This window comes from Lonchura striata, chromosome 3 (genome assembly GCF_050655825.1).
Source record: "Lonchura striata isolate lonStrDom1 chromosome 3, ASM5065582v1, whole genome shotgun sequence".
NCBI classification, from domain to species: Eukaryota; Metazoa; Chordata; class Aves; order Passeriformes; family Estrildidae; genus Lonchura; species Lonchura striata.
This window is the reverse complement of record NC_140705.1, coordinates 33,246,597-33,318,685: the sequence shown is the minus strand read 5'-3', so window position 1 is coordinate 33,318,685 and position 72,089 is coordinate 33,246,597. Positions and strand designations below refer to the sequence as shown.

Sequence of the window (72,089 nt, the reverse complement as noted above, 5' to 3'; positions counted from 1 at the left end):
CATGGCTGGAAGAAATATGTTGAGCTAATTTTGTTATACTTTTCCATGACTATAAGGAAATAGCAGTGTTTCAATAAGGAGACTATTTTCCATGCAGTACAAGCACGACCACAGGAGGAAGACTCACAGAACGGAACACAGGAGGAATTCCATTCCCGGCGGAATGATTCATCTCCTCCCCAGCATTTAGTCCTGCCCTACTCTGGGGCCCATCTCAGGCCTGTTTAAGGCATTGTGGCTGAGCAGCAAAGAGGATCAGAGCACTCAATGGGCTGGGCATCAACTGCCTTCTGCCTCCAGTATTACTTTTCAGCCACCTTGGTTGTTTAATGCTTTGCAGAATGAGCTGGGGAGGTGAAGACTGCTCCAGGCAGCACCCATGGCTCCACCTGCACTTGTAGCCATGGCCCAGGGCATCAAGCTGGCACGTCATCAGTGAAGGAAGAAACTCGGATTCTGCCAGTGACATTTCTGAATTTTCAGACAATGTAGCAGATTTTCTTCCGTAGTCCAGTCTGTCTTTACAGAACAGGATGTTTGGTCATAAAGGTACATAACTCCAAATTGTCACTGGTACAGGAAGAAAAGAAAATGTATGATCAGAGTTTTTCTTTCTGGAAAACTATAGAATTATAGAAAAACAAGAGGAAACATGAGAGTTTCCCATAAAATTAATTTTCATTACTTTCTACTGGCTTGGGTGGTCAGCACACATATGATGTCTTTGTATAGGCTTCAGCAGAGCAGAATGAGCCATAGGAGGCATCAAGCACCATGTGCTTGAACTGTCGTAACTTTAACAGTAATGTATTTTACCAGCACTTGGACAATGTGGGACAATTTCTACACATACTCCTACTACATAAAACAGGAACAAATGAAATAATGAATGAAAATTTTATAAGGTTGTTTCTTTGTTTTGTTTTGTATTTTTTTCCAGAAAGATTATGCCATACCTCAAATTCTGATCTGTACTCTGGTTTTTTTTCCAGCTGAGAGTGAGAAAACAAGATATTGATTCTGTGAAGATGTTTGGGTTGATTGCTCAGTCTTGCAGCAGGCTTTTTCCCAGGAGCTAAGAACCTTAATACTCTCTGAAAAGCATAAGGAGTTTTGGTGTAGGCTCCTTTTTACTTCTATATAAATAATTGTATAAAAAACCACCCCTAAGTTCAACCCGTCTTCTCTGTATGCTCCTTACCAAATTTTTGTGAATGGAAAGTTGTTCACTGAAAGAGACTGAAGTTTTTCCTAACCCTTTGGGCTGTAACCTATAGCAAATAAAGGGGAGATGGTAGTTTGCAAACATTTCTCTTGAAATAAAAATAAATAACTTGGACATTCCTCTATGAAGTTGCTATGTCATTGTTGGTTAGTCATATTTCTACAATAAATATCTTGAAAATTCTACAAATGCTTATTAGTGCAGTGAAAATATTATCAGTGAAAATATTCTCTGGGCTTCCATTTAACTTTGGCATATTATGTACAAAAGATCTATTCTCCTAATTTAAATAAATAAATAGCAGTTTGCTCTTTGCAAAACCATTCATTAAAATAAAATACGAATGTACTGGTGTTTACAGTTAGAAGATCTTTTGGTAAATTAGATGTTTGTCTAGTGCAGTTGGGAAGAAACCTTATATTTACTTTTTTATTTTTTAATATCCATATTTATTTAAAAGTCAGTCATACTGCTGTATCTTAATTCCTGAAATCAATAAGATTTTCATGTCATAAACATAATCAGAAGAATTAATCCATGTAAGACTTTGAATGACATAAGCATGTTAGAAAAAAGAATTGGTTTTAATAAGAAACCTGTTTATGAATTTTCTGAAATTGATTATTCATTCATCTAGAATTCAACAAAATACAGGGGTTTTTTTCTTACACTCAGTGGATAAATATTTTAAAACCTTTTTCTGCAGACACTAAGGTTTCTAGGCATATATACGATAACAAATAGAAAAGAAGTCATAACAGAAAAATAAAACTCTGATTGAGTTGGCATATGTATCTTTGTATTGAATTCTTCTTCCTCTTCTTCTTATACTCCTTCCTTTTTTATTTCCTATGTTAGTAAATCTGGATTCACAGACAATAAGAGCTTGTCCCATCCTCCAGTCATGATGTGGTGGCAGTGTTGTTATAAGTTCTATTTAAAGGTACATTATTTCCAGCCTTCTTACCATTAATCTGTGGTGCAACCTCTTTTCCACACATTAGCATCAATTAGAAAAAGTTTTCTTTATGGCCAGGCTCACAAAAAACATACAGTCTATTACTTATTTGACCATTCAAAGTGAATAAAATATCTTTTGCAGAGCTTTTAAGTCTTGTGGTAAAATACAGACCTCCCCATCTGCTTTCATGGCCATCTTCACCTTCTGTATCTAGAGGCTAGCCTCTGGCATGTGACTTGCTGCCCACTCTTTTGTGCCTTGTCTCTGGCTTAAAGAGCCTTCTTAGGCTGTGCATCCAGGACAAGAAGCAACTTTAATGTCATCAGTTGCAAGGTTGTTTTCCGACCGGTCACACATAAACTTCTAAGTGCCTACACCTCCCAAATACAGACTCTGCAGCCCTGTCACTAAAGCAATTACTAAGCCATGGGCTAAGTTCTCCCAGGAAAACAGGCTCGGCAGAAGCACAAGATCAGGCTTGGTACTGCCTCATGCTACCAGTTTCTGAGTTATTAATCCACCATCTCTCACGTAGGCATAGATTGTGTCCTTGGGCTTGCCACAGAGTGTGCAGCAGACTGTTGTAAGGGCAGTGATTACTGCAAACTACCTAATTCTCACAGCACATCCATTTTCATGAAAAATTAATAATTAAATTAAATTTATCTTCACAGCCACACAATGTTTATGTTGGGGTTGAATGTCATGGATGAGCAGGGCTGCATCACAGAAAATCCTGGTACCTGCCTCTCAGTGGAAATAATCCATGAGATCCCATATGCTGACAAGCTGCTGGAGAAAGGAGAGAAGCACTTACAATGACATGAGTAAGTGTGTTAAAGCCTTGTGCTGCCAGCAGTCGCTGTGTCTGGGCTCCCAAGTGAGCTCTCAAATATACACCTTGGCCATCTCCTAACTCCACACTGGCATGAGACTTGAGCACACACCAGCCCCAAGTGCCCTGGTTTCCTCAGGAATTAAAACCCTGCGACAAACAGGAGCCTTCACAAACACCCAGCTTGGCCTCAGTCTGGGCAATTGGAGACAACCTGCTCCTGCTGCCTGCTGCGATGCACAGCTGGAGATTAGTTTGGGTCTTTTTTTTTTTTTCCTTGAAAAGAAAGAGGTTGAGAAAAGCTCAATTCTCATCTGACACAAATCATGATGTCTTCACTGCGCCTGATGGGGCTTAACTGATTTAGTTTAACTAAGGATCTGGAATACTCTTTAGCTGCTGTATAAATAATCTGCAGGATTCCTGTATCAAGACAGATACTGCATTTCTGAATCTGGTGGCAATGTGCCACATAAACAAGAGGTACACCTTAACCACCAGACATAAAAAATCGTTGCATCAATGGTTATTGACACAGGCAATAAATTCCATGGCCTTTGACTGGGATTTCAAAACCAGTTTATTTTGCTGCCTTAATATTCCTTAATGGAATTGTAAATGACACAGAAATATAATTTTCTTTGAAAAGCAAATATTATTAGCTTTAAATTCAGGAATTTACATCCACAAAACATAATGGGGAAAATCACAAGGCGTATGATACTATTTCAGCAGCAAAATGTAACCCCACTATCCCTTCAGTTGTGTAATCTTCATGTGTCATCTGTATCAAGATGAGTTTAGTCCATTCCAATAGAACCCAAATTTTCATCTAGGAAAAATAATGGTGTTGGAGGTGGCATCTTTTGCTTCAGTTTAGGAGTCTCTAGAAAAGCTAAAAGAAATATTTAATGATTCTCCAGACATTATTTTTAAATAGTGTGTGCTACCATCTTAAGAGTACTACTGAATACCAATGACATTATCCGAAAAAAATTGCTCCCACTTCACTCTAACTGGTGGGTTAAAATTACATCAGTACTTTTCAAGTTGTTGCCATATGTTCATAACTGATTTTAGTAAAAATATTGAAAGATGGATTTTTTTTTTTTTGTCTACACGGTTGCATGAACTCTCATAGATGTGAAAATTTTAGCAGCTTTCAGAAATTAAGAAAATATTTTTACTTTTGTCTTTTTTTTTCACTCTGAACTACAGAACACTGAGGAGATTTTGTTAACCATTTCCTAATGGTTAAATTTTGAGTTCAGAACCCTTATCTTCCATGTTCATATAATGGTTCTTTTAAGCAATTCACTGTGTTCATATCACAATTTTAAATATGCCTGATTCTGCCCACTTTCTGCCTAAAATTCTGACCTAGTTTCATCTAAGAGAAAATATGATATTTCTAGTAAAAAGAGGAGAACTATAGCTAAAATTTAATAGCTAGAAAATAATGCAAAGAAGGAAGGCATACATTAGCTCTAATTATTGGAAGAATTAACTAAGTTTCTTTAATGTGAACTAATGGGGGAAAGATACTGCTACTCACTTTCAAAGAAATCAACACTGATTGCCAATTAAACAACAGTAAGCAATGAGTCCCTCTGATTTATGCATCCTTCAGCCCAGGCAAGAAAAATAATGTTAAGCAACTTACTTGTGTAGAATGGAGCAGGATGTGGACATTTGTCTTTGTATAATCACTCTGTTGAATTTGTAATGATCTGTGGAATGACAAAAGCTGTGGTGGTGCTCAAAAATGCTGTGTATAGACCCTGTTATGCAGTTTATACGAAGACCTGTGCATAGGGCAAGAGCAACAGCCTAAAACAGCAAAAGAAAAAGTGCAAAGAGACTGATCTGTTTATTTCTTGCATTTATTCTAATCTTCAGTCTGTCGTTCTAAAACTGCTGCAATTTTAGTTTAGATCATGTTTCAAAAATTCTGCTTGTTTTTTTGGTTTAGTTGTTTCTTCCACTACCTGGATGAAATTTGAACATAAAAGTTAAAATACCAAGAAAAAAACAGCTGTTTAAATTTCCCAGAATTTGATTTGCAAAGCTGCTGTTGTGAAAATACAATTTTTTTATTTTTTTTTTCCCACACAGTGCACTAATTGGGTGCCATTTCACCATGGCAATAGGACAGTGTTTCCTACTTTTGATCTAAGTCTCCCATATCTGTTTTAAAAATGATCATTTACATGATATTGGAAAAAAAAAGGCTGAGGAGGAAAGTAATGAAACCTCTGCACCTGATTTTCAATATGGTTAAGTTTTGCAGAAATGAACTGGAGGTGAGGTCTCAGCAGCCATATTCACAGTGAATGCAGGAGGGGAGCTGGTCCACTATGACTGAAATTTGCTTTTTGATACTTCTGATAATGGTAAAGAGCAGGGACAGGAATGGGGTGGGGGTTTCGGGCAACACTTGGTAGGAATAAAACATTCAGATGGAAACATCCCCAACGGAAATATTTGTGACTGGCAATAATCAGTGAGGAAAGTGATACCATTTTTTCAGTCTGCATAAATACACCTTTAGAGAATTTTACTTTTTCACATAGAGTTATGAACCCTTAAATCTCTTTCAGCTACACCAATAGAGAGCAGACTGTACTGATTGCTTATAAATCCATCCTTTTCCTGCCTTTCCTGCTTAGGTGAATCATGTTCGTTTGGTTCTTTCTTTTCTCAGTGAGTCAGTTATGTAACAATCAGTGATACACTTCTATAAAGAAGCTTATTCTCCGTGACTTGAATGTTCACAATGTGAATTTTCCAAGATCAGGTTATAAGGACAGCTCTATCTTTAATTCTCCTGATAATTTTGACCTCCCCCAGATTTTGTCTGTACTCTCCAGAGGAAAATAATTTTGTTCTGTATATCACCTGAATTTGCCCTGGATCCCAGATCTGGCTGGAGGAGAGGACCAGTTTTGAGACACAGTGATTGCCACACTTCCCAAGCCTCACATAAGTTCACCTGGGCAGCCCATTCTGGTGGGGTACAAAAATTTTCAGGTCTTTGAATCACAGGGTGAAGATATTGCAAAATGATATTTAAGAAATCCTGAGACAAAATATATTGTGAATAAACATTTGTTTTCTAGTTAATTAATAAATCCTTTCTCATTATAGCAGTTTGCCTAAGGACTAAAAAGTAGGGCAAAAGGAACAGCATACTGAAGAACTTGAAAGTGCAAACCAAATCTAGATATTATACCATTTTTATAATAGTAGTCAATAGTTGAACACAAGAATATCATGCTATTGCTCATATGCAGCACTTTCTGTAGTGTAAATGCTAGTTAGCATCTCAACTTTTTCACTAAAGGAAGAGGGATAATTGGTGCAAAAGAAAACACTCACAGTTAGCATGTTTAAATGCTCTGAAGGACATAAAGGACGTGGATCTGGAATATGCATATCAGACCTGTGATAGCTGCAGCTGATGTTGGAAGCACTGTCTGTTAGTTTTCTGCTTAGAAAAGAAGAATAGAAACTAATACGAGGACAAAGAGATGGTATTATAGATGAGCCAAATCACTAAATGAAAAGAAACTTCACAAAGTCAATGAAGCAAATGCAGTTTCCCAAGCAAGGGATTGTGAATGCTGCTGTAGCAGGAGCCTCCTTGCCTCCCCACTGAGGGGCCAAGTGGCAGCGCCTAAGAATTGGCCTGAGAGCCACTTGGTGAAGTGATAAATTGGCAACATTAATGAGAGCCAGCAGGGAGGAGAACCCATTTTACTCTGGCGCTCTTTCTCAAATGGTAAAGAAATGCAAGTGTTCTAAGCACCCCATGCAGCGCTGAATCAGAAGTTTCATAGAGCATTAAAACAACTGACTTCTTTGGTAGCAAAGCAGCACTCTCCATTTGAGCGGAAAGGTGGGAGGAGCAGCAGACAAGCTGTCCCCTCTGCCAAAGGAGGGGCTCTAATTTTTATGGGAGTGGAATTGAACATTAAGCAACTTTGAGACATCCAGCTTTGGATGCCATAAATATTGAAGTAAGTAACAGTGAGATGGAGACACATAATGCCTTGGGTCAGAAACTAGTGGAAACTTAAAGACTAGACGTAGCGTGGGCCAATGCTGAGCCTGAATAATACTTTATCTTAGGCCAAGTGAGGACACATTAAGATTGGTTCAGGAAGAAGATTTAAATGGAGCAAGGAGCAAAAGGACCTGAACAGTGGCACATTAATATTTTAATGTATGCACTCTAGAGTATCTACATAAGATTTGAGTTTGCTATTGGCCAGGCTTTTATAAGGCTATAAATTTCTTAATTGGCACTTTCATAAGTTTCATTTGCTCATAAAGGAGTGCATTTAGATCAGGACTTCCCAGTACCAATCACCTCCCTGTAGCCCCACAGCAGTGCTGGGGCAGTCTCTGAGTATGTCGGAGGCATATTTTAAAAGTATCCCCTGAGACAAGGATTTTCAGACAAAACAGCCCCTTCTCCCTCCTTTCCCCTGTGTCTTTGGAAAATGCATTAAAGCCCCTTGTCTTGAGATGTGCAGCTGTGTCTGCTGACTCCTGAAAGTGATTGAATGTGACTGGATTTTCTGAGCCCTATGGGGCTGCAAAGCACTAAGGGTAATTTGACTCTGTATATTCACATTGCTTATTGGAGACATATTCATGTCCAAGGGCTACAGTTCCCATCTGTCTCACAGCAGGAAACATCAGCACCCTTCTCAGTCATACCCAGAGCTGTTTTCTGTGTGGTAACAGTGATCTGACTTTGCTTCCAGGGCAGAGGGAGGCTCTGGGTGCAGCCAGAGTCAGCCCAGTACTTGAGGTCTCTTTTTGGCAGGAAAGGGTCATGCACCATGGCTTTCCCTGAGCTCAGCTTAGCCCTCTTCAGTCCCATAAATAAGCAGTGGTCAAGTGGTGAGTGTGGATCTGAATTCGCACTCTCACAGTACACACAGTCAGACAGCTGAACATCTGTGTCATGCTGGTGCTATATGGACCAGGGAAGAACTGAAATACTTTTGAAAAAAAACAAAAGACCTGAAGTTTTCCCTTCTTGTGGACTCTTTCAAGGGCTGGTGGAAGAAACACAGCTCAGCCTCCCATGTAATGCTGCAATGGATTTCTGGTGTTGCAGACAAGGAACCTCCCCAGCTCAGACCCCATTTTGCAGATCTCTTTCAATCATTGCTACCAGCTAAGCCTCCAATTGGCCCAAATTTTGCATTTCAATGGAAAAATCTCTATAAGTTAAGTTTTCTTTAAAAATGTATGTTTTAACACAACACATATGCTTTTAATTTTTATAAAAATGTATTGGCATATTTATTCTATTTTACTTGCTTTATGGCTCTTTTCAAGTCAAAGCTTTCATTTTCCAGAAGAAGGAAAGCTGCTCATATCATCATCTGCTTTATGCTAGAGCCGTTTACTTTTTTTTGAAATATCTTTTTTCGCCGACTCTTTGTGGGTGTGTGCAAATTTCATTTTCTAACTCAGTAGTCCTAATGTGCCCTCATCTTCCTGCTTTGACATTCAACTGCTCTGCTTCTCTGAGCTTTTTGCTGCTTCCATATTTATCACTTTTAAGTATACTGTCCTTCCTTTCCCTTTCCTTTGACTGTCTTTTCAGAGCAGTTGATTAACCCAGCTTTGATTGCTGGTATTTATGAATTGTTGTCTTCTGGAAGAAGGAAGAGAGAAATAAGATCAGACTTCTGAAATCCATGTGTTTTCCCCACGCACTCTGCTGATCTACCAAAACCTGCACTAATCCTCACAAAGGAGCTTGAGGCCAGAGACATCTGTAACTTTTGCCTCTATTCACAGCTTCCTCTAGACCATGCCCTGTATCTCACTTTTATCTACCTTTTGCTCTGGTATTGCCCTGTGCACCCTTTGGGATAGGAAGGGGATTGATACTGAAAAAGATGTACAGAAAACAAGGATTATAAATGAATGTAAGACAGTTCATCTCATTTTTTCAGACTCTGCCTGTACATGAAATTAATTGTACTACTGAGGGGAAATACAGGGATCGTGCATCACTCTAACAGCATTTTTTTTTTTTGCAAAACAAAAAGCAAAAGAAATATAAAGAAATGAGGACATTTCAGAGGGCACATTTACTTCAGTTTTTGAAGGCTATCTCATATGATAAGGTATGACATGACATTTTAAAGCTTTTGTTTGAGAAAATTCAGCACAGTTCTGCATGTATTTTTAGGCTGGTTACAATATGCACTTCTATGAAAGTCTGAATGTACATCTGTTAAAATCACTACATACGAAAATCTTGCTAAAAATTCAGCACCCTCACAAAAATACGATGGCTGGGAAGCAAGCCCAGGGAAATGATACAGAATTGTTCTTTTCAGTGATCTTGGCACAGGTCAGCTGGTCAAATAGTTTCCTGATTAAGATAAGCACATGAAGAGGCTTCCTACTTTTGCAGATATTTCATCTCTTTCAAGAGGGTTGCAAGACACTAGGGTTAAAATACTTTTGGATATTTTTACCTCAGTGTTTTTATTGTTCCTCATTGTCATAGGCACAAAGACAGAAAATCTCAACAATTGTATAAAGGTCACTGTGAACATAACTTTGCTGTCAACAGATAACCATTCTGACTTGAATAGGGAGAGAAAATAACCTTTAAAATTACACCTTGACACAATTAATCCATAAATGAATGAGATTATACTGTATTGAAATTCCTCCCTGGAAGTTTTCATAGTTCCTTCTAGCGAATGACCTTGCTTCTCCTGCAAAAATCAAGCAAGGCCAGTGCTTCAGTGGTAAATAGTCCTACCAAAATCAGCTGGGACAGCTCAGTGCAACCACACAGGGTATGTTAGCAAGCCTTATTAAAATTGAAGTCCATGGCATTTGTCACTTGTTCCACATGCCAGGGTGGTTAGAGACTTGTTACTGGAGTGTAATTCCAGACGTTAGCATATTCTGGCCTTGTTTTTAAAAACAGGAGATGACTCCATGAGGACAATGTCCAGGAGTTAAGATCTGATCAACAACCGAGGATTATTGAGATGTTGATGTCCTCTATATTACATGCTGAATCATGGAGCAGAGGCACCACACCAACAACAGCTACTGCATCCACAAGCTGTGACACACTACAAAACCCCAAAAACCAGCAGTCTGGGTCTTGCAGCTGCAAGGCTCAACCCTGAAACAGTACAGACCTTACACCTCTTGTCACTCACCCTGATAGCTCAGCACTGAGTGCCCTACTGAGGCTGTCTAGGTGGCTGCTCACCATGCCTGCACTGCCAGCACTGCTGAGGCAGGTATCACACTGGGACTGAGACACACAGAGAGCCTGGGACCACAGCTCTGGGGATGCAATATCAGAAAAGCCAGCAAATGTCTCAAACTGGCTGTCTCTACAGACCCATGGGCTTGAGCTGTGACTAAGAAACATTGAGGTGATAGAAAGCTCATTCTGTGCAGAAGTACCTTGGTTTTTATGCAGTTAAATAGCTGGGTCCAAGATAATATCTAATCCTGGTACTAAAGAATGAAAGCAGGCTCTGTAGCATAACAATGTGACCACTAAATTATAAAGCGCACAGTGGGAGAGGAACCACCTTATATACAAATCTAGGTGTCCATTGCTTTCCCCTGCAGGAAGAAGCTCATGTTTCCATGTTGCAAAAAAAGATCTTCAGTCACGGGAGCCGGGCTATAATAAACTGGTCTAGATAGAAATTACTGCCTCAGGCTACTTTTGAAAAGGAGCAGAAAAGAGCACAAAATCTGTCTGACCCTGTCAAGTGAGCAAAAGCAAGGGCATATTTCTGAGTGGCTGGCCCACCAGGCTCATATCAGAGTTGACCTACGTCCCTGCTGTCATGTCTGTATATAACAGACTATTGCTATGGTATGAGAATTGTGTCAGGCCAGCCTTGAGTGCAAGGGTTCAAGAACGCCCTGTCACTGCAGTTAGCTCTGTGACCCATGGTTTCTTGTGAGCTCATGAGGAACTGGCCAAAATGTTGTACCCACAAGACTCTTCAAAGCAGTGCTGGATGAAAAAGACAGTAGTCCTGTCTTCTATTCCTAATGCATGCAGCTGCATTTTCACAACTCTGAGGGAGATGTGTTGAAAGGGAATGAAGTGATTCTGCAGACCCATGATCTCAAAACACACCAAGTTTTGCCATATTTGTATAACACCTTATCCTTTCCAAGCCCCCTTGAGCAGCCTGATTTTGGCTGGGTAGTATGCAGAGGAATTAGGGGGCTTTTCCAGAGCTATTGATTTTTCTGTGCTGATGTATTGAGGTGTTTAGGCCCTGTGCTATCTGAATCCTGCCATTCAAAAAATGAATGAAATAAAGTCTGTTTAGAACTAATTAAAAATGCAGTACATTTAGAAATAAGCCAAATCTTAAAAATTAAAATTCTTGCATATTTAAAACTGATGCAGACTGTGATTTCTCATCTAGAAATGTCTGTTAGTAAAACCCTATTAATTTCCCACTCCCTATGAAGAGTTTAGCAAATTAGAACACTATCCTGTGGAGAGTTGTGTATTGATTTGCATCTTCCTCCTATTTTCCTCACCTATGCTATCTACCTTGCATCATTAAAAGCTCTGTCCCCTGAGCTCAGGAAATACAGGGGAGTTTCTAAAATGGGAGTATTCTAGATTCTGGGCTGGATTCAAGGAACAGAGACAGTCTTCACTTTATTGAACACTTTTTTCCAACAGTAGAAAAGCAAATCATGAATCATACAAATGCTGGCAAAAATAAATACACTTGATCCAATAATGATGAGCTCACTCCCTGCCATTCCGACATAGGATCTTTTCAGCAGCTGCCTTCCTGTGAGCCTGAATCTGGCCTTCTGCAGACATACAATGTGGCTTGTAAGGGACCATGAGCTCCTTGGTGGGAGGTGTTGTGCAGCCAGATGCTGATGGGGAACGCAGGGTCCCCTCAGCACCCTGGGAGGAGCTACTGTGCTGGGGCAGCTGGAGATGGGGGTATGGCATGGGATTCTGCCCCAGCCTTGTCAACAATCCCCCAAGACTGCACCTCCCAAACCCACCCAAATGGAATTGTGGGCGATGCTGCCCCAGTCCTGTATGAAAGGTAGTCCTGGGGATTTTATGGACACTCTGACACCATTTCACTTAGGAGCTCAATGCCTACTTCCAGCCAAAACTTGGAGCACGGATGACTTTTGCCAGACTTGAAGACTGGCAAAATCTTGATGTTCCTTGTAAGGAACGACACAATCATTTTATTTGTTATGTATGTTGTTTAGTAATGATATCTATTCAGATTTAAACTATATAAAGCCCTTAGTTGCCCTGTTGTGCAAGAGTGATTATTGTAAACCAGCAGCATTACAATAATCATTCAAAAGTCTGTCACAAACAAAAAGAAAACCCTTCCTAAGTCATTATTGTTCTAGGAATTAATATAATCTTATCCCCTTTTGGACTAACAAATTTCCTTATTAAATACTGTTAGTTTTAAACTGCAGATGAGGAATGTCAGAGTCTATATACCAAATGGGAATGACACATATACTGAGAGATGAACTAGAGAATAAAAAAATATGTTAGCTTTTATTTTCAAAGTAGTGGTTCCAATTTAATTCAAGTACTTCTTTACAAAAGAAAAAGAAGTTTAATGAAAAAAATACAGATAAAATATTTTATTTAACTGAAACATTTAATTTTGGCTCATATGGTGAATTAAGAGTCAATTTATCCAACTGTTCTGATGATGTTACTATTTTTTTAGGGTTCAAAAAATAATTGTTTGGGATATTTGAAACCTAAGGCTATTGATTCCCTGATTGCTAGAAATGTAAGCCAAATTATTCCATAAGGGTTGCATTAAATGCCTCAATTATTCAGATTTTCACTGTGACAAAATACATTATCCTCAGCTGACATATGGAAAAATGAAGACAGAAAGGTATTCTTAAGAGAGGTTTGCTCAGGACAAGAAAGTTAGTATTTCAGCACAGATCAGGAAACAGTGTAATTCCTGGCTTTGCTCTCATGGTTTTATTCTTCAAGACTATGACATATTTCACACTGTTATACTGTCCTCCTCTTGAGGCCAAAAAGAATGGATTAAATCAATAAGGTAGAGAGAAAACACAATACAGGTAGAATAATGTTTCATTAGTCTAGTCTGTGCAGGGAGAGGGGAGTAGATACATTGTCAGAGACCATGATCTCCGTGCATGAGAAAGCTGACAGCAAAATTCTGGGATATGTAAAGAACTTCTCTGCTAAAGGAAAAGGTTCCAAGTCACAAACATGACTTCAAGTAGAATAAGAAAAAGTTTCAGATTTTGGTTTTCTTTTAGTAACAAGTGCTGAAAGCAGGAACAAAATCTCTTAAAAGAGGGGAAATTGATTAACCTTACTACCGGCATGAAGCTTAAACTATCAAATAGAGACCAGACTAAGAGTCAGATGAACTTAGGAAATCACTAATGAGGCGGTATAATTCCATAAGTACTATTTCAATAAATATATTGGTTGAAATTTTCACTAAGGACCAGAGAGAAAAAAGGCAGCAGGCCTCAATTTTGATCTCACCAGATGAGTAACTGTGTGCTTTCTGAATACTAATAAAACACACATTGCAGTTAGTTTGATTTGCATACTTTATAAATTATGTTGGTCTTTAGCTTCTAGAAAAACCTACATGCAATATGTCTAATACATAAACTAGCATTAAAAATGCACACGGCTGAAATAAATTACATCAAAAAAGGAAGAATAGATTGACTGCTCTGTTTGGGTGAACAAAAGTTTATTCTTTTTCCAACAAATCAATATTTTAAAACCTATACAAGGTAATTTTTTTTCAACACAGTGTCTGTAAAGTGGTTGTTATGGTGAGTGTGTTGGTTGAAAGCCCAACTACTTTTTCTATTTGAAATTTTCTCAGTATGGGATCATTCTTTACAGATACCTCAAAGTGAGTAATTTTGTCTCAGTTGGCCACCTAGCTGCTTCCTGAAGCCAACACCAAGAAATAGTCACTGCTGCAGAACGGCTCATCCAAGTCAAAGAAATCTGTATCTGAACTGTAGGGGAGGAGATGCTCTCTGAAGTGTCCCTCCATCTTCATCATGTTAGGTAGAATTTGGAATTTCAGATTTTAAGTTTTGGATGTCAGGAAGTCTTCTCTTGAAGAATGAAGGCCTAATGTCAGGATTTGTATTTCCTTATATAATCTCCAGTTGAGGAAGTGAAATGTGAATTTGTGAGTAAAAGCTTTTATTTAGCTAAACTTTCCATCTCTCTTTGGGAGACCAAATTTGTCAATTTTCATTCCACAATTCAGTGTTGGGAAAAGTTTTAGGTTTAAAAAGCACAAAATTATGTATCAGATAACAAAATGGTCCCATCACAAAATCACAGAAATACAGAATAGGTCACGATGGAAGGGACCACAGTCACCTGTCTAAATTCCCTGCTCAAGCAGTGTCATCCTAGAGCACATTGCACCAAGGAATCCAAAGGCAAGTTAGTGGAAGTTACAATAAATCTCTGTCTTTATGTGATTCCCAAGGTAGCATTATTTTGATAATAGAGCTGGCCAAAATAGAATGAAAATATAAATTCACTACATATCTAGCCTAAATTTGCATATTAGCAATATTTGTCATAAGGTAATATGAGTAAGAACACATGTTTGCACTAATGAATTTTTGATCACTCTTTTAAAATATTACTATATTTTATCACTCGTCCCACTAAAGCCCAAATCTAATTTGTTCAGAAGTCCAGTGTATTTTTAAAAGTTGCCAGTATTTATATTGCAATATGGATGTATACTGCAATTTTATATTGCACTATTTTAAAAATTCCAAAGTACTCTATTTAGGAATAACTATGTTGCAAAAGTTTCAAAATGCTTAATAATTGTTTTTACACATAAAACAAAGGAAGAATAAGTCAAGCTGAATCCTTTTTCTGGCTGTGATAATATCTGTTGTTTTATCACTGTCTTTTATAATATTTTTACCTGACTTACAGATAGGAGATCCCTAATCACAGTCCAGTTCTCTTAATACATCTCTCCTCTATCAGGACAATTTCATTCCTAACAATCCATGTCTTTATAAAGCTAAAGGAATAAAAATATCTTAGTTAAAGTGTGTGCATGAAAAAGATGTTTTGCGCTTCCAAAATATACTGAATTGCACAACTGAGATCTTTTTTTCCCCTATTATTTCAGACTTGGCCTATAAAATGTTATTTATTGTAGAGGGAAAAAAGGTTATGTTAATAAGAGCTTTTCTAGTTGAAAAAATATTCTTTTGAAATTTCCTTGAAAAAAGTGTTGATTTTAAAACCAAGTTAAGACTAAAATGAAGTTAATATATGTTAAAAAGAAAAAAAAAAAACTGCCACCAGAGATCTTTTTATTAGGGTATGATCTTTTACTGAAGTTAAATAAACATAAATCTAATCTAATCTAATCCGTGTGTAAACCTAATCACAATCCCATTCTAGTTGTAGTAAAGTGGATGTGCTATTGCCTCCATTATCAACTGAAGGTCTTTACAGATATCTGAGCTCTTTGCAAAACTTACATATAGGATATTTAAATTATAAGTCCTTATTTCCTTGGACAGAGAAAGGGGTTGATAATAATAGGTTTTATAAAAGCAAGCAGGTACTTCTGTAGATGGTGTATAGATATCTAGTTATGGTGGATAAAGAGCATTCTAATGCTGTGCACCTACTTAATTTGAGCTACTCCTAATAGTAACAGGAATTATAAAGGAAGAGAAAGTCTTTAATTGAATTCCACTCATCCTTGCCTTTTATCACAGCTTTCCTAGGGATAGCCACAATGACAGCACACCTCTCACCTGGTGAAAATCACTGAAAATTATTGGTACTGCTCACATTTTATATAAAGGAGAGAGACATTTTCAGGATATTTTTTGGGCCACTGCCAAGGTGTTCTTAGGAACAAAAGTAGACTTTCTGTGACCTTAGTGATTTATTCAAGAGTTTTGCAAATGCAATGAATACCAGGGATGAAAAGACTGAAGTTCGTAGAACAATACAGTTCATGACATCTCCCATCAAGATGTTATGAAGATGGGAGGTAAAAGTGTCAAAAGTTGCAGAAGTTTCCAGGACAATCTCTGTCCTATTTAATAAGCTGTGAATGGGATAGGGTCACCTACAAAAGCAGCAGGAGCCTCACAATTGAATTGAATTTGTTGACAGTTTGTTAACTAGGTTGCTCAGATCCTGCATGGAAAACCAGCACTTGGCTTGTTCAGTACAGGCACAACAACTGAGTGGCTTGGCAAGGTCAGTCACGGTGTCTTCCCAAAGGAAGGGCTGTTTCCCAAGGTATTTTGGCTTTTTGCCCTTTCATTTACTTTCTGTGTGTAGAAATTTGAAATCTCATGACAGCAAGTTGTGTCAAATGTCCTGTGCTCCTATTCAGCTTGGATATTTGTAAAGGGAAGTAATTCATCTCACCTGGGCAACAGGTCAATTAGCAGCAACAACAGCTTCAGAAAAATCTGCATCCATATTTTGCTTCAAGTGCTCTAATTTAGACAGAAGAATAAAATTTTGTGTGACATGTTTAGACTGATGAAAAGAAAAAAAAACAATATATAACAAAGATGCTATTTAAATTCTAATTATTTTGTTTGACAAAGCAGATAATCATCAGGGTTTGGGGGAGTTCAGACCTGGAATGAAAAACCTGAGGTATTTTATAATGGTAAATAAGATGGAGAGGAACTCCAGTTTTTGCTACCCTGATTCTCTCTCTATGAAAACTCTCTCATAGTTCTCCCATGTTTTCTGCATGCCATGTGTTCTCTAACTCAGACAAAGTAGGAAAGGTCATAAATTTCCCAACCTTTTGTTTTCTCAACCATTTACCCAAAAGTGTCAGTTGTGGTGGCAGGTGCCTCCATGTGACAATGTGCTGGGACCTCTAAGCAGCTGCAAATTTCTATGATTTTGTGGCTTTCTAGTGTTTGGTTACACATGACCCAGAATATTTTAAGTGATTAACCTACAGAGAATTGGCACATATCTCTTGGACTATGGTGAACACATTTTCAGTCAAGGGAGAAATTGCAGTGTCCTCGCGTGCAGCCATCAGCATAGATAATCAGTGCTGTGACATCACCACTGAACACTGTGAAACAGGATTTGATAGCCAAAAGGAAGCGCCCTATTAGTACCTAAACTAACAGTTCTCAGCTTCCCATGATATTCTCATTATTGGAGCTCCACATTATCTGTTCATTTGGGAGTCAGAAGTGCAAATTTTCTTTTGCATTAATTGGCATCTAGTAACATAATAGTGCCTGAAGCAGCCTTTAGTCAAGCATAACTATACAGTCTCCTATTAGCAAGAATTTAATATTTGACAAACACATATGGATGTACTCTTGTACACAGGCACACATCATGCTTTGTGATTGGTTTTTTGTTTTGGTAAAGAGATAAAAAAAGTAGTAGGAATCCTAACTAGCTTTAAAAAATGCAACCCAACCAGATCAATAAAATGAGAAACAGAAAGGGAACAGCAAGGAAGAAATCTGGTTCAACAGTACAGTAAGAACAACTCTGCCACTGTACTCAACAAAAGCAATGGGCCCTGAATGTTTGTTTTTAAATGTATAATATTTAATGGATACACTTCGGATTTAAAACTGGCATTACACAAAATGGGGTTTGGTTGTAAAATAAATATAGGTATGAAGATGCAAAACAATTACAAGATTTAGCTTGGTAGATCATTGTCTGGGAGTATACTTTCTGTTCACATGTGAAGTCTTCCCTTGTCTCCTGGAACACAACCAGCCTCATCCCAAGCATCCCGACATCCCAAATCAGGGCCAACCATTTATCCTGCTTTTTCAAAATAAAGGAATTTAATAGTTTTAACAAGGACTGTTCTGTGCCTAAACCTGTTTGATTTACTAGTATAGCTATATATTTCTTTATATATGTATGCATTACCGTTTTCCATGTACAGGTGGGGCTTGGTGTAGGACCTGTACTTTAGTAAAGACTGATTTAGCTTTGTAGCAAATACAAGATCATAGTTGAACCGATGCTGAAGGGGTGATCTGAATATAGAAAGTCAATCTGTACTTTTCTTCTGACAGTTTAGAGACTCAGAGAAATTAATGTGTGAGTTTAGGGATGTCCAAGGTGGGTAATGCTGTAGGGAAAAAAAAAAATGTTGTTAGTCTTGCTTTATTTCACTCAGCACTCTGAAAGAAAAACACATCCCAGGGGACATCCAAAGAATTAATAGTGAGTTGCAGTCTAGTGATTATGGAAACCTTTCCTAATAATTTTTCATGCATCCCATAGAAATATTTCCTAGGAACTGAAAATAAAATTGTGGCATGTTTCCATTTTCTTCCACTAATTTTCAATCAATTTAAAATTTTTGGAGAAAGTGAATAATTTTTACCTAAATGGACCTTGTTTTTAACAAGGTTGCATATTACTGAACAGAAAAAGAACAGTGATTTTTTGTGTTAATGAAAGGTCATTTATGAGTCTGGGCAGCTTGGAGAGGCCACGGTCTTCATGACAAATAACATCCTTCTCAGGGCACTTCTCAAGTGTTAGTGAATTCAGAGCAATCAAAAGGACATCAGGACTTTATAAGACCCCCTCTCTTATTTTAGAAAAGCATCCATGTTGTGACACAGATCAGTTTTGCTGAGGAAAAAAATTGGTATTGAGTGTGTTTGATGTCCCTAATTTGGCTAATGCTGGATTTTTTTTCAGGATAATGTTTACTCAAATTATAATAACTTTCCAAACATCTTGCATCTGCTGCTAACTTCCTTTGAGGATCTTCTACTTCCCTCTGTTACAACAGTAATTGGGACCAAGTTGGCAGGAAGGAAATATACTCCCTGGTTCAGCTAAGACTATAATGTTTGTTTAAGTTAGTGATGCGTGAGTGGTTTGCTAAAGATTAATTTTAAAGGTCACTTCCTACTTGGAAAGGAGCCTATAATAAGCTTTTCTTCAAGTGAAGAGAGCTTTTACTTCAAAATTCCTATTCTGGGTGGTCTGCTTTATTCCCAGCTCCCACAGAAGTCAATGGGAAAGGGATGTTCCATTGTCACCTGGGGACACTTCTGGCTCTTTATGGAAACAAAGAGTGTATTTCAAGAAGAGAAGGTAGGTATGGAAATATTTTACAGTTTATACATATATGACAAGGGGCACCTTTACCAGTCTTGTTAGAACAAAAATAAAGAATCTAGATCCTTTAATTATGTACAGCCAGAAAGAATTAAATAAAGCTTTGAGAAAATGGCATTTTTCATAATTTAGGCGTACTAACATACTCAGATTTGCAAAAAAAAAAAAAAAAAAAAAAAAAAAATCTTCGCAAGGGTATCACCAGAAATTTTTTGAGTTAGTTTTTGTAAGAGTTGGAGCTGTTGAATGACATTTAATAATATATAAATTCTGAGATTCAGATCTACTCTTTAGAAAAGTGTTGATATAGTTAGGGCAGGTAGATCACAATGACCCTGAAACTGTTGCATCATATATCTGTAGCACAGAAAGGGAACACAAAACAACCAAACCTTTGATTTGGGGGCAAATAAAGGACATTCCAGCAGGTATTAAGCACATGACAACTGGGGAGGCATTTGTAGGAGGGAAAAAATTCCAAACAGAAAGCAATCTGTGGTCAAGATTTGACCATGTATCATCATAATATTTTCTACAACATTATAGGATTTAAAAGATCCAGCCTGCACACTGTATCCAAAATGCTGGATGTTGTGAGTACTTCCTTCTCTTCAATGGTAATTTCTATATTTCCCTTCCAATGAATTGGATAGTGTGTTGTTCTTTCACAGGTTTTGAGTAACTCTCCAAGCACTGTACAGGGAATTTTCACCCCTATTTTGGAACAGGTAGTTGCTAGTAATTAAATTACATTTTGCAGTTATGAACCTGAACATTTCAACAACTAAGCCCATTTCAGACCTGGCTCTGGTTAGGATTCAAATTATTTATCTGTTTCTCAAAAATATATCTTTGTTCTAATATTTTTTACTGTCTAAAAGGCTTGAATTTAACCTGACTTTTGAACTAAGGCATTTGTGCTTGCACAGCTCTGTACTTGTGATAGTACATAGTGACACAGTATGTAGTGACAAAGCTGTTGCAATAGAGAAGCCTTAAGTTTGCAACATATCCATTTACCAAAATCAGTGAGGGTTTGTGCTGTGGATTATGTCGTAAAAGTATTTATGTCTTCTATTGGCATGGGGTATCTTTTTCAAGGTCCCACATCTCTCCTTGACCAATGGAATTACAGACTTTGTATTCTCAATGGAAATTCACATACTTTTTGTCACAAGAATGTGACTGACAATTTTAATAGTTGTCATAGCACTATAAAAGAGAATGAAATACATATAAAATCTCTGTTCAAGTAATGTTGGTAATGTAAAATATATAATATATATTGCTAATAAAAATATATATTATGGTGCATAAATAAGTATATAGAGTGCTAAAAAAATATCAGCAGGATGTTTAATTAACCCCAAACTGATTGCTTTAAGAATAAGCAGGTTTATATGATGGAGATGCCAGAGCAATTCACTTGCAAAGATCCAATTAGATGAGTAGCACATACAAAGCATCCAGTGCTGTGGCAACCTCTAAGAATCTACTGTTTTGTTAAATGGCAGGAGTTTTATATAAAATTCTTCCATTTCCCATCATGAATTTGAATTCTGTCATGGAGGTATTTACCTAAGGGTGTATCTGAGACCCTGAAGGAGGTAACCTGCATAGCAAAATACAGTCATGAACAGAAGGGCTTCCTGAAAAAATAGGGAACTGCATCATAATCTTGCACCTGCACAGCACTTGGCACCAGCTCAAACCTCTGCATATGACAGTAATTCACTACTTCCTCTTGTCCTTCCTGCCCCAGAACCCTTAATCCTCATCATTCACAATCACCAGGCAGGAGATTATTCCTAGCCTACGCAGCAAAAAAAAAAAAAAACCAAAAAAAAACAACAACAACAAAAAAAAAACATAAATAAATCTCAGAAACAACTAAAGCTGACTGTGAAAGTAAGTGTCTAAGTCTTTTCACCATTTATTACAGAGGATTCTACATCAGTAGTTCACTGCATTTTGTAAACTGTTATTATTCCTCCCCTACAAATCTTGTACCTAAGAACCTCTCTTCCCCAGATAGATACAATGCATGCTCAAACATGAAAAGATACAATTATTAGCAAGGGAAATTTACTGTCTCTGACTTGAAACAGTTGAAAGTTATGGAAAAATATGGAAATCAAATGGTCTGTTAGCCAAGATTGTTGTTTCAGTATTTTAAAGTGTAATGCACAAAAATTATTTGAATAATGACTACATTTGAATATGGTATGTGTGCCATTATTCTCTCAGACTGTAAATTTAAAATTTGTCATGAAGAGATTTTTGTTAATTCATTCAGCAAATAGTATAAAGCAGTAAATTTAAGATTTTTTTTACACAAACATCCCATTCTGCAAGGAAAAACCACAACCACCTACTCTACTAGTTCAATCTACCTAATTTTTAAAATTCAATATAAGAGAGGTGAATGTTAACCCTGCCAAGGAAACATGATAGCAACATTCAAGGATCTGTCATTCACTGTCAACTAAATCTTCCCCATTAAATCCTAGATTTTCAGTCAGAGGAAATACTGCCATAATAAGCATTTGAAGCAGGAGAAAGACTATTTCACATCTTATTCTGACATGTCAAAATTTAAACAAGGGAAAAATATAATTAATTATAAAGAACCACCATTTTATAACATTGCATGTCTTCCTTGCTCTCTGACAGATTCCCTGTTGGAGGTATAGGCTTCTGTGACAAAAGCTCATTTGAATAATGAATGATGAGGTATCAATTCTTGTTGCAAACACTGGCTACTTTTCAGGGTAATAGTCTTTTATATCATGACATTCAAATGTATTTGTGCCTTTGCATAGAGGGCAAGTTCCAGAAAAGAGACAAAACTCTTCCACTTGCTGAAGTGGTCTGACAGGACCAAGAACATATTTGACAAAACCCTGAGCCAAAGACCCTGGCATGAGATAATTGTGCTAAACATTTTTGACTACTAGATTTTTTCAAAATTTTGAAGTAATTTATTTATTCTTTTTATCAACAATCCTCTGTCTGCAACCCCTTAGGCTGTCACTGTCAGGCAGCATAAATATCTGCCTATCGTGCTTTCAGCAGCATTGCCATGGTGCATCCGTGTAGGGATCCTCTGTTTTCATCTGATACGAGTCAGATGCCATTAGCTCAATGAGGAAGGATCTTGACAGCTTGCTGCTTCCTGCAGGGGCTTTGCACAGTGACAGGAGAACCCCACAGCCAGACTGTGCAGGGGAAAGCAGTGATGTTATTCATCTCATGCATTTGAAGGCATGAAAGGGATTGTCTTGGACTGCCCTTAAGATTACCTTACATTCCACCAGAATGTAAGGTATTGTGTCAATTTAATTTCCTTTTATGAATTTTGAAGGATTATATAAATCTGGTTTTCTGCATTCCATTTTTAATAAAAATAAGAAAAGGCTCTGGAGCTTGTGAAGATTATTAGCAGCATGAGGATAAAAAAAGAACTGACATTCCCTCAGCTCCACCACGGCCTAAGTGAGGAAAATTGTTAATATCAGAGTTCAAAATACAGAACATACAAGCTCTGCAGGGTCTGCTCAGCTGACAGCAAGAACAGCCTGAGCATGTTTGTAAGAGGGAGAGGCAGTCTGCCACGGGAGATTAGCTTGTCAGAAGTGAGCAGGCTACAGCCAAATTTCCCTTCTCCATGACCAGGAGGAAAGGAGCCAGGAGCAAGGGCAGCTGTGCCCACAGTCCTGCAGAGGTTGGTGTTCTGGGTCAGACTGCCCACAGCTACAGGACACTAGCTGCAGCAGGGCTGCCATAAATGGGGGATTGCAGCTTGCTACTCTGGCATGTCTGCCTGCTGAAAGTAATTTTTTTCAAAGACATGCTATAACCATCCATTGTTCAGTGTCTACTTGTCAGTATTATAGTCCCACTTCAGAAAAAAAAGATGGGATACATGCTGTACATATTTCAGTTCCACACCACATTTCTTCAACTCTTTAATCAAAGCCCTGTTACTGAAGACAGTGAATTCAACCATTTTTTGAACCGTTTCACTAAATTATGTTCTGCTCATTTTTCACTTTAGCAAAAGTTGAAATAGTTTTCATTTTGCATTTTTCCATTGCCATTGCAGAACACACATTCTGCCCCCAGAGATCCAGGACTTTAGTGACTTTTCTCTCCTATCTCACAAAACCTGACCTTACAGTAATGCTTCAAGGAGTGCTCCAGAGAGGCATCAAAACATGGGGGAGCTGGACTCTGAGCATTATGCACCCTATGGCCTCTTCCTAAAGCTAACATACAAAAAGTGCAGGGTTAACCATGGACATTTCTCAGTTTGGAAAAATAATATTTTTCCATTTGGAAAGTACATAGTGTTAGAAGCAATAAATGTGGAGTGGAAACAAATGTGGCCTCCACCTTGGGAATTTAAGCCAAGAGATCTAACCTGGAGCTGTATCTATGCAGTCACAGATTTTACAGCTAAAACCTGGAAGGGTTATCCAGCCCTATAGTTTTATTTTCATAGTACAGTAGCTACTGTGATTTATAAAATCATCTCATAAATCATAGATTTTATGATGATTCATAATCACTGGAAGTAGGATTAAAGTCTTCTTGATAAGTGAATTAATTCTGTAGGTTGTTAGGAATTGCTGGCATAAGCTGCTTGAATCTGTCCTGTGACAGAATTGGTATTTAAAAATCAATGTGTGCATGCAGAAAGAACATTCTCAAGTGATGTCATCATGATTATAATGGTGTCCCTGGCTACGTTAGAGTCAAGTGTGTGCTTCCATCATGAAGTGTGTTTTTCTTGTGTGTGCACTTTGCCACTCAAATGCACACTTGAGTGCTTCTAAACACTCCAGAGTGTTTCTAAGTAATAATAATGATAGAAAATAATATAATTTCTAAGCATTAGAATCAGAAAATTCATTAGGAATGAATTTTTTGGTCAAAATTTTGTCTGGTTCTGTACAGTCTATGCATAGAAGGTATAAAATCCAAAGTTTATTTTTCAAGATGCTTTTTCACTCTTGAATAGCTCAAAATGCATTCAATTTGAAATATTTATTAGTTTCACATGTACTAATCCATTAAATGTTTTTGAACCAAAACATAAACACAATGAAATAATTAGACTTCAATATGTGCTTTTCTCCCCTCCTCCCTTCCCCCCATTCTGTTGAAGCTCATAATCTGGACAAAAACTTATGGATAAATCTGGTCCATATTTTAGCATTATTGATACATTCTTGATGTTTGTGCATCCATACAGTGAGAACTTGTCCCCAGGGATATGTTTACACTGCAGCCAAATGTTTAAGCACAGAACTGATAGAGTTTAAGCACTTTGATCTGGGGAATAATCCTGTTCTGTTGTGTCATGTTAATTTTAAAAACATGTATGTAGAGATAGCTTTGTTATGGCCTATGAAAACCTCAGTGCAGCAGCCAGACATCCTGTTCCTCACACTTCCTATGGTGAATACAGACCAGATGAGTCTACAAATGTTGTACCAAACACTTGGATGGAAAAGACCATCTAATTCTGCTAACAAACACCTCAAGATACACGTTAAGGAATATTTTTATGCAGGGTATTACTCAGCTATTTCTGGATATGATTAAATTTTGCAATTAGGATGTGAGGCATGACTGATGAGTTGTATAAATTTGAGGGTATGGAGGAGTTCCTACTTAGCCATAAATATGTTTCTCCAAATATGCATTTATCTTTGGTAAGAGCAATTAAAATATTAAGGCATTATTTTTTTAATTATAATTTTAATATTGTACTTTTGAAGCTGTCTTTGGAAACTTGGGAAAAGTTCTATGAGCCAATGGTTTAAAATTATGGTACATACAGTTATATAGTAACTACAGTGCAGGGAAATTGTTATGAAAAATCTTCCTATACTGTTAGTACATATCTAAATATACTGAAAATGCCATCTTCTACTTCACAGAGGTTACAATTCATATGATGTCAACCTTACACTCTATTGTCATGTGTTCTGTCGGGTCAAGCATGCTCTCTTTCTGTATCTATAAATGGGTGTGGACAGTGGAAACAAAGGTTTTGTATAAATGTATACAGTCCTTTCAAGTAGTGGGTCAACTGAAAGATGTTGTCACCACTATCTTTACCCATTTTTATTTGATAGAACCAGGATTCCTTTCTAGGCTTGAAAAGGGTTATCAGACACCCTTTTATCTGAAGCAGTGATAACAGGGAGTTGCTTCAACTTCTGTGAACCTCCTCTAATCACACTAGATAAAGGCAATCACTCTGTTTAAGAGAGCTTTGCAAGTGACTGAGGTGGCTCACTGGGCATTTAGGGCTGACTGGTTTCCACTGACACAGGTAAATGTTGAATCCGTATAATGAAACCAGCACACAGATGAATTTAACACACTAACAACTTAATATTTCAGCACCCGTATTTTTAATTTCAACAAGTATTTATTTAACTTTTCCTGGTTGTTACTTGACAGTTGTAAGAGTTTTTAATGTCATCTGCTACTGCTTTTATTTCCATATGGATTTAAGAGATGGCAGTGAGAGAAAACAAGCCCTTCAGTCAAAATTTGAAATCTCAGATTCAGAAACTCCCCCTTAGAATTTCATGAGCATTCACATTACAGATTGTTTCACACTACAGGTGACGAAGAGCTGCTTGAATCAGGGAAAATCCTGGCACCACAAACCAGTTTGTAAGAGCAGAGTTTATTTTTTTTTCCAGACAATGTTATTTCCTAAACACATGGGAGCTCATATCCAAATAGCTGCCAAAGTCTGAGTATGATCCAAACTGAATTCTGCCTTTGGTGGATTTAAATGAAGATGTAGACATTGCAAATTTTACTCTTTCCTACAAATTTTACATATTCATTTAATATGTCTGCCTTGGAGAGAATATCTTTCTTCTGAAAATCAGGCCACTGATACTTGGCACACATGTGTGATAACCTGGGCCAAATAATACCATTACCTGTTATTATCTAATGCACTCAGTGAAGGAAATAAGCATCAGATTAGGAAAACTTAAGCTTTCTAATTCTTGCTATTTTTATAGTCATTTTTCTCATCCCATATCCTAGGCTAATATTGAGAACCAGCACGGCCAACATACAGCATATTCTCTGTGAGAATAAGCAACAATAATGGAACAGATGGATTTGTTTAGAAAACCTATCTGTGTCCTAAGAAATAAAATATAAATAAAACCTCCTAAAACAAGAGAAAGTTTAGGATGAGGAAGAAAGGGAAGGAGAAGGAAAGAGTATAAGTTTTTCTTGGCTGATGTGGTGATGTTGACACTTTTTTTCCCATAAAAAGTGCCTAGCTACTTCTCCATCCACTGTTCATTCAACCTGGCTCAGTATAATAGAGTGGCTTGTTAGAAATGCTAATGTACCTGCTTTTCCAAGGTAAACTGTGATAGAGGTGACTCTTTTCCCTCAACATCTTAATGTTAAGTCAAGAGTAAGGCATTATTCACAAGGAAATTCTTCCTGGTTGATAACTGAAAGGTGTTGTTCACTGATTGATCTTGCCTACTATTTGTCTTGGTTACACTGGACTGGGGGAAAGAAAGAATTCAGATCTAAGAAGCTTGTAAAGAGCACCAAGGTTGTGAAGTTAAAGAACACAAGAACACTGCAGAAATTTCTTTCTACATGAGGAAGTGTTATAGTATTTCAAAACATATTCTCATATTAAAACAACTTGCAACTCCAGAACACTTAATAATCTGGGTTTCTGTTATTTTATGTCTCAATGTGATTTTTTTTGTGTGTGTGCAACTTCCTTCATCTAAGAATGCATGATAATTGACATAAGCTAATAGGAAAGGAAAAATAAGTAAAAACAACTTTTAACTTCTGACACTCTTCCAGTTAGGGTTTTGCTAATTTATTTTCCAACATGCTGCACACAAATGAAGAAGCAAAGCTCTGCAGACAGTATCACCACCTGCAATTCAAGATAAAATCTACTAAATTTGGCTGTAAATGTGCTTTGTAAGACATCTGAGTTACACTGAGAATGACACTTCTCTGCCATGGAGCTAAGATTACAGCAACCATTCATGCAGAATGTAATTTTTTTTCTTCACAGTAGCCTCAGGAATACAGTATAAAAATCTGAATTCAAATACAGTCAGCGAAAGCATGGAAGAATATCTTGTGTCTATAACAGGAAAAAAATTTGATAACCATATGTATAAATAATTGGAAAGGGAATTTAACTGTATCATCCTTTCTCTTTAAACACTGAAAATCCTTTTGTCATGCCTGAAGTCACTGATAGCACATGCTGAGATTCACACTTGGCTATATAATTTATGAACAGAATCAAACGAACTTGCTCTGAAAAAAAATATTATAATTAAGGTTAGCAGTATTTTACCACAGACTGTCCATTGACATCTATAATAAACTAGAAAACTGAAAAACTGATATTTCTTTTTATTGTTATTCTTTACAGCTCAGCATGAACATATTTGCAGTTTCCCAGACTGAATAAAGACTAGTCAATTCTGAAAACTTTCAATGTCAAATTAGTCTGCAATCACATAATGAAAAGGATCCACAAAAGGATCAGGTACAAAGGGTTACAATGAATGCAGTGAAATCAAACTGGTGACCTGCTACTAGGGGTTCCACAGGGCTCCAATCCTCAGCCCTGCACTCTTCAACATCTTCATAAACGACTTGGAGGCAGGACTGGAAGAGATACTGAGCAAGTTCACAGATGATACAAAACTGGGAGGAGCTGCTGACTCCCTCCAGGGCAGGGAGGCACTGCAGAGACCTTGACAACTGAAAGGCTGGGCAACCACCAACCACCAAGTTCAACAAGGGAAAGTGCCAGATTCCGCCCCTGGAGAAGGGCAACCCTGGATGTATGGACAGACTGTGGAATGGGATGCTGGAAAGCAGCACCTGGGAGTCCTGTCAGTGGCAAGTTGAACACGAGTCAGCAGTGCCCTGGCAGCCAGGAGCCCCAACCCTGTCCTGGGGGACATCAGGCTCAGCATCACCAGCTGGGCAAGCCGGGGGATTGTCCGGCTCTGCTCTGCACTGGGGCAGCCTCACCTCAAATGCTGGGAGCAGTTTTGGGCACCACAATGTAGGAAGACATAAAACTATTTGAGAGTGTCCAAGGAGGACAACAAGGATGGTGAAGGGCTTTGAGGGGAAGCTGTGTGAGGAGCAGCTGAGGGCACTGGGTTTGTTCAGCCTGGAGGAGACTGAGGGGAGACCTCACTGCATTCACAGCTTCCTTGTGAGGGGAAGAGGAAGGGCAGTCCCTGATCTGTGCTCTGTGATGACCAGTGACAGGACCAAAGGAATGGCTTGAAGTTGTGTCAGGGGAGGTTTAGGTTGTATATTAGAGAAAGGTTCTTCACCCAGAGGTTGGTTGGGCACTGGAACAGGCTTCCCAGGGAAGAGGCCAAAGCACCAAGCCTGACAGAGTTCAAGAAGAGCTTGGACAATGCTCTCAAACACATGGTGTGACTCTTGGGGATAGTGCTATGCAGGGCCAGGAGCTGGACTTTGGTGATTCTTGTGTGTACCTTCCAACTCAGCATATTCTGTGATACTGTGAAAAAATCTACTTTTTCCAGGCAGATCTCAGAAGGCTGCCAGTTGTTGACAGATATTCCATTGTAATTTACCAAAGCAGGGTATTGAGACCTGCTGCCTGATGCACCCCTTTGTTCAGTTGAAGATCAGACCTGTACTTGAGCCAGTGTGACCATCTTATGTGTACTTGCTGTACACATTGAAACAAATGCTAGAGAAAAAAGTGTGTTTACAATCCTATCCTGTTCTCCTTTTGATTTGTTTAAAGGTTTGTTGGGTTGTTTTTTTTTTTGGTTTTGAGGAGGTTTTTTTTTGTTTGTTTGATTTGGGTTTTTTTTTTTTTTTTTTTTTTCGTTGGTTTGGTTTGATTTTTGTTTTTCTTTTCTAGGGGAAGTTTAATCTCCTACCACTTCTAACAGTGACATTATAGTGAAATCTGCCTCAGAAAATTATCTGACAGCAACCCTGGGTTGGAACTGTTGCAGGTTAGCAGCCCACTTTCTGTAGTTTTATTGTCAAATTTGTGACCTTATTGGTTCTCTTTGTGGTAAGTTTTGCTTCTATTCATTTAAATGATTTTTTGCAGCATTTCCTTCAGGGGATACAGCCTGTGTTGAGAGTATGGAAACTATTTCCCCAGATGGAGCCAATGAATGTTCTGAGGCCTAATAATATATGAATCCTCTTGCAATTCACAGCAGATTCCAGTAAACACCGAATGCTTGAATACACCACTTTCCAGAGCTCTTGGCAAGAATGACGTGGGTGTGAGGAGAGCACATCCATATCTTGTCATTTATCTGTGGAAGAGGAATCTGTGCTGGTTTTCTGAACCTTACTTGACCACTGACCACACTTGACAGTTTTGTATTTAGCTCTGCCAGAGAGCTACAAAGATGAAACATTCATTTTTCATCTGCCTTTTTTTTCCTTTTTTTACAAGCAGGATCCAAAACCTTCTTCAGCTTCTGGCTCATGATCTCAGTCTTTGCACTTTATATTTGGGCCTTCTGACAGTAGCAGATAAAGAGGAGTGAAATGGTTTAGATAACATCACACTGCAATTCTAGCTCTGACTTGCTGACCTTCAGGTGACCCAGCATGTCCTTTGGTTCTGGTATGGTGGGAGCAAACAATTTGCAATGACTACAATTAATAAACATTTTTATAATTAATTTTAAAAATGAAGATAGAAGGCCAGAATATTGTACTACCAAGCTCTTAAATTCTCAGAGAATTCTCTTGTAAACATACTAAATGGCATTTTAAGTACTGAAAAAGCATGTGTCCAAAAAGATTTATCCTTAGATTCAAACTTTGGGTTGTTCAGGAGGCCAGCTTGCCTTTTGCTAATCATCTTCTTTTGGTTAATTCCAGAGCTATAAGTTGACTTTGTTAAAGCATTAGATTTTTTTATCAAGCTAGTACATGGATGCAACTGCTAAAACAGATTTACTATAACTTGGTGAGCAATGTATGCTATCCTGTAAAAATCCTTCTCTATTGAGAACAAGACTGTTTTTTCTGCTGTAAAAGTAAATAATTTCTACTTTCAAACAAGTACCCTTGGCTTATGCTTAAATTTTGATTATAATAGGCTCTATAATGAATCTGGTAAACTCATTTTTTTTTCTATGTAGTTTGCCTTTGGCAGAGAGATAGACTTAAAAATTTTCTCCCTACTTGTAGCTTTCCACACAGCTTTGTGACAACACAGACTTTCTGTTTTACTCTCATATGCAGTAACAGGGAGTGTAAGTGATATTAGTGTTGCATGTTTGTCAGTTTGCAAGAATTAAGAATACTATATATCAGTAAATCAACTGAAAGATAATTAATTGGCTGTATATGAATGTATGGTCCATTCCTTTATTGCAGAGAGGAAAGTAAAAAGAGCAGATTAAAGTTTATATTTAATAAGAATTCTTATTTCATTGTTGCATTCATTTTTGTAAGGTGGTGCCATTTCTGTCATTTTTGTAAGGTGGTGCCATTTCCTTTCATTATCCTAAAATGAAATACTTGAGTGTAATATAATGTAATACAGTGTTACAATATAGTTGAACCAAAATAAATGTCTCTTCACATTCAATTTAGATATAACTCAGTAGCCTTCAACTGTATTATCATGAGAGTAGTGCTAACTCTTTATTTGTGCTCCTGCTTTGGGCTTCAGTGGAATGAGTTCCTGTACTTAATAGCTTTACAAAGTTTGTGATATTTATTCAGCGTGTTTGCTAAGCAATGGGCACTTAGCGTTTGTCATCTGGCATCTTTCATTTTCTTTCCCCAGAACACTTTAAAAAGGCCTCATTTTGTTTGGGGAAGGAAAAAGAAAGGTACTGAGGCATATTCTGTGTACTTTCAGAGATACTATGCATTTAGTCAAACAAGCTCTTGTAAATTTAGCCTTTTGCAATAAAAGAGTAGTTTTTCTGCACTGTCTTCAGCCACCATAGCAAGTAGATTTATTATCAAATAAAATCAGAGTAAAAGATGAATCAATATCATCACTGCTGCTTTCCAAAAATCTTCAGAGCAATGTATAAACTTTTGTTTAAGGTAATACCTGGTACATGCACACTAACCAAATGAAGACTGTTCTAGAGGGACATCTGTTTATGTTTATAAGATAGCCATGCCAATTAGCCATGGCTAATGGTCCAAATTCGGAGTTCCCATGAGACATTTCATTCACACTGCAACACCTGGCTCTTAGCAACACTGCTCATTAATTTTATTGTGCGGAAGCTGATTTACATTTTAGAGGATTATGGACACAGCATAATTTACTGCTAGGAAGATATTGAAGGAAGTGGGAGAAGGTAAGTATTTATTATCATCTTATGTAGGAAACAGGTAAACATACGAATGTACCTTTAGAGGTCCATAAAACATACTTTTGCTACAGCCACTGTTTCATAGCTGAACCCCTTGGTACAAATATATGAAAATTTCCTTTTTGTTTATATTGATTAAAATTCAGTCTACATTTATGCATTTCAGAATGTTATGTCCCTTGATCACATTTGGAATGGGATGATGAGATCACTGAGAGATTTTTTGTAATTCTGAGTAGAGTTCTACTTGCTTCATAATGGGAGGTACAATTCCCTTTACAAGTCTCTGTTTTCTAGGGTCCAGATGTTCTGTTCTTCAACCATGAATGAAGCAAGGGGTCAAAGTCTACATCCTGATCACTGTTAATAATACCATGGAATTTGGCTCCTAGATAAAATTTCTGAATGAAGAAAAAGTACGTCTGATTTTGCTTAATTACTTCTAGTAGTCTGAGACTATAAAAAAAATATTTTTATGAATTAAGACACTAGAATGCAGAAGAATACACCATGTTACACAGAGGGCTTACAGTTTTATAAAATAATATACAACTTGGGAATTCAAAGAATTATGTCTTGTTCTGCTGCTCATGGGCTAATATACTGTCTTTTTATTTTCCTTCAACTTTCTTCCTTCGTTACTTACCAAAATTTTTCATGACCAGTACAGCTTCTCAGCTTTTCCAGATTTATTTTCACTTCTCTCAGTTCCTTATTACATTTCTTATTCTATGAACATTGCTTTTGTGGTTCAAATACTTGAATCTATTGAAATTAAATATATGTGACCCTAAATGCTATATGACCACATCCAGCACCTCTAGACTGCACCAATATACCAATATAATATAATAAATTATAATATCATATAATATAATAAAATATAATTAATATAATCACTATATTATTTATAGTATATATAAAATATAGATTCTAGATTATTGATGTAACACAATACAATAAAATAATACCAGAAATAAGATTACCCTAATTCATTCAAGATTAAAAATAAATGTAGTTTTCTACAAATCTGTTGAATAGTTATCATACAAACTTGTTGAACTTTCCAGTAATCAATTCTAATCAATTATACTGGTATTCTTACTTCCAGCCTGCCCTCTTCTTTGGATAAACTGTGGTATGAAGTTTGTCATGGTGAATTCATATGGATTGTTTTTTCAAGAGTGTCTTCTCACAACAGGATTTCATACTTCTAGCTGAGGGTAAATATAGACCAGGGTTTTCCACACTCCCTTCTAAAAATCCTTCTTTGGTCTTTGTTTCATTCTTCTGAAGGTGCCCAAGGTAAGGTTAGAGTTTTAGCCTATTGGTAAACTTTTCTGTAATTCTCAATAATTACAATTGTGAGTACCACTTGTAGACACTGAATAGGAACAGCATGCCTGTGTGCTAAATAATGCATATCCTTTTTTAAAGTAGTAATTACAATCCTCAGGATGCTTGAATAAACTTTATAATGTGCAAGACAATGAAGGTGTATTTCAATCTGAAAAAAATAAATGCTTCTGAAAGCATCTTATTGTACACTTTATATTCAAATTTAGCCTGTCAGTTTTGAAATATAGAACATTTAAAGTAAGATAGCATTCTGTTAAGTATTAAGTATTTAACTTTTACCATTTATACTTTGCCTTCTGCTTCTGCTTCTATTGTGATATGTCTCCTTTAAATGAATAGTATTTGATTAATATTTTGTGCACAAGTGAGAAGGATTTTAATGAGAAAAAATCAAATTAATTTATTCAAGTCCTTGGTTTAAAAAAAAAAATTCTTGAAAAAAAAATCTGATGAGACTAATGGTTTTACAGAACAGAGTTGAACACTGCAAGTGAGTTTTGTCCTGAACTGATTTTCACCTCTCCCTAAAAGCTGTTCTATGGTCAAACAACATTTTGACTGCATATTTCATAACTGGTCTGTCTGTACCTTTCACCACTTTCTTACACTTTGATCTGATCACTCCAGGAGCAGTCTGGTTTTCTGGGGTCACAGGTTCCAGCTGCCCTTTGGCAGTGAGGAATCAGCACTGTTTCTTGACTTACCAGCCATTTATTTTAGTTGAACCCAACTGAAATGAGTACCAGTGAGAAGGTGTTCAGCTGATGATGCAAGTTCAGAACAACACTAAATGAAGTTGCCTTAATCAGGTGGCTGCAGGTCATCCCCAGCAATGCTCTCGGATACGTGGGGCATGGAGAGGGCTGGATGTACAACTGATGGGAACCCCCACCACGTGTCTGAGTCAGCTCCCATGGCCCAAGGTGTGCATTTCACTGATCTACCTGGGAAGCTCCCATGACTGGCCTCCAAAACCCTAGAGGAATTTGGGTCAAGCAGGGTAAGACTTTAAAGCAATTATGGTAAAATCCTGACTGTCCCAGTCAGTTAGAATTTTCAGTCTTTTACTCCAGAGAGGCAGGGGTTTTCCTGCACGTTTCAAACTTAAAAATGTAAAGGTGGCTGACCCCTGAATCTTTGCCTACATCTTTCTTCTCAAGTATGTGCTTGGAGTAACTTTTACTAACAAATTTTAATATAGGAAAATATAGTGTACATGTGACTGCATAGGTTTTAACCAGGGGTATTTTCATTATAAAAGAAAAAATAATATTTTAAATATCTTTTTAGGGAACTCAACTAATTCCGGAATTAACAGATATATTTAGTACATTTTGTAAAGGTGTTTTACATTTTGAGAGTGTAATATTGATGCAAACATAAACAATGGCAAACACAAAAATACTTGTTTGACTTTAGCTTTACAGATTGAGATAATCTCTATCCCTCAACATCCCATTAACCACAACAAAACCCATCTTCGTTACCTTGAGTGACTGGCTAGATTTCTTGGATACACACAAAACTGGCTCTCACTGTAATATCTTACTTTTGATTTTATTTACATAGCTAAAATATCCCACAGAAAATACAGGTTCCTAATGAACTCTCAGATAAAAGTCTCACTTTCTTCAGTTTATTTGAAGTAATTCACAGAGGTCAGACCACTGAACAATTGCAGTTTTCTGTGTTGCTAATTATGTTCTACTTTGGCTGAGAAAAATGCAGTCCTCCCAGTTCTCAATTTCTTTTATTCAGTACTTCCATAAGACCATTTCCTTTGAAATGCACAAAGGTAGAATAAATTTTGCCTACAACAACATGCTGAAGCGTTGCGAATAGTCAGATTTTTTTTATGGTTTACAACATGGAAAATGGATAGAACAATCTCGTTTGTGTATTCCTTCATCCTTAACCATCACAGTACATAGTATCTGTTGAAAGTATTGAATAATAAGAAGTTCTGAAACACAAATAGCAGTGAAACCCTGCTTTTGTTAATACAAAAACATTGATAGATTTCAAATGCTTTTTAGTGGTACTTTGGCCACCTTGGTTACATCTCATTTTAGCTCACTTCCGCAAATTGAACTTCTTGCAATCACCTATTGAGCGCTCCACAGCACCTAAAAAAGGATAACTTCTGCTTCACAAACTGTAAACATAATGAAATAAAGACTGAACATCTGAGAATATCAATTAGAACAAAATGAATGTCCAAGAAAACTGAGGATAGGGTCAGGTTATGTTTTTTTAAAAATTTGGTAATTCTGTTGACATATACTTTTCCTCCCAAATCCTGGCATTTAAAGATAGAAATATTAGAAATTCAAGAAGAACATGCAATAACTAAGATTAAATCTACATTTTTGGCTTCTTTGTGAATATGGTCATTTTCATTATGTGAAAATATACAATATTTCTTTGATGTGTAAGAACTGTGAAAAAAGTCAATAACAGTTATGTTACCTGCTGTATTAGGGGGTTTCTCTTTTTTATTTGTTTATCCATTAACTAAAATAACATTCTTGGATATCTGTCTCATTTTGACAAAAGATCAGCGTATAGCACTTTTTAAAATTAATAAATCAATTAGCTCAAAAGTGCCACTTTCTCCATATTGCAAGTCACACACTCAAATTCCATGGATGAACTCAAGTAATTTTTTGGTCTTTTTTTAATAAAGAAAAAAAAAATCTTACATGTCTGTAAAAATTGATGTGTTTTCCATCATCACATGGTACAGGATTGAAGAGTTTAAATTCTTACCTATCCTTTTTAAAAGAAGATGTTAGGAAACAGTTGTGGATAGATTTAATGATAAAGATTCTCCATTTTTTGTATGTGTACCATATAAAATGTTTTCCATGTCAAAACTCTTCAGCACAGAATTTTGAAGTATTAACGCATCACTGGCCACCGCAATTGCTAACACCTTTACTTATAAAAAACCATGGAATAATTGCATACCCCCCAGATCAGGTATCTTTTATCTGCTCTGTTTTTCAAGAAAAGCAACAGAACATTTCTGGTAATACATTCCTGAATACATTTAATTGCTGAAGTCAGGGAATCACCTTCAACCCTTTGACTCTGGCTTCAGCATTTGTTGCTTGGCATTGAAATTCTTTCAGGGATGTTTTAAGGATATAATTTAAAGCACTACTTGAGGATATATCAAACTCATTGCTTATAGTGCGAGTCTGTAAAAATGTATATTTTTAACATTTGACTTATTACCATTACTTACTCATTTTTTTTCCAACCTTCCATAACAGCTCCTGCAATTTCCTCTGTCTTCTGGTTTTGCTTTTGAATCTCAGAGCTTATTTTTAGCTGCATATGTACATTATATAAATTAAATGACATAGACATAGTAAGAGGGGATTTTTGTCATAACAGAATATGATAGAAGAATAATTTTGGGGAAAAGGAATTAATACAGCTTTTCTTAAGCTCTAATAGCAGTGAAAGATCCATTTTTTTGCACTCCTCTTTTCTTTATTCAACTCAAAGATATGTTCTTTATCCTACTGTATACTTGGGGTTTAATATCCTTTTTTTAATGAGCTACATGTTCATTTCTCATAGTCAGCCACAGGCAAAAGGACAACAACCTCAGGACATAGGGAACCACATTCTCCTTTGTTAGAAGTACTTTTATGGGAGGCGTTGCATTTCAGTGTCTGTAGATGATGTATCTGTTGGGTTGCCCAGTAGCAATAAAAATGCCCACTGTAGTGTGGCCACAAATTCTGCAAAAGGGTAAGGAGCCCATTGACAAACAAACAATAAATTATTCCTATGGAAAGCATGAACAATAGAATGAGACAAATGTTCTGGTGGATTGGCTTGCCCTGGAAAATTCAGATTCAGTGAAATGAAATAATCTTGCTGGAAACACATTAATTTTGCTGAAATCGCTGACAGACTACAGTCTACCAGACAGGCAAACTGGCCCTCCCTGCTGGTTTACAGGGCTCCCCACTCTCAGGAGCAGCTAAATCCATGGTCTGGTGTGATTTCTATCAAAAGTATTTAGCCAGCTGGATCTGTGGCTTGGATTTTTTTACATATTCCATTTTGTTCTCCCAAAAGAAAATATTTTGAAAATTTATGTTCCATGGAAAGGCTCAAATTTATGAATTTTGTTCCAATTTTTGGTTGCACCTTTTTATTGAAAGGGAATATTGTTACTGAAAGGGTATATCTGTTTTCTCAGAGCCCCAAAAAGCAAATGGTCTTGGCTGCAAGTGACATCAGCAGGCTGATTTTACAAATCCCTTATACAGCTTTATGAGAAAAGTGCATACTTGTCACCATTGTATAATCTTATGTTGAATTTGCAATAAAGCTTGAAATGAAATCTACTCAGAGGAAATGTGGATTTAAACCTGGGAATTAGTTTTTTCTTTTTCAAGGAAAAGAATAAGGAGTGTTCTCTTTAAATGTTCATATCATGAACTGTACTGAGACCACTAATGCTGTATTTAATTTTCAATATTGACATTAATTCTCCAGCTCTGTTTTATTAATTCCATGTGAATGGTGACATTCAGGAAGTAGCAACTCCTCTGCTGAAAAGCCCTCATTGAAAGTCATTAAAAGTAGCAGTAGCAGATTACTATTTTAATTGTTATATTTGACAGTGGAATCCTTAAATTCACAATGTCATCACAGTCTATTCTATCTCAGTTGCAATGTAGAAAGCCCTAAGGTTTTTCCACTGTGGTCTTAATACACTGCAAGTTATGGCAAGCTTCCTAATACCTGGAGTTCGCATTTTATATTTTCTGGGAAAAAAAAAAAAAAAATCACCACATTTCCATCAAAACATAGAGGAAAGAAAGTTAATGAAGAAACTGAAAAATAAATTTATGAAAACATTTGCTATATTTTTCAATCCTAATACAATTAAACTTCAAAGTTTTTCTGGAGTTTTTCTACATTAGAAGAAATATATTTATCTGATGTAGACATAGAGATTCTATTTTTTTGGGAGAAACAAAAAAAATCACTCACAAGAATATTCTATTAACCAAATTATAGTTTGGTTAAAACAAAAAAATAAAATATAAAAATATTTACATTAAATGAAATGAACATAGATGGAAAGAGATAATTTTTGTTTAAACAGAATAGGATAGAAAAATAATTTGAGGATAGAAAAATTATGTTAATTGGAAAGCAAAACAAGTTGAAAAAATAATAGCATTATTATTTGCCAAATTCTATTTCCCCCTACCTAGTTTATCACAAAATTGTCAAGATGCCAAGCCTTCCTGCTTTTGTTTTCCATAGACACAGGAGAGTTCAATCCCTGACCAAGATTTTGTTCCTCTAGCTGGAAGAGTTCTGAAGCTGTTTGATTCCTGTGTCTGTTTAAACTGATACTGCTCAATTCCTACACAGGATCCAGACAGATGCAACCCATCCTATCCTTGCTGCTAGGATCTGAACTCAAATAGCTCTGGAACATGAAGCTAGTTGCCCATCCCCATATTTAGGCATCTGTTACAAAGATAGAAGGTCTTGCACCACTTTAGCTCTTGTGCAGACTAGAAAGGAAAACTTTGGACTCTATTTAGGCTAAATAACACTGGACTTGCAGATTATGAATGCAAACATTTTAAGAGAAAACAGCAGCTGTGTCTTTTCCACGAAGTACAGAGGGAATTGATAAGGTATGTAATGAAATCAATCCTCTGGTAGTAATAGAATAAGCATTTAAAATAGGATTTTGTGTATGAATGCTATTGACTCTCTGTTTCCATCTCTGTAAGAACATGTCTGCAGTAGCTATTTTAATATAAAGAGAAAACAGGAAAAAAGACTATTTAGAAGTGGAGAAACATCTGGTCTGATTCCTCTGACACTGGTACATGCAATCCTGCAATGCAATGCTGCTGACTGAATGATTTTCCTTCTGTGCTAGAATAAAAAACTGAGGAGAATATGACCCAATTAACCCATCATTTGTCTTTGTTGGCTCTCCCCTTTGGACCATGTATAAATAAATCCTTACATACTTGATATATTCTTTATAATCTTCATATTAGAATAGAAATAGAGGAAGCAAGGGAAAGGGATTGAAGAAACATCAAGCCTAGGAAAAGAAGGGAAAGTCAAAGTTGGTTTATATTTTTAGTAGCCTTAAATGATTTTTTTCTCTGATCATTGAAACAATTTCTACATCATTGGTGTAACAGGTTTCAAGCTGTTTCTTTTCAAACTGGTGTTAAGTTTAATATGCTGGAAAAATAACACCGTGTCAATTTAAGCAGGAATAGTGGGTTTAAGATTTTGGGAATATGTCTGTTGTTTGGTGCACTTTAGAGCTTACCTTGTTAGTACTTGTTAAAACTGGAGCTGATGTAAATTTTGGAAACAATTACAAACCTGACAAAACAAATTAGATCTCTGAAATTATTCCAAATTAAATATCAAGGTAAAGATCCTATTCATAAAGACAGTAGAAAGAAGTGTCTTATCATAACAGCAACTCTGTGTGGATAGCCTTTGCTATTGTATTTAGTGCTGTCAGTAAATTTGTTGCACTTTGTAACTTTTCTCTTTACTCACACATTGGTATCTGAATATCTGTAGGAGGCATGGGGAAGGCCTTGAGGTTGCTCCCTGTTTCCTCCAAACCTTTCAAACCTGCTCATCTGAGGAACTTAGATGGCTTAAACTTTTCATATCTCATTATTAGACTTGTGATTTTGTGCCACTAATCCAGCATAAATTTTCCTAAGTTTCAGACAATTGGACTGCTTAATTCTTTGGTGAGTTGTGACAGAGGTGAAACTTCTTCTATTGATGCTGGTTCACAGCCAAGACTACCAGGATGTCCCAGATGTTTTTGTGAATGCAAACAAATGTTGCATACTGGTTTTACCTAGTCTAAGATTCTTGTTATCTTTGGAAAATTCTCCCTCTACAGACCACTGTCTCTAAAGTCAGATATTTGGGTAGAATATTTTATTTACATGTGCTGGTGACATAAATTGTTAGTTAGTGATACATCTCATGTTAATAAACGCTGTACCTGCCTGATAAAGTCAGAGGCTAATAGATAGGCACTGTCACAGAACAGCTGAGATTGGCAGGAACATCCAGATTCCCTGTCCTACCCCCTTGGTCAAGCAGGGCCATCTAGAGCTGATTGCTCAGGTTCACATCTGGATGATTTTGAATATCTTGATGTACGGAAACACCGTAACTTCCCCAAACCACTTTTCCTTGGTCATCCTCACAGGGAAAGAGTCTTCCTTGATGTTTAAACTGAACCTTCTACATTTCAGTTTGTATCCACTGTGCTCCTTAAAATAGTTCAGTGTGGAGGTTTACCCCTCCTCTGGATTATTTCTAACATTTCTTTTATGCAGATTATTCTTTACTTCTAAACCCAGAGTTAGGTCAATAAAAGATATCAGGAAGGGGAATTCTGGGGAAAAAAATATCAGGGGTACTTTTAACTCTTCCTCTTTATTTCATAGCTCCTTCCAGCCTGAACAGTGATGAACCCCACAAATATGTGTATTTGTGGAGGGTGGTACTACATGTGCAGTATCTCATATGAAAACCTATTTCCAGGTAGGTTGCCTGATACCTAAACAATCAAATAAGTTTGCTGTAGAGTTGATCTGTGTAACATGAATATTTCTGTTTAGAATGTAGTGAATGCATTGTTCACTTGTTCACAGCTATGAATCACAAGCTCCTGTGAGGCCACTCTCTGCATCAGTAAATGATGCTGCTGACACTATACTAAAATATACCTCATCCTTAAGACACCTGAAAGTCTACAAGTGACAAGGAGACCCAGAAACATCAAGGATAAAATATATTTGGCAGATACTATCTGGCCTTTTTTGCAAAATGGAGCAGCAAACTTCATTGTTACAGCTGGTGTTTCATAGGCTGCCTCTGAGATTCAGTGCTGCATACTTTAGATAATCATCCTTGATTTCTGGTGACAAATGAAATATTCCTTATAGTAGAGAGCAGAGCTGGGCAACTTAATTTTGAGGCTACATGTACCAGCATTAAAGCAGTGTGTCTGTAAATAAAATAACAATGGCAGTTTCACAAGAAGCGTAGCAAATTTGTACAAATTGCTTACTATGGTTTTGTTAATTGATCCTTTCACTTTACAAATAAAGCTAATAAAACAGATCTTGGCAAACAGTAAAAGTCCAAATTGTTAGTTAGCTATATCAATAAGTAAAAACATTACCATTATATATGTCATATAGAACCTGATATAGTCAAACAAGAAGCAATTCCTCTTGTGTCCAGACATTCATATAATACTGATAGGATTTCCTGAAATTATTTGGCTTACATTCCTTTCTCACATGCATCACAATAATTTGCTGCATTCAGAAAAAATGTCAGTCTGGAAAGCTAGTTCATAATAGCTATGTTTATGCAGATAGATATGTACTTTGAGATTATACTACATGTGTGCAATTTTCAGATAGGACTGTGACTTTTTGGGGAATCTGGGTACCTAGTTTCATTTTCAAATAATTTTCATTAACATTCCTTCACACAGCAGATGCTAAAGGCAGTTTTTCAAGATGACCAAGTAAAGCTTTGCTGTAACTCATGCTATAGTGCTCTGACCCTGGAATGTACTGCAGAACAATGTGATGTATCTGCAGCCTGAAGGTAAAACAAAAAAAAAAGCTAATATTCAAAAGAAAATGGTAAGCCAAGTGTAATAATGAATTATGATGATAGGAATCCCTCTGCTTCATATCTTCAAACTCCCATAAAACCCAAGGAAAAGTCCTTCAAAGTCCATTTTCTCTCCATAGTTTTGTGGATTTATTTTTGTGAAGAAAATTTACATTGAGAGGAATAGGAGAAGGATCTAGGAGTCAACTAAAGGAACCAAGAAGGAACAGCTTACCCTCTAATATGCTATAGATGTTAGCAGAAATATTTTATAATTTTGGGCAAGAAGTCTCTTGAAGCAACAGGTTTACAGTAGGCCTTCCAAAACGTAGGAACTGAATGTCAGGACAACTGCTGTCAATTGAAGTATGCCTTTCATCACAGGGATGGGTAAATTAAGCAATTGCTTCACCAGCACTTTCTGTAAGCACCATAACTGTGGCAAATCCTTGTCTGCCCTTGTAGTCAACCCCCAAGGATTTTGAACATAGATGGTGATGGAAGATATAACTGGAATTAGATTGCTCCATGGGTGGAAAATATTTTGGAGGTTCTGCAGCACAAAACTGGGCTAATTTCTGCTGGTGTTGTAAGAATTTGCTTTCCTACCTTGTTCTGCACTGCCTCGGAGTGAGACATTGGACATGGGCAGTCAGCTTCTATCAAAATAAATCTCAAAACAGACCTTTGTCCATCTCTGAAATATCAATATGACCACTGAACAATCAGTTTACATCTTTTTTTCCCCCTGCTTGTAGAATCACAGTCCGATTTGCCTGTTACCATGATTTCTATGTTTTGCATTACCCAAGATAAAGAAATCATTACTAGAAAATGCTTCCCCTAAAATAATTCTCAAATTCGAGGCACCATGATAGGTGAAAAATACATATTATATGTGTAAAATTTAAAGAAAAATATGGCCTTTTGAAGGTAAATCCTTTAAACCTTTAAATTGTTACAGTATTACATGCTATTCCATGACTAGGGTAATTTACATCTTTTTCTTAGTTTCTTTTCCCTTTTTGACAAAATTTATTTTTCCATCAGCAGACTGGCTTTGCTTTGAAATCACCCTGATTTGTCAAAGTTGACTTTGTTTCATTTACCTTTCTGTGTCCTCGTGAATAGACGAAGAGGCATTGTGTTTAGCGACTATGTTTAAACCTCCTGTTAAGAAAATCATCTGGAAGAGCTAAAACTTTTGGTAAAAATCAATGTTTGGCTGTTGTTGGCAGACAATCCTATTTACAGGTAAAAGTCATGGGTGTAGCTTTCCATTCAAAATTCTTTTCTTTACTTAAGATACTGGAGACTGACTATTCCACTACAGGGGCATAAGGTTCTAGGGATCTGATCCAGTGTTGCCGGGCACTTAGGACACATATGTGGTACTTGTTCTGCTGAGCCTGAAGCTAATTCACAGCCACAGCTTCAAGAATACTGATATATTTGACCATGGAACCTGCTGAGTTGCTTCCACAGATTGCACAGATGTTTGCCCATCACAGTTACATAATATACCATATTAAAGTGCACAATGGAAAGAGAAGAGCTGAAAATGCAAAAAAAAAAAATAAATCACTACTTCTCATCAGTCCTTGCATGAGCAAAATGCAATGGGTGTCTGGGTTGGTCCTTTTCTTGCCCATTTTAAGTAATTAATACTAATTTTGTTCTTAATCCTAGTGTGATATAGGATTTGAGAGGATCCTATTTTCTGTGCTACCTTGACTCAGAAGGAGAGTAACATTTTGGGAAAAACTCCAAATATCTTAACAAGGAGTTTGAGCTTTTCCTCAAAAATTATTATTTCTTTCTCATAAGATAGAATTAATATTGCCTATATTAAAAAAAAACCAAACAAACAAGCAAACAAACAAAAAAAACCCACCTTGTAAGGCTGAAACATTTGCTAGGGAAAAGTATAAATGGAGCATTTCCAGACTGACCAGCTAGTTACTTTGTCATTTCTCTCTCTGAAGTAAGAAATTGTTTGAGCCTAACTTTGTCAATTTTTTTTTTTTTTTTTTTGATAGCTTTTAACTAAATTCTGCAATGTGGTGAAACAGCTGCACTGTACTGATTACCTGATGGCCACCTGTTTCATTAACACAAATATAGTTTAAAATAACAACTTTAGATTAGTTTAAGAAAAAAAGTTTTTAATAATCAGCATGTGTTTCTTCAGAGAGTACATTTACTTGTTGAGAAAAACTGAATTGTACGAATTAATTTCTCAACTCTTACAAGGCTAATATTCAGCTTTGAGAATATATCACAGTTACTTCTCACTCTAGGGGAACTTGATGTAGTTATTCTCCTAGCTGATACTGCTATATCAGGGAGGGGTTAAAATAATAGTTCTGCATTTAAGCTAATTTTGCCCTGCTAGTATGTAATTTAGTTCAAGTGAAGGTTCATTTTACAAAGCCATGTAACAGATAATTTGTTAAAACTTCAAAGCTAATCCAAACAGTGGTTCAGACACCTTCACAGCCTAGATTTTAATGCTGGTTTAATTGATTTTTATTTACACTGTGGTCCTCTCAGGACTCTGCCTTCACACTGTGGTAGTTCATATTACATTTTGTGGTTTCAGTCTTCCTTTTAAGAGTGAAAAACCCCTTAATTAATCAGAAACATGAGAAACTGCAACATATTCAGTTTGGTTAGAGAATTTGTCACATATATAAATATCTTTCACAGTCTTTATATGACAGAAGTGGTAGTATCACCTCACGCATCAGCTGAACATGTAATTCAAGTGGATTTTTGGAGGACCAGTACATGTTCAGGGAAAATGAGGAATGACTATGAACATGCAGAGGTTTTGTTTTTCTGTTTGCAGTTGTTGTTTATGTGCACATCAGGGAGCTAGAAAATGTAAGGTATGGGCATTTAGAATGAAAATAAATTTTATATTTTAAAAGTAGGCTATGAACTTGGGGTCTCAGTATTAATGCTTTATTCCATTAAAAGCATTAAAAACTTTGAAATCTAGGTACAATTATACATTGAATTTGCAGGAAAGATTATCTTATGAAAAACTAATGACTTCTGTAGTATTGTAATAATTTGAATCAATACTGCTTTATTTTCCAAGGAGTTACATATTTTGTATGGCAAAAAATTTATGGTCTTAAGAGACTATCTGGGGGAGGAGGTAAGTAGAAATTATATTTCACTGAATACAAACAAAATACAAAGAAAGAGAAAAATTAAATTTTGTGTCATACGGGAATTTCTTTACCTAACCATGTAATGCTTCTCTTAGCAACATTTGTAGTCTCAAAAGGCTGTACCTGTGAAAAGATATATTCCAAAACAATACTATTTTTGAAACACTAAAAAATACTAAATACTTCACTCAACTCTATTAGGGAAAAAATAATCTGAAAATTTTGCAATATTCCCATAGCCAATTTCTTATGCTTTTTATTGGTTTTTGTTGGGGTTTTTTTGTTTGCTTTTTGTTTGTTTTTTTTTCCCCTCTTTTAGAAAAAAATGTTCAGAAATCTCTCCTGCCTATGGCAAATTAGCAATGCCATATTTCCACACTAGCCCCCAGAGGTGTCACCACCTCATCTGGGGGGCTCAGCTATGCCCCATGAGGGGTTGGTTGGAGCCAGCTGGAGCTGGCAGTGTCCTCTCCTCTCAGTGACCACCCTACAGTTCCACTGCCAGCGCCTTGCAGGCATGATGCTAATAGAAACCTAGAATAACTCTCTGGAGAAAAAAGACTTCATGGGTATTGGTTTTATTTTCTTTAATTTGCTGCTTTTCTTCCTGTCTGCTACTATCTTCTAATTTTTAAGTGAAATGTTGTGGCAGTGAATTCTTTGGAACATTTTTTTTTGTTTGTTTGTTTTTTGTTTTTTTGGGGTTTTTTTTAAATCTCCCTCTCACCTTTTACTTTGTTCTGGCTATGGTAACAAAGAGGGCTCCTGAACTCTAAATGGTGTCTTAAAACACACATGCGTTCATGTAGCTCTATGGAAATACCAAGTAAACACTCAAAATCAGAATTGAGCTTCTGTACTGAGGGGACTTCAGTGATACTCACAGCTCAGATGTGAGCAAGGTCATCTCCTGCAGTGGCTTTGTTCGTGTATCAGTGAATCAGGCAGAGGTTTACTCATTCCATTTCTCAACAGTAAATTATGCATCTTGAACTTCATCTGCCCCTTAGAATTGCAGCATAATGCAGCACATGTAAATAGCTCTGTTCTCCCCCATGATTTCTTGTGAAACTCACACAGGCAGTGAATAAAACTGCTGGCAGCTTTCATATTTCACCCCAATAAACCCATATTTTACAGCTGAGGGGTTGTAGATTTCTCTGGGTTTTGGTTTGGTTTGGGTTTTATTTGTTAGTTTTGTAAGGACTGTTTATTTTGACTTATTTATTAATCAATATTTGACCCTATTACTTCCAAGAGAGCAGTAGGAACACTTGTAAGCTATTCACTGTGGGAAGAGGAGTGTACACACTGAGAAAATATTTGCTGTTTATATTAGATTATTGTCAGCCAATGTTAGCTAAGATGTAAGATTTCATCTACAGTTTGTAGTGCTTGTTCAAAGAGATGAAGATTGATTGTTGCTATATTTAAATGGATCATCATTTTCTCCATATTTTGTGTTGTCAAAGCCAGGAATATTTCTAGTCTGAGTTCAGCTAAAAACTTTTAACCTCTCAAATGATCCTTGGCAGTACTTTCACTACTTCAATTGAATTGTACTTGATGCTGGCTTCCAATTTTTTTTTTTTTTTTGAGCATCCAGTTGGGCTGCGGGTGTATCTGACATTTTCCATTTTCCAGAATGTGTGCATAAGCATGGAGACATAAATGTGCACGGAGACCTGGTGTCAGTGTGTGCTCAGGCTGCAAGGATTCTCACAGCTGGGAGAAACATCCTCAGCTCACACTGACCTGAGTTTCTGCAAGTGTCTCTGGGGGACAGATGAGGTACAATCTAGGAACTGGTAAGTTTTCAAGAGGTGGGACATTCTTGTATTTGGAAGCATAAAGCTTGCTAAAACTAGGGAGAGAGGTTAAGAGACAATTTTCCACATAGTTCACTCTTCCTGTACTCTTATCAAATGGAAATCTTCTGGAGCTTCCAGTTTAGTAATCCAGTTTGCACCCAAGTAAGGCCTAAAAAATATCTGAGTTTGATGGACACTTATCTGTTGTCCTTCCAGGATCCTGGTATCAAATTCTAAACTGGCTGTGACTTGGCAATGAGAAATCTTTCTCCCCTTTTCTATATGCAGTCCACATCCCTTCAAAATTTAGTTTTTGGAGGTGATCAAAAATTTTAACTTGTCTTGTTGGGAAATGGAGTTGATGAGAATGTACTGTTAGTGTCTCCATTAGTGGCCACTTTGCTGGTCCATCAGCCAATTTCATTCAAATATGATAAGTGGGAAAAGTCTCAGAGACATTCAGATGCTTTTCTTTTAAAGAAAAACGTCAGCATGAATAGTGAAAGAATGCATTGCTCTTGCTTAGCTGAACAGCTGAAAGTCAGGAGTGGAAACTGGGATATTCTGGTCAAAGATACAAGAGGGAAGTGACACAATGTGCAGGGATTTTTTTAAGGAATCAAGTAGAGAAACCAGAAATGAATGAGACAGCACAGGCATCAACTACTTATAGACACAAGAGTTTTATCTGTTCTTTTGGTCTTGGAATAATTTTGTCTTTAATATTATCAATGGAAACACATTTTCATTTAATTCCTTGTTTTAGTGCTAAGAGGATGATTTATGTATGTGATTTTTATTTATGTTGATTATCTATGCGCAACACGTTTATAAATGAGTTTTTCAGTAGAGATATGCATAAAAATGAAGTGGAATCTATTTACAAAATCAGATGATAATTTCCAGAAAGGTTTGATTTTAGTATGAATGTCTTTTTTCTATCCTAAATGAGTAAAATGATGGAATGATGTCACTGAATCTAAAGAGAGGTCTTTGTCTTAAACTGCAGCCTATTAAGGCAAAATCTTTCAAGTCAATATATTTTCTGTAGTCTAAGTCCATGGCAAGAGACAATATTTATTCCTATAATTAGGAAAAAAATTCCTATTGCTATAATTGGGAAAAAAAAGCCTCATACTGAATTATCTTGTAATGTTTCTGTAAATGAACCTTACATTAATTAGTCAATTAATAATGTCTAAAAAAAAGAAAAGCAAAATAAATTGTTTAGGCATTTAACAGTGGATCTTCTAATGGTAAAAATTTAACACTAGAGTTGGTAGTTTTAAGCTGTTGTTATAAATTCAATAATTGAATCCTCTACCCTGGCAAGAGTGTGAAGGTAAATTTATTATCTTTGTGCTCCACATCAGGAGTGTCAGGAAATAATTCCTTCACTGCATTTTCTTACATCTTTAGAGGCTCGGGCTGATCTGCAATGGGGAACCACCATAGACCTCAAACCATCATGAATACCCATGCACTTCAAATTCTTCAGCATGATTGCAAAAGTCAACAGTATAGGGAAGGTGTATGGTCACCAGATGGCCTGAGCTGTTTTCCACGTAAACTGGTGCTACAACACAAAGAACTGCCCCTTGTGTTTTGGTGTGCAAACACTGCATGGGCCCCATACAAGCACAAGGTTCTATGGCCAGTCTATCGTGCAGAGCAACTGCTTTGTTTCCTCAGTCTAATTCCTTGCATTTTCTTTCCCATTAAATCCAAAATTAGTCCCTTTTGACACACATGTCCTATGTTTTATAACTTGTTCACAAACATCTCGGATAAATAGATAAAATCTGTTTTGTTTTTTTTTTTTCTTTTTGAACAAGTAAGATAGTTTGTAAAATTGACCAGTTTGAGAAGCACATTGACTTTCTCTATAAACTTTCAGAGTTCTGTAGCTTCTATTAGAATTTCAGTTTCAGGCAGCACTTCTGATGCTTCCTCCACAAAGTTCCTCCTCTACAATGAACTTATATTAAAATACATGTATCTAATTTAGTCTTTTCCTATCATTATCTTATACTCAGCGAATGCTTTTTTTTTGTTTTACAGTTTCTTTTGCACTCATTCCTGTTGTGCTTGAAAAAGATATATTACAAATTCTTCTGGTTCTTGCAATTACTTTTATCAGATATTTCTTTTACATACCATATTCTGGTTTTATATTTAGACTGCTTGAATTTATGATTCTTTCTATTTGTTTCCCTCCTTTTGATACGATTCTGATTTCTTTAACCATAGCTCCCTATTTCTGTGCCTAACCCCCACTTGCCTAGACTTTTTTGTCCTTCTTCCTCCAACCCTCCACCTTCATTTCAGTTTTTACAATTTCTGTGCTGATTTAGGTGAACTAGTAAGAAAGATGCTCATAATAGAAGACATTAGAATGAACAAGAGCTGTCAGATTCTGAAAAGAAAATATGTGTAAGAGATGGGTAGACTGGATGGCGATTGATTTCACATAATGTGTCTATCAAAAAGTAAAGAGTCTGTCTTGCTTGATCATCTAATCTTCCTCTATTGTCATGGAAGAGAGAGGATCATCTGCAGGAAGTGATCTTTCTCACCCAAAGAGACAGATCATGGAAGTGCATACTTATCTTTGTGAAATAAGGACAGAGACAAGAATAGTGTGTTGAAATTGAGGCTTAGTAAATGGCTTGCTAAAGTTTGTTGAGATGTGGGGCCATGACCCAGGAGTGTCAGTCATTTGCTTTTTTGTTTTGTTGGATTAATTCAACATGAGGAATGAATACAATATGATTTTCACTGGCATAGGTAAAGTTATAGAATTAGAAAATACAATCTCTTATTCTCAGTCTCTTGATTTTCAGCAGGCATATCTCTTTATTTTAATACTTCAGTTTTACAAAATAATTTATTTATTCAATCTACCCGTCTAATTTCACTGCACATCTTCTGGTGAGAAATCCCTTGGCTGTTGCCATAACTGGGAATAAAGCAATTCAGACATCCTGCAAAGAAAAATGGGTACCATTTTTTTTGTCAGCTGTCAAGACCTTATATCATGAATAAATCCTGAGGAGGAAAGGTTCCTTTCTGCAGCTGCTGCTCAGTGTCTCAGTCTCAGCCTGAGGAGAGCTCCTGTTCTCTGGCTGTGCTACGTAGTCACGTCAGCTTCGTACCCACCGGTGAACAGAGATCCTGGGTACAATGAATCATTCAGCCTTCTGTGCAAGGAAGGAAATACTTGGATGGCTAAAGGCAGGGTAGAGTTTCACTCAGAGTAGCATGAATTTCCCTGAAACTTTCTAAAAAAAGTGTAATGCTGGTTTTAGTGTGCTCTATTTGTCATTCAGAAACACAATCTATTAGCAACTTTGAACTCCCAGGTACTTAAAATATATGTTGCATAAGGAGATTGAGAGAAAGACTTAATAATGCTTTCAAATTGAAAATATTATTAAGCATCTTTCCATTGCTCCAGCTAAATAGTGCAGTTCTTGCAAACAGCAGAGCTATAGACACTGAGAGAGCCAATCTGTACTACAGAGTATAAAGAGACAACTGAACCAAGATAAATATACAGACAGATCTTCAAATTCAAGAAAGATTTTTTTTTTCTGAAATAAAATGTGCTATGAGCCTAAGAGCTTTTATTTTATTTTTCTTTGAATTTGCAGGTATTTACCTAGGCTAATTTATTCCTTTATTGTTTTCCCCATTAGTACCTTTTCTTTCAATGACAACATTTTTTAACTGAATTCTATCATATAACATCAGGGAAGTGCTCACATAACATATTAAGGACTTTATTTTACAAAATTCTAATCATAACAAAGTCTTTGAAAGAGACTTATTTCTTAAACAAAATTCTGTGCACGGTGTTAGTGAAATACATACTCCAAAAGGGAAACAATAATTGAAATAAATCTTTGAGCAGCATTTTTGGCCAACCAAATAAAGTGAATGTCTGTTACCTTGCTCTAAATTTAAACCTTCATTCATAACTGCAGTAAGAAAAACCCCAAACCTCTGCTAGAAGGGAAAAAATATAGCCAAATTAACCTGAATAGCTATAAAACCAGTAAGTGTACAACAGAGAAAAGAACTGTACTTATAGAAAAGAAATATGTGAAATTTAAATGTAAAATCGCCAAATAAAAAAAAAACCCACAAGTAAAAAGATGGTCCTAATTAGCAACAGACATAGACATTAAATAAAATGCAGAGGGGCACAGGATATAGGAAACTATTTCAAATATGTTAGCACTTTAAAATGTCAGACAGTTTGAGACAGTTATGAAAAATTTATTCCTTGGTTTTGGAAGGCCTAGCAGACATGCAATAAAATTCACAGGAGCACTGCTAGAACAGAGCAGAATAGCAGGAAGAGTCAAGTGTAACAGTAATAGAATCCAGTATTTAGCAATTTTATATTTCTATAAAGAGGATGAATAATGGTACTTATTTCTTTGTCATTGTATGGTATTTATATACATGCAGACATGCAGAATCCATATGGAGATCATAAGTGCCATGTTATGATAGTTTTAGGAAATCTGGTCTTTTTCAAATTCAATAAAATAACCATATTTTCTCTAAATCTCTGAGAGGAAAATGAGTGAAAATGTCAAAGGAATAGCAATTTTAATTTTCAGGAGAGGCAGCAATAAATCTCAAAAGAAAACAAAACCATTCAAAATTAAAAGTAAAAAACCTAATGAAGACTTCACTCTGAAAATCATGAAGAGTTGTCAAAGCACTCGTAGTTTATATCGAAAAGCAACACATTAATATTTACACAAAGTCATTATCTCTAATGTAATATTTGAAGATGCCTGCAATTACATTTTATGGTATGTGTTCATAGAGTCGTCAGAGCAGAATGCATTTACCTATGTTCCATCAGTACATTATGTGCTGCTATAGCTCATTCATCATTTTGTATTTGCATTGGTCTCAAGGCTGTTAGAGATGTCATTTAAGGAAGAGTGAGGGCTTCTTTATTTCTTTGAGAAGATGGAACTTTCTAATTATGAGGTGACACATTTAGTGACATGCTATCTGTAAGAAACAGAGTGAAGAAGAGATGGAATTTTACTTGGAAAATGTAGTCAGCTATATACTACTGTAAGAACAGCTTGCTCTGTTAAGAAAGAGGGTCCCTGGAATTATTCCATTTATTTTTTTAAACTCAGAAGTGTGGTGAAACATTTCATCCAGACTTTGAATCCACTTAGAAGCTTTCCTGTTCCCTGAATGTTGTGGGAGCAGCCAGGTCATCGCCTCTACCTGTTCTTCCATTAGGACATGCATTGATTTGCCCCATACTCTATTTCTGCAGTTTGGCTTGGGAGAAGTTGGCAGATCCTTCTCCGTGGCTCAAGCCGGGGAGCTCACTAAGGTTGGGATTTTTCTAAAACATCTTAGTGATTTAGGAACATGCCTTTCTGTTGGTCTTTGATGGTTTATGTGAAACAGAGATCATGTGTGTACCTACAAAATTCCCTTCCAGAATTTTCCTGTCAATAGCAAGATAGAACATATTCTAGACAGCTCTTTATTGGCAAGATCATTTAGGGTAACTAGAGTTCACCACATTGTCACAGATGAAGTTGACATTTAACCCATCTCTCCCAAGTTGGATAAACCTCTTGACTTATGTTGTGATAAATTATGTTGGTGTATATTCAGGAATTTGCAAAATTGTTCTGAGAACTTTGGAGACTGTGTGGAACATCTGCATGGCATGAAAAATAAGTATCACACGTTAATAAAAAATAAAGCAAAACAAAACCAAACCACCCCAGAAACTGCATCGCTAAAATTGCTGTCTTAGCAGTTCTCTACTTTTGTAGCAAAACCAGTTTCCAGGAGAAGATTCAGAAAAAAAAATTCACTGTGACATCTGACGAGGCAAGGAAAGTCAAGGAGTGTTCATGCTTCATTCTCTGAGCAGAAATATTGGAGACTGGGTGAAAACCTCATTCTTTATGACAAAATTCTCAGACTTCACCATAACCAGGTTTTCACCCCAAATTCCCATTGAGAAAAGACTTACTAGTCTCTATTCTCTTTGTATTTATTGCATCTGATATGTGCTGAGTTTCCATTGCTCTTCATCTGAGATTGCTTTTGTTTAGATTACATGGTTTTGAATATCACAGATACATGGAAACAAAATAATTTTTGAGGTAGAGCTATAAGAAAGTCAGGCATTTGTCTGCTGTGGTAAAACCTTTGCACAAGCCTTATACACTTGGAGCATGTTTGTGAGAAAAAGTACTCACTGCTCACTGCTTGTAATATAAGTCTATGATTAGCAAAATGAATAAAATTAACATTGTGTGATAATAGTTTAAGGTTTAAATCCACAAGTAAATTTTCTTTGCTTATATTTTTTCAAGTATATCAAAATTATATTTTTTAGTGTTTTGATGGCACTGATTGGTACCATGCTTTTCTTCTTTTTAATAAGAATTTCAGTATGCTTCTAGCAATTTTGATATGAAAAACTCTCTAGCATCCCGTCAATTAACAAGAACCTGAGTCTGGCTGAATCTTTATTCTGAATTAGTTGAAGCACAGGGCTCTCTTTACTCTTTCTGAGAGAATAAATATTAACTGTGTATGATAGGCCTTGTACACAAACCCTTGTCCCTTTTGTAGTCATATTTGCCTATGGCATAGGAGTTTAATGTGGTTCACATGCAATGCAGATGCATTTCCCAGGGCATGAAGCCCCTGTGTCCTTATGCTTCCTCCAGTAGCTTGTTTCTTTAGAGGATTGTGCCTCTATGTAAGGATCTTTTCTGCACAAACGGAACCAATCCCACCCAAGTATGAGAACATTTTTCCCTAAGGACTATCCTTTAGATAATCACAAAATTAGGGACAGGCAATTCTAGAACCATTTTGATAGATGACATAACCCTGCTACTGCATTCATAATGACACTCCTAGTGGAAAAGAAAGACAAAGGAAAAAAAAAAAAATGCATTTCAGGTAAAGGAGCAAAATAAAGTGGACATTAATTCTGATTAACTGCAGATTTCTCCTATCCTCCTCCCAGAAGTGCCTTCTAATTCCCGAGTCAGAACCTACTGACAGGGTAAAACCAAAAGAAAAGCCAGCACAGCACCTACAGGTGCCTGAAGAAACCTGGCCAGAACACTGGGGCTCACTTTGAAAGGATCCATTGTCTGTGTCTTCATCAAATTCCTTCTCAGCAGCTTCTGCAATTGTTAGCATGAGCGTTAAAGAGCCCTCACTTTATGGAGGTGCAAAGAACATTTCTGTTTTCTTTCCCAGAGATGGATGAGACCCAGCTTCACATAAGCCTAGGATTTTACAGGTCTGATCTGAGCCCACGAATGCAAACATTATCCAGGCAGATCTCCATGGAAGTCAAGTAATAGGCTACTGACTGAACCAGTTTCCACTTGGAGACTGATGTAACCACAGAGCAGGTGTGAATGCAGACATTGTACCCACCAGAATGAGGATTATGCAAGGTTTTCCTTAAAAAAAGTTAATGTAAGGCATATAGTGCCTTAAGACATTTTCTTTACATATACTGTAATGAATTTAACCAGATTAAAAAAATAGTAAAATATAATAAACAAGTAATGAGAAAAAAAAATCTACTGTAAATTTCAGCAACTTGTAGGATTAAAGAGGTGGTCTCCCCTTTCATCACACTGCCCACTTCAACCTGCTTGCTCAGTATCTGCCAGAAAACTGTTTAAAGTTTCTCTGGCTTGAAAAATGGCCAGTCTTTACAAAGAAAGAGATTTTTATCTGACCAGCCAAGATCTTAGAATGTCAATACCTGGCTCTGACTAATACAAAAATAAACAAATATGCACACACACGCACAAAAAATCTAGGATGGAGGTCTATCTGATGGATAGTTAGAAAGATTGGACTGTTCTATTTAATTCAATGAGAAACATAAAGGTAAAATTCAATAAGAAATATAAAGTTAAATAAGAAATTTTGCTAAAAGGATCACAGGGAGTCTGCAGTCTTTCATCCTTGTGATCAAAATGGTGTGTCCCCATGGACAAGAATGACTTGTGTACTAGCCATGACTCTCATCTTGGCAGGTATCTGTAATAGAACTCTTTTCACCCACCTTAAGGCATTTCTGGTCCAGCCAACCTGGCTTCCATAGGCAGTAAAGAGAATTAGAACATGACTGTTCAGATCCATTTCAGTAGCATCCTTAAAACAAGGTAGTTGTACTCCAGGAGTTATTATCCCCTCTCCAGGAAGTATAAACAGTGAGGCTTCTCTCTGCATGAATAACCAATCTTCCCAGGCACTTAAAGATAAACAGGGGTCAGGAATAGAAGTTTTACCCTAAAACTTTTCCACTGTGCTGTGAGAAATGTTAAGTTCTGGGCTCACCATCTAAGGATATTTAATGTTCATTGATCCATTCCTTTCACTGATACACTTTTCAAAGAGAGTTCATTGGTCCAGTTTAGCTCGTGAATCTAAAGTAACACATGTGACAGGACAAGTGGATGCTAAAAAGCCAAGTTTTCTCTCAGTTGCATATGAAAACAAGTATCCGAAGAGACAAGCTCTGAATTCAAACTTGAGGAAAATTGAGGTGATTTTCAGGTTAATTTTGGAGCTTTATGAAGTGAAAGAACTTTAAAGAGAAGTTCTTAAAATATACAGTCTAAAACTCAAGAATCAGTTGTCAGTAAAACAAGACTAGCACAGACACTCACCTGTCATCTTGAGCACAAATGTTAGACTTATATTTCATGAGGAAACCAAATCCGTACATTACCTTTCCTTCAGAAAGGGGCAAATCAGTCCCAGAATAGGCAAAGATATTCCTTATATTTTTGATGTCCCTGGTGCTCAAAGTTGCTCTGCATGTTAGAGAGACATCATGGGAAAAATAACACAGAGAGCTAACACATACTTTTTCTCTAGCTAAAATAAGAACTTTGAGTAGTATTTCTCTCATTTTATTAATGAATAATAAAACTATACATTTTGGAACCTAATGTAAATATTTTCCTTCTGACCCCCTGCCCTTGAAAATATTTAATATATCAAATGGGAATATTTCAAAATATAAAAGTAAAAGAAAACCAATCTGTGAAAGCAATTATATGTTTTCATACTTCTCAGTGCTGATGGCAGAAGGGAGCAATTTTTCACTTGCTCCTGTCTCATGGTTAAGTCTTTTGAGGCAGCAAGACCTTCTTAAATTAGGAGATGAAGCACACTGTAAAGGACTGCTAGTTGGCATGGCTGCTCTGTCTTTGCAGCACACTTAATCTATACCAGGACAGAAAATTTGGAGTTCAGTAAATGCTTTTGTATCCAACTGTCTTCCACAGCGTACATCTACAGCCATGCTGTTTGAAAAGCAGGGCTCTCTTAAGAGACCAATTGCAAAATTTTGCAGGTTCTTGTAAGAGCAAATAACATTGGCTGTTCTTTTGTATTTGCTTCTCCAAGATGAGAATGTACATGACTGCACATATCCTTCAAAAGCTTCAATTTTGATTAGATGTATTTTCTTGATCTGGCTTACATTTGCACCTTTGTATTCAGTCCTCTTATTTTGAATTATTTTGGATTCATTTTTTTTTTTCTGCATTATTTTAATAGGCAGCTGTTCTGTATTAATCCAAATGGAAAGAGTTTTTTCCTTTCTGTTTTAATTATATTCAACTGATGTTTTTGATTTGTCTTCTTCAAAACTGTATGTGTTGTTTTAAATGCCCACTTTTACCCTTAATAATGATTGTTTTTAATATGCATTTATCCAATTCACCTGGAAGCTGTTTTTCATGCACATTAACATAGAAGCACCACTTGCATTTCTGAGGCATTTATTATGGGATCTGAAAACAGCAGCTAATAAAACAGTCAGTTTTGGATAATGATCAGTCCAGAGAGGCCATATGGGGACACTAAGGACACTGGGGAATTTTTACTTCTTATGGAATTGAAAGAAATGGAAAATTGGATAACCACTTATTTGAAATGACTTGTCATAAATTAGACAGCATTCTGGGAGGAGTTGACAACATTGTGTCATTTCCATTGTGACAGTCAATTTTGGAGTGAAGCACAAATAAAGGAAGAAATCCAGGAGATCAGTCTCATATGTTCTTGATATGTTCCTGACATAGGGATAAATCAGCCTGCTTGGCGGGGGGGAGTGGGGGGGGGGGGGGGTGAATTTGCATCAGAGAAAGCCTGTCTGTTTTTATAAACTCCAAAAATACTGAAACAGTTGCTGTTGCCAAGTTTTCAGATCCTTTTGTTTTCTTCAAGTTCTCTCACCTTCATGTGTTTTTTTTTTTCCATGCCACTCCCAATGGAATTATTTCCTTAGCCCAGAACTTGAAGATCCATCTTTCTTCATTTAGGATCTGATGCAAACCCATTTAAGTCAATGGAAAGAGTTCTACTGACTTTAGTGGGCTTTGGACCAATCCTCACATTCCTCCAGAATATGATTTTCCTTCCATGGTGCTTACAGAAAATAGTGTCAGGTTTACATAGTCCAGAAAAAAAGGAAAAAGAACAGGGGGCCCAACCTACATGGAACTGTCTTGGCATAGATATAGAACTGTTACTACTCCTCAGTAGCTATGTGTAGATCTATTCTATTTTGGGGGAAAAGAAATAGAAATCACTGTATTGTGTTTTCCTTCTCAAGTGTTAGTCAGCTGTTTACGCTGATGAACTGATCTAGTCAGGAGAGTCTCAAAGTGTCTCTTAACATATTCTTGCCAGTCTCTTAACATATTTTTACCAGTCCTTTGGGATTTTTTTATCTTGCGCTTCATGGGCTTTCTGCCTTTTGAGCACTGTGAACATGGCAAAAGCCTGGATTCCAGAACACGTTTAGTTAGCTGCCATGAGACTGCTGTCTTCTAATGTCCATTGTTCCTTGAGAGAATTTTGGTCACTTACTTATCACACAGCAGATCCACAAAAATTCCTACATGTGGAACAGTCCATTCTTTCTCCATAACAGGAGGCTTTATCACAGATCCAGTCACAGTATTATGCTCCCACCGCAACCATAAAGAACCTGGGAGCCTCAAAAAGAGTGGAGACCCATGTCCAAGCAAATGCAATTGCAGATCTAGTCAAAGTGGAAATTAAGACTTCAAAGGGACAGTGGAGAGACTCTTACTCTGCAGGGGTAAGGGCAGGCAGCAGTCAGCCACATCCCACCAGGAGCCATCGTGCACAAGCACGTAGGCAGAATCTAAGTATCTCCCTAGGAATAAAAAGAAACAAACTTCTGTTGGATGTTGGCCTTTATTTCTGGAGAAGCAATTTTGTAGGCTTCAGGGTCAGCCTTTAAGTTTTTGCAGTACTGAAGATTCGGCTAATTTTTTTGTGGAAGTGGAAATTCAAGGTACCATCCAACACACTTTCAGCAGCACTACATTTTTAGAGGAAGGAGGGAGCTGAACTCTGCGTTTACTGACTTTCAAAGTAACCTTCTTAGAATAAAACTACTTTGAGATAAAAAAATATATTAATTTATTGGGAATAATCAGTTCACAATTAACCAAATTCATGTCCTGCTAGAATTCTTGATCAAGACTTTAGTAATTCAGACTTAATTACTTGAAATTTTACATTGATTCATAACTATGGAAAAAAAATTTCTGATCCATTTTTTCTTATTCTTGGAAGAGAAATATGGATCTTTTAGATAGAATATCTATGGATATTTTAGATAGTTTAGATTGCCCATTTTCCCTCTTGTTTCTACTCCAAAAAGTGAGATTTTTTTTAGACATTTTGGAAGAAACTATTAATTTTTCACCACAAAGCTGCAAAGAGTGATGGCTCTAAGACAGTATCACAGGAGGTATAATTATCTATATCTGGTCATGAAAGAATTACAGCAATATTCTTAGAGATCTATAAAATGTAGATATAGACAGATGTCACATAAATCATCTTTGGTGACGGCCAGGTATTATAAGGCAATGAACACCCTTTAAAAACAAATACTGAGTCATCAGCTTTGATGCTGAAGAAGTGAAGGCTATGATAAACTTATGTAAGGATGGATTTAATTTTATCTCATGTCAGTGACTCATCTTCCTCCCACACAAAATAGTGGTTCTGGCTCTCCTACTGTTTTGTCCTTCTACAGTGTGTAGCAAAGAAATTTACTACCTAAATGCTTGTGCTTTACATTTATAGAAAACAATGCAAAAATAAAATTGTTCTTGAACACATTTCAAACTACTAGGGACCAAGAGACAATGAACTAATTTAAAATATATTTCGATGTATTTTGGTGTTATAATTTTAAATAATTGGTTTTATGTTAAAAAACAGTAAACCCACTTCATATATATATATCTCTGAGTATATCCACTTCAGTGTCACACTTCATAAAGTCTCTCTGTCACTTTCTACCATAATTTTAAGAGAAAACTCTTAGAATATGCTGAACAGTTGGAGTAAGAAATTCAAGGATTAAATAGGAAGGCATATTTCTAGAACAACAGGACACATGCTGTAGATGTTCATCTGACTTGTCTATCACCTGCTGATATTAGAAATGTCAAATTCTGGAGGGAGGATGATAGTGCTTCCTCCAAATGCAGCATTCTTTTCCCAGCCAAGACCTCAGTACTCAGTTCAAGGGAGTCTGTCTTCAGTGATGCCCTCATTTTATTCTATTTCTTTAAATTGTGTCTGTAGTCTCATACTTATTTTTTAATCCTTTTTTTTAACCCTTTGGCATAATTTATCTTCATATGTTTTTTGTGTTCCTGCCTCTGCAGTAAAAAATTCACCCCTGTCTTCTCAGCCTCCTCATCAATAAACAAGCTCCCCATGATTACTCCATAAAATATTTGAAGTAGCAATGCAGAAATTCCCCCTTTCATCACCCACTTACACATTTGTCAAATCTGGTTCTTACTTTACTTTGCATTTATTTGCTCTTATTCAGGTAGCATTGAATTTCATAATTCTGCTGCAAAGTCAGTTTCATCATTTGTCCCTATCTTACACTGAAAATAGTTTGAATTTCTTTTTCATTCTGTAGTTTCTACATTATCTAACCAATTTAGAAACCTTTAGCTTCTCCCTCCATAGTTTAAGATTCTTTTTGTTCATAATAGAGGATTTTGCTTAGAACACAACACTGGAGATTCATAAAACTCTGTCTATGCTTTTTCCCCAGTTACTCATCTTGCCAGCAGCATATTTTCCACCTTTTACTACTAATAATCTATTTTGCACTCTGATAATAACGTTTCATGTACTGGTGGTGATAATTCTTGCCTTGACTCCCATATCCACTCCCCAGCACTGTGCTTACAGCTCTTGAATAAATGATGAAACATCAGCTTGTTGCATGTGGTGGTCAGCTTGATCCACTGTCCACTGTTTGGCTGCTGTGATGGGTGTCTGGGTTCTACATGCCATGGCCCTGTGCTGCAGCTGGAAACAACATGGCCAGTGCAACAAAGGTTATTGATAGATGTGCTTCCTGCAAAATTTTATGTCCCTCACCCATGCCTTGTCATGAAACAGAATAAGGAAATTTGAATTGTCTCAAGAAATTTGAATTGTCTCAGGAAATTTGAGCCTCAAACATACAGATGTATCCATCTCAGCTAGCTATTTAAGACTTTCTTTATAATCACCGGTAAGAAAAAGGAACTTCTTGGGCACAGTTATTATGACATGTATTGGATACCTGCAGTAGGATGAGGTGACTCATATCCTAAAAGTGCTTATTTCTCTCTAGTGACTGTACAGAAAACTTAAGACTACTAACTTTGAGATGTAGACATCAACATTATAAATACCCACACTTCATCACATGATTTCTATGTGTGGAATCTCAGGCTAAGGCTGGTGAAAATGATTTAGATAGGTGTCTCCACCAAAATCTGAGTGATTAGCCTCTCTGAAGGACAAGATCACTGTGCCCTTAAGTAGAGGCAACTAGTAGTTTTGTGTTGTTTGGGTTGTTTTTTTTTTTTTGTCTTTGTCTGACCATTAAATTTCAGCATAATAACTTCTACAAAAAAAATATTATATATCTTCCTGAGATTCAGATTGCAAAGAACAGTGAGGAACATCAGAAAATCAGATTTGAAAAATTTCTTTTTCTCCCCCTACTTTCTACACATGGGCAAAGATGCAATAGGGAATGTGCTGAGAATCACAGCTCTGGAGTCTAGGCTTGTCTATGAGGCACAACAAAGACTGTATAGATAATTTTGTATATATAATGGAGGGGATCGGTATATATTAATCTATATCTATAATGGAGGGGAATAGTAAGGGCTAAAGACTTGAAGAGCAGGAGCTCTTCCAGTTTTGTGTATTGTTTGATTGTTTTTAAAAGGCATAGAATGCTTACCCAGAAAACAAAGTATTTTCTCAGGGTGTCTGGGAGGAATCCATCATACTCCGCCTGGAATTTGCTTTGAACCTTCATTATCCAGATGTGGATGGTTTGTTTTGAGGAAAATATAATTTATCTATATGCTTATGCTATGCACTTCATGGTATGACTTGCAATAAACACAAACATATCCCAGTTATATGAAAGAGTGGGATGGTTTAGAAGCCCACAAATAGCAAAGAGAGTCTTATTTATACAATAATTAATTTAAATTCTGTCCTTATCAATCTTCGTGACAAAATTCCACTGACTTAAGCAATGCTAGAAGTTCAGTCCATGTTACTTTGTATTTTGCTGTTAGCAAAGGGTTTGCACCATATTAAAAAATTAATGCAATTTAAAAGCTCTTCTGTCTGATGTATAAAAAAGGCACTTTGATTCAAAGTGTACTGTATCAGAATGCAGCCTATTTGATGCCTTATCGGGCTACCTAAAAACAGAAGCCTGACAAAATTATGGGAGTAAAAAGCTCTTATATTTATTGAAGGGCCTTTAGGTACATTTAGGGCAGGCGAAGCCACCCAGGGCCTACACCCAAAATGGACACTGGATCATAAGTTTTCACACTTTTATATGTTTGGTCCATTTGCATATTGGGGGTAAATCTTCTAATTACAACTTCAGGTAATGAAGTCATTAACCCCATGTTTACTTCTTCACAGCTCACTTCTGTTTACACCTCTTGGGGCCTGAGACAGTAAGGTGTCCTTGATTTCCAGGTGTAGAGTGGAATTGTTTTGTCTGACTAAAATGTGAAGACAGTAGCTAACACTCTACATGGAGTTTAGAGTTAGACACTAAAGAACTACAGGATAACAAATTAATGAAAAACATAAAAGCTAAAATCCTAAGGCATCAATTTACACAGCACAGATGGACGAAGATCTCATTAAATCTCAAACCTCTTAACTGGAAAAAAATATTGGTAGGTAACATGAAACAGACCTTTGTGACAACATAAGCATGTGAAATATGTACTTTATTACAGATCAAAAAGTTTGTCTTTACCTACCCCATGAACACAGTGAACACATACGAAGCACATTATTGTAAAAATATGGATCTATGGTGGCCTGGCTTATAAAAATTTCATTCTCATGTGATTCATTAATCCTTCTACATTGTTGTCTCAACATGATGTTGCAGATGAAATATGTTAGGGAACAGCTGAAGGGCAGTATTTTAAAAATGTTCCTTAGCTGTAACTGATCCAAGTGAGCACTATGATTTCTTCTTCCTCAATGAAGTGAAACAGCTTAATCTGAGCTTCAAGATAACTTTATCTCACCTGTTTAACTTTGTTTTGAAAGGGATTAGGAGCATGCACACTATCATTTGAGAGGTAGTTTATCACCTCCTTTTTATTTTGTCTCAAAAAACAGTTATAGCTGAGATACTTAACTCTTCAAATGTCCACTTCTGCTCCAGAGACCTGGCTTGTGCCCTTGCCACTGGTTAAGACACATTCTTAGGAAATGAGAGGCCAATCTTTATCTACTCTGTAATGACTCTTTTGTGGATTATGAGTATGTTGCTTAAGGAGTAAGTTCTGTACCATGAAAAACTGTCTGTGTAGGAATTGAATTAAAAAAAAAGTTCAGGCTAAAAAATGTGCTTCTTAGCTAGTAGGTAAATTAATAAAATGGAAAGCGCACATTGTCTATTTGTAGAGATGTTTAGACAAGTTACTGGAGGTGACTGAAAGAGAATATTAGAATTTGTATTGCATTTAAAACTAATTCTGTTTTCTTCAGATTTCAAAGTCACAGATATTGAAAATAATAATAAAAAGAAGCAGACTTAAATATTTCATTATTATAAGGCAACTTATTTGTAAATGTTTTTATTAAGAAATGTTCAGAATATCATTATATATTAAGAAATTTGTGAGTCAGTATTCTGACAGGTTATAATAAAAGAATAATTTGAGAGGGAAATTTGGCATTTTTAATCAGTTATTCTTCCATCTGTGACAATGAATGATTTTGCAGTGTTAGTTGTAAAATTAATGTGCAATGCTGGAATACTTTTATAACAGCATTTTCATTTTCCTTTCCCTAGAACCTTGGCATCTATTTTATCATATCTTTATAGTCTATTAATCAAACCTTGAACTGTTCACTCAGGTTACAAAAGAAACAAACCCCAAAATTAAAGCAAACTCTTCAAAGCAGGTACATGTCCAGTGTGATCTGTAAGGCCAGGATTGAGAAGCATTCCTGCATATACTCAATTTTGAACAGATAAACAAGTGCTTTACTGAAGTCATGAAGAGATGGAGATTAAGGTTGTTGTGTTCAATGGACATTTGTAGCCTGGGTGAAATCACAATGCTTGTGTAAAGTACATGTGTGACAAATGTTTCAAAGAACATTGCGAAAATCCTGAGTTTTACGGTGCTGAACGCATTCCAAAATATTTGTCATACTTGGTCTTAAAAAACAACCTGTCTCACTCTGCAGCTTCTCTAAAATAGCTGTTTTATGTTGGTCTTTTCCAAAGAGAGCATATGCAGTCAGAGAAGAGGAATGAGGTGCCACACAGCTGAGCCGAACGCGCTGTAAGGTGTGGAATGGCTGAGTGTGCACTTGCTGCCATGCTGATGTAAGAAGCAGACGTGCCCGTGGCGGCTGTCGGGGCCGCAGCCGGACAGACAGACAGCCTGCTGAGGTGAGCAGGGCTGCCCAGCTCCCTGGCCCCGGACCAGCATGCTAATTATTCATGCACAACAGGATATTTGCTCGGGGGAAGGGGATATAGTTAGCAATGGCTTAGATCAGCTGAAAGTTCAGCAACATTTTTTGCAGAAGAATACAATGCAGAAAGTGTTGTTTGATTAGAGCTGACTTTCATAGCATTATCTCTCAAATTATAAAGCTAGCATATGTGCTACATTATGCATCCACATCCCCTTTTACTCTGTCTTCAAAAGTGGTAGTAATGACTTTGATTTGAAAATCTAATTTTACATGTTCAGCTGCCTTTGAGGCAAAAGGTCTGAAGTGTACCCTACCCCAGCAAGAGAGCAGACTTTCTGGACAAGCAGCTCTGAAAGATTTAGATATGTCTCATCATGCCTTGGGGTAAAATAAGTAACTTCTTGATGCTGTCCAACCTGCTCTCATTTTGGAAATGAATGTATTGCCACATGTCCTGTGGCCAGGTTCTCAGGTGCTTCGAGGCCAGTTTTAGGCAGCTGAGTTAGTGGACTTCTCCTGACTTTTGTTCAGAGAATACTGCTTGGATCTAGTGAAGCAGGCCACAGGGTATTGCACTTCCCCATTAGAGAGGTCCAAGACTGAATAAGAATGATACTATTTAAATTCACTAATTGAGGACTATTAACTCCAATGTTTAGGTCAAATCAACAGGTAGTTACAAGACTTACATGTACTATCATGCTTTCTGCAAAAACGAATATTTGTCTCATGCTCCTAAAACTGGCACCATCATTAACCCAGGGCTGAAGGAACTTCTTATGTAAAATTAAATGGTCTCATCTCCTTTAGTTGCAAGACTCTTTTCTCCTTCTGGAGAGAAGTAGAACAAAGCAGTCTGGCTGGGATCCAAATGCAAGATCCAGATAGACTGAGTTTACATGTTCAATATGTTTATTTTCATGCCAGACCCTTGGCTAGAGAATCAGAGGTAAGGGTTATATTGAAGTATTTCCCAGAAGTAGTATGTGCTTTTGAAAGGAAGAGGCTATTAAACAGATATGTTTTGCTCTATCTTCTGAGAAAAGTCTATTTGTGCCCATCTATGTGTTGCTAGATGCTGGATGCTGCATTGACAGGGCTGCCGGGTACCAAACTGACAGGATTAGGTGCGAGCTCTGCCTGACCAGTGCAAGAGACATATCCCAAACAAGTCCTACCCAAATTGCTTCTAAAAGTACTGATTTCCTCCTGCTGCTCCAGTTTACGACTGCCTTCCCTTCCTTTGGGTCTCAGCTAACACTTCCTGGCTGCTGGTTCCAAACCATTCAGACTGAAGTTCTTCATTCAGAGAAGTTGTTGGTGCCTGTTGTGTTCAAAGCCAGATTGCATGGAGAAAAACTGAGCAACCTAGTCTTGTGAAAGGTGTCCCTGCCAATGGCAGGGTGGTTGAAACTAGAGGATCTTTAAGGGTTTTTCCAAACCAGGCCATTCTATGATTCTAAGTTAGTCAACTGGAGTCTCTTACACAAAAAAGGAAGGTACAAGGCACACACCTCAGTGTAGCTTACTAATTTAAAAATATTTGAATTTTTGCAATTACTACGGTGAATCCTCTTCCTATGTCTAAATCTCACTTGTGCTTGGTGGCAGCCAAGTCCTCCTTGAACCTTGATCCCTTTGGTAAATGGAGATTTGGTCACAATGAAAGAGGACTTTACACTTTTCCTTGTTCCCTAGTAATTTCTCTGCTGTCTCTTTCCTAGAGCAAAAAGGAGACTGAAGAAAATCTTACTTATGAAGCACCCCCATTCTTAGCTCTCCTGTGTAAATGTTGCCACTTCCTTAATTCCACACCTTCTACCTCAGGGAATTTATTTTGGACTCTCCTTCCATTTTTGCCAAAGAGCTCACTGTTTCCAAACAAAACAACATCCCTTCATGACCTCTTCAGTCAGGACATTAGCTTTCTCCTGAGGAATAATGTTACTTGCTTGATAACTGATCTCCTGCTCTGGTTTGTGCTGAGTCTGCCTGGTATGCCCAGCATGCTGCTAGCACCCTTTGAAGAGAAATTTAAGAGTCAGAAAGAGTTAGCAAAACTTCTGTGCAATGAAGACCTTAATGGATGAGGACAACTCCTTTAGCCATGCTACATGCAGTTTAAGCCAGGGAAAACTTTAAAATATATGTGTTTTACTAATGCAGTTCTATGTCAGACATAGGTACATGCTTGAGTATTTGCATGTCTTATTAATAGCATTAAATAACCTAACACCCAATCCATGACTTGTTAACAACTTCCTTGGAATAATAAGGGATGAATAAATCCCTGTGTTTGGGTAATCATGCCATTAACCTTGAAAAGAAAAAAGAAAACAGATGGGAGAGAGAGACAGGAAGTCCCAAAAGACTTTGCTACTTGAGAACATTACATCAATATAAATTTAGGTGGAAATTTATATTTTGAAATTAAAGCAATGCAGAAAAAAATAATCTTTTTTCACATCTTATTTCGGAGGAACAGCAACATTTATTTGGATTTACTTTAAATTATTCAGTCACAGATTAAACTGAATCAAAGTTAAGCCAGTCATTCTCAGATAAGAGAATGAACCCAGGTAATTTTACAAATATGAAGGATGATTTGAGTAATACTGGTTCAATTTTTTCTCATCTATGAGTATTTAGTGATGGAAAATGAGCAAAGGCATGTGTGATCACAAAGATGAAGCTGCAGAAAATTACTTATTTATGGAACTCTTACTTATTTTTTCTTGGTCTACCCACAATAGAGTTGCGTGTAGCAAGGGAGAAAAGATCAAAATCTGAATAGTAGCGTTTAGCTAAATTACAGCTAATGGGAACTATGCAGAAACAGCAGAATAAGAAGAAAGCGTTTCACTGCCTGGAATTGAGAGCAGGCTGGTTCAGTTTGGCCTGCAGCTGGTGATAATGTGTTGGCAGAAAGTCTGTCAACTCATTTGGCTTTCTGTCTGTGTGTTCCTTCTGCCATTCCCAGTATTACACCAAAATTAGTTCTGCCAGCAAGTGTAGTCATCTCATTTTTTTTCCTTTCAGTTCTCCACAGGAACCTGTGGAGTTTGAGGACTTTTCTCTTTCTCTGGGTTAGTGTATGATATAAATGAAGAAATGTATGTTATTCCACAAACCTCAACAAGACATGTAAAGACAGGTATGTACAATCCTTTCCTGCACTTCTTAACCTTAAGCATGCTGGTAACACTGCACACTTAAGTAAGTGTGACAAACATTTTCCTGGCCTAAGAGAGAGACTGATTACAAGCACAGAATGGCTCTTCCTTCACTTCCTCATCAGCGACAGCAACAAATGTGTTGCCATTTTTGTTTATCACTTCTCCCTGCCATTAGGTGGTTCTTGGCCTAGTGGTTACAAAGTGCTGTCAGTGAAAAGTCTGAATTCTCTAGGTAGGTAATATATTTCTTCCGTTCCAATTGTCTGGAAGATATTGTGGATTTGGGTATCGGAACTCAAATTATATTGCTGTTAGGTATGTAAACATTTGCATTCAAATCTTTGTTTCCCACCTCTGCTATTGCTAATTTTTTCTGGTAATAAAATATTTTCTATCTTTGTACATACCATGAAGCTTTTTGTACACCCTTCCAGTCCTACACTCAATGGAAACAGAATTGATCAAACTAATATTCATATAAAATGGAGCTGATTTTGTTTGAATGAGATTTTTGGTTAGTTTGTTGTTAATTAGAATTGAGAAACAATCTTTGTGACTATCATTTGTAGAAATCCTGTAGCATTTTATTCAATAAGAAACCCCAAGAGAAAAACAAAACAAAAAAAAACCCAAAAAAAAAAAAAAACCCAACAAAACCTAAAAAAAATGTTCTGTAAGCTAAGATAATGTGATTTGGTTAATAAACCAAGCTGCATTTAACCATTCTTCAAGTTTTGTTGAATGAATTACTGAAATTTGACTTTTTCTGGGAGAGCACTGTGTCTAACAAAGTTCATACACCAGCAATGAGCAAGATTATGAAGTCTGGGGAGCCAGAAGACCCCTTGGTGAGTGTGCATGCACAGGTCTAGCAAACTATATCATTACTCTTTCAACAGTGCTACTGTGAATTAATACGCATAGTCTAGCACAACCAATGTGGAGATAACTTCTCTTTTGGGTGCATTTTTGTGAGACTGAATCTAGAGACACGTGTTTTATCTGCCCATCAGTAAGGAGCCCAGTAATGGGAAGATGCCCAGTGACCAGTGAGAGTCAATTTCAAAGGAAATGAAGAAGTCTAAAGTACTCATTTGAACATGGGTCTAAGAAGCTGCTAGTCTCTGATATTTGAATATGTGGGATGAAGGAGTGCAGCCTGGGGCTTGAAGGAGAAAATGCTTGCAAGTTTTAGTGTTTGAGCAGCTTAGTGCAGGTACATGGAAATTAATGTTTGGGAGTCCCTCGTAGTTGCAACAGGCCACGGCATGAACATCTGAGTGCATGTTAATTACTTAGTTATTTCAGACCTGTGACCTATTCCTTTCCTATTAGGTATTTTCTATGCAAAAATGATTAAAATGGGGAGACTGTACAGACATCTGAAAGGCTAGATGATGTTCAGATGAAATCCAAATCCCCTACACTTTGTTACCACATTCCACTAATGCTATGAATTGTTTAGCTGATGCCAGCATGGTTTTATTTATATTAAATTTCTCAAAGTTTTATTTGCCTGCTTTAAATAAAAATAATAATTGCTCTAAACCTTCCAAGAAAGAAACTTAAAAATATCAGATTTGAGGCTACAAAAAGATGAGGTAATTTAAAATGGAAAAGAAAAAAAAAAAAGACAGAAGTAAAAGGAAAAAATAGTAGTGAAAATAAAAAAAAAATAAATACCATTTCCAGGCTATACCATTAAAAAAAAAAAAAAAAAAGTCTAGAAATAGGATACCATCTAAATTTTCAGTGTAATTTTTGAAGCCTCAAATTTGAGGGCTTAATATGCACTTAAACTGAACATTATTAACCAATCAGTCAATATCTTGAGAAGAGACAGGCATAAGCTGTCATCAAGACATCCTAGCCAGCTTTTTGTTTTCCAGAAAAATTTTCAGATTTGGCTCAGCTGAAGCATTTTGTATGTCTAATTCAATTTCCAATAAATATTTTAAATTAAAAATGAGAAAAAGTTTAAAGGTAGCAATTAGATGTTTTTTATAATAAATACTTTTCTATTTAATGCAGAAATAAGTTTTTACTCTGAAATTTCCTATTTTGTGATGTCTAAATACCTTAATTATTTTCCAGTAAAAGTAAATATTTTTTTTCAGTCTGGTATTAGTCTTTTACTGTTTTGTTCACCTAAATATTCTTGTTGCATATATTCTTCAGAAGCAAGTGCAACCAAGTCACTTTAGTCAAATATTACTACTTATGTTTTCCAGCATCATAACCTACAAAATTCTGTCCCAGACTGGAACCATGGTGCTGGACAACAGAACAAATACTGATTAGCTATGGGTGACTAAAATTCTGGCTCCATTCCAAGGTGAGGTTGACTTGGTTTACAGATTTTGACACATTATATTATCTGTTTTCCCTTTGCATGTCTGTCCATGTCACTGTGTAAGAGGCAGCTGGGAGAAGGGGCTGCCTGGGCCTGGGGGTGGATGGAACTAGCATGACCACACAGGCCCTCTCAAGGGAGTGAGAAGCATCCTGCCCTTTGCTCAGAAGACCTGTGCAAAGTAACCATTGCAAACGCTCAGTTTCAGCATCCTTCTGGAGGTATAAGAAGAACCATGTTTTAGCTTTGCAGGGCCTTTAGCAGGAGTGAAACAATTCTGTAAGCAGAATTGCAAATCCCAGCTACACTGCCCTCCTGTGTATTTCAGGTACAGCACCCATGCACAAGTCCTGGTACTATTAGCTTTAATTAACCACGGTGAAACATTTTATAAAGAGCAACATGTTTCCTGAGTGTTAGTCATGATATCCATTCAATTGCAAGGAATGCAACTATCAAAGGCAAGAGCATTTACAGAGTCTTCCAATGCACTATAGAAAAAATAAACCAGGTAAATAATCAGGATTTAATTTCTACCTGAATTTTTCTTTTATTTTCTTAAATAAGACACCAAAAGAACAAGCTCCATTGCTTTTTCTTAGCTTTTTCCCTATAAGATACTTCACATTAACCCTTACTCACCAGCAGGGAAAGCCCTTGTGGACCCTGTAATAGAGCTGAAGACCAGCATTTAGCTCCTGAAGTCAGAAGAGAAGTCTGAATGTTCTCCAAAGCAGTTCCCATTCTCATCTTATCCTATTAGGAGACTGAAACTTGTGGAAAATGACTGAGTTTTTCAATCCCACTGTAGGTCTTAGAACACAGAAACAGAGGATGAATTTTTTTCTGAAATTAAGGGGCTCTGTCCCCTCGCTATTTGGCATGAGAGCACATGTGGTTCTGGCTGACCTGGGGAGTGGGAAGGGGAGGAAGAGATCCTTTTGCTAATCCTCCTCCCCCAAGGAATAAGGCTGTGGTCCTATCCCTAAAAAGTGATGTCCAAAGCATGGAGAAACACAGGCATGTGAACAGAGTTGCACTAGCCTGCATTGCTTAGGCTAGTGCTGGAAAGGATGAAAATAGTGCCAAAAACAACAGGTGAAAGAGAGCTACTGAGTCCTTACTGAAGGAGAGGAACCACTGAGCAATTACAGAAACCAGGAGAAGCCTGGAGCCCCTTTTGGGCCATATAATGTCTTGGTCATTCATTGGCTTAGTTTCCTCATATTTAAAGCAAAACATCCATATTACTTTTCACTTGTCCCTTTTTATTCTCTTCCAGTTTCCTTGCAACTGACACCATACTGAGCTATACGCTTGAGTGCACTGCTGATTTTTTTTCCATTCCAAAATATTTTTTTATGGAGTGACAAAATAACAATTTTATAACTTAGTTTTCTTGAGCCTCCCCAGATGTTTGAAAAGACTTTTGGAATCATGGGCTCTCAGAAATATTATATAGACAACTGCAGTTTTTTATTTTTCTCCTTCAGGAGGTCCTTATCATTTATTTTTCCAATTCATTGTGTAGGGATGGTTGTCAGAATGTGCTGACTAACAGGAATACCTAATGGATGCACTGTTCATGCCAGTAGTTCTAAATCTGAAATTATTTCCAGCTGTCTTTTCTGGAATATAAGCAGTACCTGCTTTTCCTCTCTATATACTGTATTTCAGATCCTTGCCTGAACAGCCAAAATATATTCTTCCCTAAGAAACTGCATAAGCACTAAACCTTCAATTTCACTTCTTCATTTCTCAGCTGAGTCAAAAATTTACATAATTACTCAGAACTTATTTTCTTAGAATGTATATGAATATTGAAGGAAATAACTCAGTCCAAAGTCCACTTGTTTTCTAGTTCAAAGGTCTTATTGAGTCCATTTTCATGTTGTGTGGCCAAGAACGCCTTAATATTCTGACTGTTGACTAAACATTAAAAAAAAAAAGCTTTAAAATATTCCATTAATTTAGTCCAATCAACAAAGCATTGCTCTGAATCTGTACAAATTTTTTCCAGGAAGAAATTCCAGACCAATAGAAACCATATTTTCTGAGCATGGCATTCCAAGTGAATAATGCATCAAAAGATTGTGTTTTCTTTGTTTACTTTCTAAAATGTAAATTAAAAACAATGACAACAGAATTCTAGAAAGCAAATACTTCTTCCAACCATTTCTCTGCTTTAATGAATCATCCAGAATGTTCTTCATCTGGAAAAGGAGTGCCTTTGGGCGATTTGTAGCCAAATTAGATGTGGAGATTCCTGAATATCCTACAAAGCCTCGCTTTTCATAGGCCAGAGCCAAAGCTGGGGTCTTAGTAGGGAATAACATAATAACCTGCATTACAGGTACCACTTGAGGTATTTGTAGTGAACACTGAATACTGTGAACTCCAGAGCAACCTTCCTTGATGCCCAGTGGGATATTGGTGTAACTAAAGGAAGGGAAATACTATGTCAAGAGACTCACAGTAGGAGGTTTTGAGTCTCTGGTCCTCCTTGAGCCGTTGGAACACAGAAAAATTGCCAGGGATTGAGCATCACCCACAGCAAATCTGTCTGGGTTATTTTCTTTTTTCCTTTTTTCCCTCTGTATTTTCATTATAATCTTGAGGAGTAAGGCTCTGCTATTTGGCTAAAGGATGCCACTCAGTTTCAGTGTGAAACTTTCTATTGAGTTTCATACTGTTGCTTTATAAAGGTCTTCATATGCTTGATTAGATGAGGCCACAAAATTTATCACTC

At 36.8% G+C, this 72,089-nt stretch overlaps 1 long non-coding RNA gene across 2 annotated transcripts; it reads left to right on the top strand.

The window, feature by feature from the left end:
- Positions 1–15,095: 15,095 nt before the first annotated feature.
- Positions 15,096–53,690, top strand: LOC146767839 (uncharacterized). 2 transcript variants are annotated; one of them, XR_014953654.1, is made up of 4 exons: positions 15,096–19,219; positions 29,205–29,301; positions 31,954–32,072; positions 32,768–53,690. It is a non-coding gene; the product is annotated as an uncharacterized LOC146767839 (long non-coding RNA). The 2 variants fall into 2 exon arrangements; XR_014953653.1 differs by having other exon boundaries at positions 31,954–53,690.
- The last annotated feature ends 18,399 nt before the right edge of the window (positions 53,691–72,089 follow it).